Source organism: Numida meleagris, chromosome 16 (genome assembly GCF_002078875.1).
Source record: "Numida meleagris isolate 19003 breed g44 Domestic line chromosome 16, NumMel1.0, whole genome shotgun sequence".
NCBI lineage: Eukaryota > Metazoa > Chordata > Aves > Galliformes > Numididae > Numida > Numida meleagris.
This window is the reverse complement of record NC_034424.1, coordinates 8,006,014-8,075,855: the sequence shown is the minus strand read 5'-3', so window position 1 is coordinate 8,075,855 and position 69,842 is coordinate 8,006,014. Positions and strand designations below refer to the sequence as shown.

Here is a 69,842-nt window from a genome sequence, read left to right as displayed (position 1 = left end):
GGATGCTCCATGAGGCGGTGCTGGGGTGGTTGGGGGCAGTTGATGGGGTGGTTTTGGGTGTTGCTGGGATGCTTTGGGGGCGCTCCATGTGGCAGTGCCTGGTGCCTCTGTCCGTGGTGCTGAGTCGCCGTTCAGGCGACCCTGAGGTCCCTACGAGCTCTGGCACCGCCGCATCCCGCTGCGATGCTCCTTGTGGGGCATCTGCACGAGCAGAGCAGCCACGGGCTGCCAGCGTCCCCAGGAAGATGGTGGGGTGCATGGCCCCATCTTTCAGTCCCACCTACTCACTGGGGGACTCGTGGGGTTATGTCCTGTTTGGGGCTCCCTTGGCCACGATGAATTCCCTGTTCTGTTTGACACCTTGACAAATCGATGCCAAGAGCGTTGAGGGAACAGCAGCTTTTGTGCTCACCTGAAGCGACAAGGCTGGGCGGTGTGGGGATGGGCTGTTTTGGCACGGCCAGGTGGGCAGGGACAGAGCGCTGAGTGGTGATGGCAGCTGGGAGTGAGGCAGCAGCGAGTTCCCCTCTGCTCAGTTTGCAGTGTGTGCGTTCGGGAGGGGGCCTTGTTCTGCTGCTTTGTGTCCGTGAGCCAAACGTGCTGAGTCTGTTCCTTGGCATTCAGTCCGCACGCTGCTCTTTACACAGAGCGATAAGATGAAATAGCTTCCTCCCCCTCATGTCACCACTGAAAAACAGGGATGGGGAAAAAATAATCCCTCATTCCCTGCCCTGCTTGTGGTGATAAGCATAATGCAATCGTTTGTTTTTTAAAGGAGGCAGCCAAGACAATTACATTATTTACTGAACAAAGCCGTTTCCGAGATTTCTGCACAGTGAAGGTTTTCTTAGTCATTTTGCACCAAATCCATTGCAGCAGCAAGGCCAGGGAGTTTGCCTTGACTCCCCTCACTACCAAAATAAATGTGCAGGGCAGGATTGTTCCACTGAGCAGCCGTGAGTGGGGAGAGAAGAGAAGGAAGGAGATGGTACGTGCCGACAGCTCTAAACTGAATGCAGCCAGGATTGCTATGTACGGGAGAGTTCAGGGGGGAAAGAGGAGGAAGTCACAGAGGCAGCCCAGGCTCGCAGGATGGCAAGAGCCAAGCTGAAGAATTCCCCTTCAGAGAGCAACTCGCACGTGAAAACTGTCCCACCAGCAACGACAGAAGATGTCCGTGGGGTGAGCCCCTTGCTGCCAGCGCGGAGGATGGGCTCCTTGGGGAGCGATGTCGGACAGAGGTACTGCGGGGCTGCAGTGGTGTGTGGGCTTGGGAAGCAGGGGGGCATGCTTTGTCTTTTAAATAAGAGGGAAAGAATTTGTGCCACCAGGGGCTGGAGGGGTGGTGGGTGAAATCCTTCTGATAGCTGTGTGTGGAAGAGCCACCCCAGCTCTGAAGTTGCATTATGAAACAGATAGCTGGAGCAGAAGAAAACCACTTCCTTTGAATTTTTTATAAGTATTCCTTGGTTGTTTTTTTTTTGGTTTTTTTGTTTGTTTGTTTGTTTGTTTGTTGTTTGCCATAAGCATGTCTGAATGGCAGCCTTGAGACTGTAGGGCTGCTACATGATGCTGCTAACTTGTGCTGCACCTTCTCTGTGCAGTACGAGACCAAAGCTTATTTACACTGCTAGCACCACAGTATGCACTGTACATAAGCACCATGTTTGCAATGATGCCCAATCCCCCTTCTGAGGAATGATTTATTTACAACTGCAAAAAAAAAAAAAAAAAAAAAAGAAGGCTGCCCTAGGAAATGCTGCATCCTCCTTCTGCAAGCACACGGCTGATATGCACAGAAGAAAAATGTGCTGTTTTTCAGGAGGATGGAAATGGGTTCACACTGCACTGTGCTTCAGAAGAAGCTAGACCTTCTCATTAAGAAGAGGAGGCAGGTGTCAGGAGTTCAGTTCTGGTTCTGTTTATTTTCTTCCTTTCATCTCTTCAGCATTTCAGCCCATCCATGCTCTCTTCCCTCTCAGCAAAACCTATCTCACCTGTGACTGTGTGCTGTGTATCTCCTAGGATGCAATTTGGTGCTGCTTCTAGCTCTGTTTTCCAGCACAAATTAGCACAGTAGGAAAGCTTCTGCTCATGGTGAATTTTACTTGGCTGGCTCCAGGCTGGCAGAAATTTACCACCTGGGTTTTGGGACCTTCACACAGCTCCTGGGTGGGCCAGGGGAGCACAGGCAGCAGGCACAGCTGAGCGGTGCGGTGCCTGTGGAGGAGCCGAGGAGGAGGTGTGCAGAGGGCACGTGCTTTGGTGTCTGGGTCCAGGAGGCAGAGTCCTGATGTGCCCACAGAGCTCAGGTCTCCGTGTGCTGGGTGATGGTACCGTGGTTGGTCTTCTGGTGGGCAGGCGCTCAGATCTCGTGAATTGTTGCCTTCTGATTTCATGAGCTTGGGCTTACAGGTGTGGAAGGCTGTGGATGTATGGGAAGCTGCAAATAGGCATGGGGCAGGTAACTTGGGCTGAGGAGAGGCTCATACCTGTGGCCAGGGTGCTCCTCCAAACCCATCCCAACCTGCTGGGGTGGAGCATGCAGGAAGAGCTTGGTGGGCTCAGCCCAGGAGCAGGAGCTCTGTCCCCAGGGCTGGCCCCTATGTCTCTTGGCAGGGATTGTGGCACGAGGAGCAGTGCTGGAAGGCAGGGATGGATCCGGGATGGTGGGGGGCAATGTCCAAAAGCCACAGAGCTGCGGTTGTTAGTGGACCCAGGCCAGAAGGCTGAGAGCGCGAAGCACAGCGGGTGCCTCCGGGCTGCAGATAATTCACGATTGAACCCAGTTCCCTGGATTTCGTTGGAATTTCATGGGTTTTGCTGCAGTCTTTCTGTAAGGAGCTGGTGGTGGCTTGGACGCTGCTGGCAGGAGGTGGAGAAGTTCCTGGCAGCGCTCTGCACTGCTCCCAGAGCCCTGTGAGCTGCCTGCAGAGCCTGAATTCCGCGAGTGCTTTGCTCCCCTCGGTGATGGAGTTGGTGATAACAACGGTCAGTGTGCTTGTACTTCATTGCCTATGCAAGAGACAAAGGAGGGAAGATTGCTATGAAATTCTGGATAGCGTGTCGGAGATGCTCTGTCTCCTTCAGAGCCAGACAAGCAGCATTGCCACGTTAGCAGCAATGGTTGTTACTGGGACTTTGGGGTGAGGTGCGAGGCAATGGTGGAAGCAGATGCTGTGTTACAGGATGTTCCCAGGGATGAAAATCAGTTCTCCAGGCGGCTGAAGCCAGTGAAGTTTATTCTCACCTACTTTATTTGCCTTTTACTCTGTCTCTTAGTCACTGCAGCATCTAGGGCTTTTAGTAGCTCTCGGTTTCAGCAGGAGAACAGCTTTGCTGTGGTCTGGAAGTGACCGAGGAACCCTGCAGCTCTGCACAGTAGGAGGCTGTGCGATGCTCATGGCTGCCCTGCACCCTGCTCCAAAGGGAGCAAGCTGTGGGAAGCTCACTCCCATAGAAGGGAGAGATGGTGCTGGGGGAAGACTTTGGGAAGGGAAGGTGTTGAGGTGGAACAAATCGCAGAAAAGTTGATTTCTGAGCTGAGCTCTCCGTGAGCACTGCAGTGGTACAGGCTGAGGGCTGTGTTTGGGAGGAAGCTGCTGGCAGCGTGGACATGTAAATATCTGTGCTCGGATCTCACTTCAGGGGCTGTTGATCTCTCTGCAGCACCGGACGTGTGGATGTTTTGTTGTGTTCTTATTTAAAAACAAAGCAAAACATTTTTACAAGATAATTGTGTCCTGTTTATGCAGTTTTGGTAGGAAGTAGTGGAACTTCTGGCCACTCTGCATCCAGAGGCAAACTGATATTCTTAAGGGACAGCCAACATCCCTGTAACGGATCTGGATTTGAAGATCTGCCCAAAAACCCTGGGGGGGCAAGGCTGGCAGTACTGCTTCTTCTCCCCAGAGCCTGGGATCGCTCGCTCCAAACCAGAGGGGCACGGCGAGCCCTGAGCAGTGAGAAGCAACCATGTGCCATGGAGCTGTGGTCTGACCCAGGGCAAGCTGCTCTCCCAATGCTTTGGGAATTGCAGGAGCAGGAATTGGGGCTGCAGGACTGGGAGTGCTGCCACATGAAACCTGGCGATGCTGAGATGGTTTGATGGAGAACACTGGAAATGCAGACTGGTTGAGGTTGGAAGGGATGGCAGGAGGAGCCCCTTTCTCAGAGCCGATGAACTTTGAAGTTGGGTGAGATTGGGTCAGGTTGACTGGGACTGGTCCTGCTAAATTTTGGGAATCTCCCAGGATGGAGCTTTCCCAGCCTCTCCACATGCCTATTGCAGTGCCTCGTCAATCTGAGGGTGAATATTTCTTCTTCATATCCAGTCAGGCTTCCCCTTGCTGCATCTTGTGACTGCTCCCTCTGTCCTTTTGCTCTGGGGAGGAGCGGGCTCCCTCTCGCCCCACACTCAGTGGCTGAAATCAGCTCCTTCCCTCTCATCCCCGTCCTCAGGCTCCACAGTCCCACCCCCAGCCCCTCCTCGTCTGGCAGCTGGAGGTGGTTCTGGCACCAGTATGTGGGACTTTGCTCCTTCCATGGCACATGAGGGCTGGAGGCTGCACAGCAATGGGTGAGAAACAGCAGCACGCTGGTGGGCCCAGTGCTTGTTGAACAGAGAGCGCTTCAGAGAGCGCCAAAACCACCCAAATGTGTTTGAAAATTTAATTTCTGACTAATCAATGGCTGTTCCTCCAAGGGGCCACCAGGCATCAGCAAGCTCATCCTGCTGGATGTGTGCTTACAGCCTGATGCTCAGACCCACGATCTGCTCTGAGTCCTGGCACGACTGGAGCCATTGTTGGGGTTTCTGTGGGTTGCTCAGTGTTGGTCTCCATAACGAGTCTCAGGTGCACATTCTACCTGCAGTTGATCACTGAACTCACTGGGCTGGGGGTCAGTGAGCCAAGAGCAATGTTTTTGCACATTTCCTTCATGCAGCTCAGAGCTGCGGTGCTGCAGGCTGTGCCGCTGCCAGCTGTAATGAGGATGACCTGAAAAGATGCTCAGCTCCTTCCCCAGGGCTTTGCTTAGGAGTTAGGGAGGGATTTGCCCTATTGAGGCGCAGTGGGGACTTTTGGCTGTGCTGGGAGTGGGGCACCCCATGTCACCATGTCCTCCAGCTCCGTCCTGCAGGGTTTGGTTGGATTCTGGTCCCGTGTGTGCACTCCCCATCCTGCAGACCTCCCCACGCTCAGCAGGGAGCTACCCCCTCCCACTCCATGCCCTACATTGGCACTGAGCTGCAGGTGCCAAGCATCAGGAGCCCACGCTCCAAACGTGCACATATGTTTTATCCCTGCTTATTTTCGGTCCTTCTTCTCTATCAGAGCCCAGTGGTGTGCGAGGCTTCAGCATCACTCCCGCAGAGGGGGCTGATATGTGAGCCAAGTGTTTCTGCAAGGTAAGGGCAGGCAGTGCACGTGGCTCAATGGGCTGCATTTGTGGCACCACAAAGTTCCCTAACGCCAACCCCTCCCTCGTGTCCCCATCCCTGGGCTCTGAGCACACTGTGAGCCATGGGGCTGCCCCATCCCATCCTGCACGCGTCGTTGGCCAGACGCTGCCCAACTGCTCACGTCTCCCTTCCTCTTTGTTGCTCTTTCTCCCCCTCTTTACTTTCCTTTTTCGTCTCCTCCCATCTGTCCTTCTCACATCAGGCTATTTTTGTGGATGAGTTTCTCACTGTCAGTATGGTAAGAACCGTGGTGCAGCTCTTGTCTTCGCGATGTGCGCCGCTTTGGGGAGCCTTCCCCAGCATCCACTCCTCCTGGTTGGCTCTGCCCCTCTGCTGTGCCCCGTGCCCTCCCCATGAGCACAGACCCACTGGGATCAGGGGCTCCTCCAGACCCAGTTGCCCCAGTCTGGCGGGGGTGGTGGCTGAGCACCCCAAAGTGTGGTGCTGGTGGGAGAGTGCTTGTACCCTGGTGGCTCCAGGGCCCCCAACTCGAGGCAGGGATCCTTTGCTTCAAATGAATGGGAAGTGCACAGCCAGAAGTGAATGTTAATCCCCTTCAGTGACTAAAATACCTCCCAGAAAATCACAGAACAGCAGAGAGTGGCAGCGGGGTGCCCTGACTGGGGCACGGTTGGGGCATGCAGCCCGAGCTGGGTGCTGCAGAGGGGGCTGTGCAGTGCAGCGTGGGCAGGCAGGTATGTACTCTTGTACATAAGCAAGCCTCATTAGTTGCCTTTTGTTCTAATAATAAACCTGCCATTGTGTCTTCCCCTTAGAAGAAAGCCTTACCCTTTGTCAGGGGCTGCAGCTTGCAGATGTCAGAGCTGTCTGCAGCTGCGAAGTTTCTTTTCTTTGCTGCGCCTCTCCTTGCTCAGTGCCTTTGCTGCTCTGCACTGCAGGAAGTCACCAGCCTGGCTGCTCCCTTTGTCACATCCTGGGGTGGCCACAGCTCCTTGCAGCCCTCACCCACAGGGCACATCCCTTCCTCCTGCCCAGGTCTGTGCTTGTGGAAGTGGTGCTGTATCTGTGGGTTTATCTGCCCATCCTTCCCCATCAGGGCATGTGTCCTTTGTAGTGAATGGAACCCACCAACTCTTAAAAAAATTATTGGTGTCTTGAAAACACTCCTTTCCCAGCTGGGAATTGTAGTGGATTTTAGTTTTCTTCAAAAATTGCAGTGCTTCATCCATGGCACCAAGCAGGCAGAGCTGGGAGCTCCGGGGCTGCCCATCACCCGGGGCCCTCATTGCAGGGCGTTTTTGGGGCTGCAGCCCTGCATCCCACAGTGAGACCACAGCTGCAGGGCGAGCGCAGTGCAAGGGACCATGCGGTGCAATGCCCCATGGCAGCTGCTGTGCAGGGCTGTGTCTGCAGGAGCTCTGCTCACTCTGTCCTCTCACCACCAGCCACCAGCTGCTGTGCATTAGGAGAAAACAAAATCATTTGCTGTTTCTTGCCCATAATGTGTCTACGAGGCACGGATGGATCCTGTGAAAAGCCAAATGAGACTGAGGGCCTTGGGCAGTGCCTGCTGCTGGGGTTAATCCTGTTTTCTGCAGGGATTGGGCCTGGCTGGAACAGAGCCTGTTGGCTGGGACCGCCTGTCCCAAAATGTCCTGTGCAGGTTTTGCAGATGGTTAAGAATCAGAAAGTTTGCAAGTTGTCATTCAGTCCGTGACCCAGCACCTCTCTCACCTTTGCTCATCTGTGTTTTGGGGGATTTTGGAGTGGTGTGGTTGCACTGGGCATCACCACGTGCCAAACAGTTGGACAGGGCCCTGGGCAACATGATCTGGTGCCTGATGTGGTGGTTGGCGATCCTACCTGCGGCAGCGGGTTGGAACTGGATGATCATTGAGGTCCCCTCCAACCCAACCATCTATGATGCTATGAAACCTCCCTGCTGCTGGCACATCCCACCTGCACCAAGCCCCCCGCAGCTCCAGGGCCCATCGCTGCCCACTGGCATTGCTCTGTGTGCTGTGGGGATGCTGGGTGTCCCTACAGGTGTTTCAGCACGGGGTGTGTGTCACACAGATAATGACAGAGGAGCAGCAAATGAAACGGTGACACAGGGAGGCTGCTCTGATCTCTGGGTAGATGGGGGAGCTGGCTTTCTGTTGGACCCGTGTTTCAGTTGAAATGGGACTTTATTGCTGTTATGTGGTTTGAAATACCGGAGTGCTTTACTGCATCTTTCAGATTCCTCTGTGCCCATGCTGGTGCTGGGATCAAGGAGACCAGCAGATGCCAGCATGAAGCCAGGCCGCGCTGGGTTGGCTGGGACTGCCCCAGAGCCCTCCCTCTGCATCCCACTGCCCTCATTTGTGTACTTCCCCCCCATAACATTGATGCCTCACACACCCTCATCCTTCCTTCTGTTTTGTTCATTTGCATTTTTATGGCTATCAGTTGTGAGTGCAGAACGAGCTCTCCAAAGGCGCACGTGGTTCCTAGGAGCACCCCGAGCAGCACCTCGCAGAATGCAATTTCCTTGCAGAAAGTGTGAAATTGAATTGGAGACCGAGCAGTTTGTGAGGCTCATCGAAGAAAACCCCCAAAAAGCATAGAGAAAATCCCCAACAGCATAAGGAAACTCCCTCCCCCCCCCAGACAGCATGAAGAGTCGTGTTTGTGTGGCACTGAGCCCTTAGGAGGGGCACTGCAAAGCGTCTCTGGGTGCCCAAGGAGGGGATGTCACCGTGGCAGCGCGTGTTCCTGGGGCTCGGTGCCAGCCCTGCTGGTCCTCCCCGCGCTGCCCCGAACCACCCTCACCTCCTGTGATGCTCTCGCCCGTAGGCCCCACGCTGAGGATTTCAGCATGGATTCCTCCTTCTCGCAGTAAGTGCTGTGCATGCGTGCATGCGGTACCGGGAGCGCGAGCAGCCCTAGGTGCCAAGAGCAGTGCCAGGACAGCACCGAGTGCTGTGCTGCTCTTGGCGCCGGGGCTGGCGGGCGGTGCCTGCAAACCAGAGTGGTTCCCAGCATGGGGAGCAAACCCGCGCTCGGCTCCGTGGGGAGGGAGCCAGGTCCTTGCAGCAAATTGGTGATTGCCCATCAGCGCTGAACTCTGTGCACAGGCTCTAATTAAACAATCCAGATTCATCAGCAGAAGCAATTATTGAAGCCAATTCCTGGGCATCAATCTCCAATGCTGCAAAACAAAGAAGGCAAACTGAATGCAGCATGTTGTTCAATTGCTTCTCCTCATTCCGGTTTTTCACCTTTCTTCACTACTGAGAGCAGCGGTGCCGCCGCTGGGGAGGAACTGCAGCATCCCTCAGGGGACGATGAGCTGATGAACTCCTGCAATACAGAATTTAAGGTTATATTGCGGCATCCTCCCCAGTAGAACCCCACAGATTTCCTCCCCCTTTGGCAGATTTCTGCAGCCTCTCCTGCAGCGGGGCAGGGGCTGAGCCTTCCTGCCCTGTGTCCCCAGCACGGTGCCGCCTGCCCTGCCCTTGTCCTGCACACAGCCGTGTTCATGCAGCTGATTTTGGGGCAGGGTTGAGCTGTGGGAGGACCTGCAGCCTTGCTCGGTGCAGCCTTGCTCTTGGGCTGCACCAAAATCTTGACTGATCTGTAGCGTTCCCACTAGGGTGGCATTGTCTGACTCCAGCTGTGTTCAATTTGCTGCAGAGTGGTTGGCAATATCTCCTCTTTCCCTTGGGCAAAAATCACACTCCTGTGATAAAGGAGGTACTGTTTTGTTTTGTTTTTTCTTTTTCTTCTTTCTTCAATTTATTCCTATAGTGAATGGAGGAAATGTTGAGGAAACCCCTTCAGGAGCTGGTTCTGGAGCCCTGTGTGCCCCATGTCACTGTGGGCTCTATTGCCCTGTGACTTTGCCATCCCTGTGCACTGCAGGAGTGATGAGCTGTGCCGTCCCTTAGCTGTGCTCCCAGGCTGGACACAGAAGCTGCAGGGGTTATGAGTGCTGGGGGTGCCTACAGCCCCTGGAGGTGCCGAGATGTCCATGGGAGGTGTGCGGGCTGTGGCACTGGGTGAGCACAGCGGAGCCAGCGGAGCTCTGCTCCCAGGGCTGAGCCATGCAGGTGTTGTTGCGACTTGGAGCCCTCCTCTTCCACCTCCTTCTCCCCTTCCTCCTCCTCCCAGCCCTTCTCCAATTACTGCTGATGGGGCACAGGGGCTGCCCACACCGTTCTTCTTGCTCTGGCAGGCACCCAGTTCTATGGATGTGCTGTAACGTGCACAGACCTGCACCCGCTCCCTGTTCCCATCCCAGTGTCGTGCAGTGGTGTCCATCTGTCCCCACTCCCAGCTGGCAGCTCTGTAGCTGTCCCCAGAACCCGTCCCCGGGCAGTGCTGGCAGTGGGCTGTGGAGATGTCTCCATTCTTTCCGAAGCTCTCTGACTGTCTCGCTTGCATCCCGCTTCCCGCTGGGGGAAAATGTAATGAGACATTTCCCAGGATGAGAACGCTGTTTCCTGGCCAACTGCAGCGGGAGCGCGGGGATTGGAGGTGCAGGGAGCTGCCAATGGTTCTTCCTCTCTTTCCAAAGCTACGTTTATTTGAAGATACATTTCTCATGGTGAAATATTTCAGACCGTATGAAATAGAGCAAAAGCATCCCGGGCACGTGAGCCCCTCTGGGAGCAGTGGGCAGCAGCAGCCAGCCTTGGGGCAGGTGGTGCTGGGGCCGTGCCCGGGCGCTGCTTCGGGGCCATCTCAGCTTCCCGACAGCTGCCAGCCCAGGGCCAGAGCTGCGCCCGCCTGCGCCATGGGGACGAGGAGCTCGGGGTACGTCCCGACCCAGCGAGGGTTGGTGGGGGCATGGGCTGCTGGGCTGGGAGAAGGGGTGGGGGCAGCTGCCGTGCTCCTCCGTGTCTGTGTTGGGGCTGCAGAGTGGGGCTGAGCTCGGGTAGGTCTCGTACCCTGCAGTCTTTGGAACAAATTGTGTCTTTTTTTGGGGGGAGAGCTCATCGCCTGAGAACAAATTGCTTCTAATCTTAGGTTGATAAAGCACAATAAATAGCCGAGTAAAGCAAATGGAATTGCTCAGGCATTATGGAGTGCATAATAGCAGGAATTGCATTTCCAAGCAAGGGCTTGGAACTCAACCCGTACCTCGATGTGTATTCGGGTGGCTGGGCTGCCACTGCCCCCAGGGCACGGCCCCAGCACTGAGGGCACAAACTGCCCAAGGGGGGTGGAGTGTGAGGACATGAACTGCCAGGGCTTGCTGTGGGCGTGCTGAGTTGTAGTTTCATTTAAATGCTTGATAAGGGTTTGTTGGAAATGGGACGATTGCCTCTCTCAGCTGGGAAGGGGGAAGGGTCTGTTATGTGTTCTGATGGCTGCTGGTGGTAAATGAGCATTCCTATGCCATGGGTCGCGGCTGACGCTGTGCACAGAGGTGCTGCTCCTGCTCCTGCCCTGTCCCTCTGCAGGGACAAGCAGCTGCTGTCTCCCAAGCCCTATTCCAGTTGATTTCCACGTGTTTCTTCTCCCTGTTGCCATTCTAACTGCTGAATGTATGGTCTGTCTGTCTCCAGAGGAGAGCTCTGTCACCAGCATTCCCTTTTATCCATCAGTGTTTGTTTCAATAGCCCTGAGGCGGTGCCATGCTGCCATGCTGATGGACGCTGCCACTGTCCCCAGCACCAGGGAGGTGTGGGGGGGCTCCTGGGTTCCCAGCCCAGGGTTGACTCTGCCTGCAGTCACCCTGGGGCCAGTGGGATGTGCTTGCTGACTAAAACCTTTATATCCCATATAAAATGTTATCCCGGCTCTCATGCCCGAGGCGGCGGTTTCCTCTCCGTGCATTTGTCTTTGGTAAGGGAGAGGCTTTGCAAAGTGAAAACCCGGCTTTGCAACCTGACAAGCAGCTCCCGAAGGGATCCGCACCAGCTGCCAAACACCGGCACTGCGGGGTGGGGGTGCGGGCTGAGGGGGGTCCCCTGAGCCCCCCCTGAGCTTTGTTTATGGCTCCTCTGTGCGAGCACAGCAGCTGCTGCCCCATCAATCACAGCTTGGAGCGTGTCTGGATGCAGGCAGTGCCACGTGGGCTGCAGGGGGGAAAAGCCCGTGGGGGGGGATGTGGTGTGCGATTCGGTCACTGTGCGCCTGGACCTGGCTGAGGAGGAGGTCTTGGTGACTGTGACAGCAGTTAGAGAAATGGTAATGAGAGCAGCACTGGAAGGACTTAGCAGCTACAGCAGAATAGGGGAAAGGGCTGAATCCTTGCACTTGACTCCGCTATTAGCTGTAGCAGTCAGAGCAGGCTCTGTCTTGATGAGAACATAAATCAATATGCGATCCCCTCTGGGCTGCAGGCAGCAGCGTGGTTCTTAGCCCCGCTCCTATGAGCAATGGGCTCGTTCCAGCTTTGGACGTGTGTGAGATGCAGCGGTGGGGACACATCCTGCTCGGGGCCGGGGTGAGTGGGATGGCGGTGTTTGGCTGCAGCTAGGATTATCCCTCCCCCCCTCCACGCTGGGTGGGGTGCCGGGTGGTGGCTGTCCCTTGCCCCATCCCACTGCCACCCACCGCGGTGGCTCCGGGTGTGGGGTGAGGCTCAGGGCTGGCAGCTCCTGGCTGCTTCTGGAATGGCCAACGCGGTATCTTAGCAACGTGGGGAATTTTCCTCCTTTTAGATCAGATCTGGTTTTTGGCAGCTTGGCTGCTCAGCATCGCTGCGGCGTGGGCCGGGCTGGGCCGTGGGGCACTGCTGGCTCCTGCCCACGTCCCGCGCTCACCGTCCCCACGGGCGCTTTCCCCGCAGGGTGCAGGTGGAGTTCTACGTCAATGAGAACACCTTCAAGGAGCGCCTGAAGCTCTTCTTCATCAAAAACCAGAGATCGAGTGAGTGCTCGCTGCCCGCGCGGTGCTGGGGGCAAGGAGCCATTGCCATCTGCTGGCAGTTGTCCCTGGCTGTCCCCAGGACGTGCCACCCCCTGTGCCCTGTCCCCATGCAGAGCCCTCAGCCCCCGCTTTGCCTGCAGCCCTGCAGATCAGCTGCCCATTGCCCAGCGTTGCTCAAAGCTGTTTTCTCATTAGCTGTCTGGGGGGAGCCCACTGGTTAATTCAGAAGTGCGTGCTCTCCTTTCCTCCCTGCATCCTGTTGCCTTGTTAACAGACCGGAGCGCGGCACAGCGGGGTGCCCACCAGGAAGTTTTTAATGGAAACGTGATGAATTCCTCGCTTGTAATTTGACTAATAATGCGATGCTGGGGAGGAGGCAGCCCCCCCTCGCTCAGCCCCATCTGCTGGCTGCCCAGCTAGGGCTTTATTGGTGCTGCTCAGGAGGGGGGGGCGTGGAGCCCCGGGTGAAGTGTGGGTGCTCTGGGGACGGCTGTGCAGGGGGTGTGCCATGCAGGACCCCACAGAGATGTCCTCTCTCCTCTGTACCCGTGGGGCCATGGCCGTGCCACGCCGCCTTCGCCGCAGGTCTGAGGATCCGGCTGTTCAACTTCTCCCTGAAGCTGCTCACCTGCCTGCTCTACATCGTGCGCGTGCTGCTCGACAACCCGGAGGAGGGCATAGGCTGGTGAGTGCCACCCCGCCACCGTGCCACCGGGGCCCTCACGCTGCGGGTGCACAAACAGCTTCACAGCACAGTGAGCGGCATCCCATGAGCTGGGGAGCCAAACCCACACCTCTTGTCTGTCCTTCTGTCCCCCTGCTGTCCCGCTGACCGCTCTCCTCTGGTCTGTATGTCTCTTGCCCAGCTGGGAATGTGAGAAGCAGAACTACACGCTCTTCAACCAGTCCACCAAGATCAACTGGTGAGTGGTGCTCTTAGCGTGGGGCCCAGCTCTATCCTGGTGGTGGGGATGGGGTGGTGGGCACAGAGCATCCAGAGGGGAACTGGGGCTGCTGGGTGGGATGGGAGCTGGGTTGGTGTCCTGCAGGTGCCTATGGGGACGTGTGCCTGCTCACCCCACTCGTGCGTGGTTTGAGAACTTCAATCTTCCTGTCATTGCCCCTTAAGGTGTAGGATGAGCCAAAAGACCTTCCCAGTCCCAGTCTTTGTTCTGTGGGGCTCCCATCCACCTCTGTGAGCACTGGGGATGGTTGGAGCCAGCTTCAGGCTTTGTGTGGGACAATGCCAGTAGCAGCTCTGCCATGGAGGGGACATCAGAGGTGGCCTCAGGCTGGTGGTCAGCAGAAAAGAAAGGAGCTTTCCCCATCCTCATGGGACATTCTTTGCAGGTCGCACATCTTCTGGGTGGACAGGAAGCTGCCGCTGTGGGCTGTCCAGGTGAGCACCGGGCTGCGTGGGGCTGAGCAGCAGCTCCTGGGACAGCCACACGTCTGCATCAGACAAGAGCAGGGAATCCAATTCAGGCTTCAGTGCACAGCAGCCACAAGTGCTGGTTCAGGGCCCTGAGCAGCTCTCCCTGTCTGTGCCCACAGGTCAGCATCGCCCTGATCAGCTTTCTGGAGACCATGCTGCTCATCTATCTCAGCTACAAGGTGCGCTCCCCTGCCCCGAGTCCCTGGGGCAGAACAGAGGTCTGTGCCCACTGATGCCCTCAGTCCTTGCACTGGGCATTGCTGCTCCCAATTTCATCACCTCCCACTGACCGAGGTGCCTGGGGAGGAACGATTTGGGAAGTTTTGCCGCCAGCACCGCATCTCATCCCATCAACAAAGCGCAGCATCGCTCTGGCAGCGCCACATCCTTCCCCGCGTAGCAGGGCTGGGGCACTGGGAGCATGTAATTGGCCTTTGGCACACTTTCGAGCATTTTAATTAATTATTCTTACTTTTAATTTTTCAGGGGAACATCTGGGAACAGATTTTCCGCATTTCGTTCATCCTTGAGATGATCAACACGGTGCCCTTCATTATCACGGTACGTGCTCCCCAATGGCATTTTAAAGCAGCTTCAAGTTTAATATTGTGCTGCAGTTTTGGTGGTGAAATAAAGAAAACCACCAGCTATCTGGCCAAGTGGTACTTAAAGCTGACCTTGTTTTTGGTAAAGAAACCTGATTTGTCTGGGTCCTTTGTAAGTCAACCCGCAGGTAACTCTTCCTTTTGTAGATATTTTGGCCTCCTCTGCGGAATTTGTTCATCCCTGTCTTTCTGAACTGCTGGCTCGCCAAGTACGCCCTGGAGAACATGATAGTAAGTGACTAGATGTGTCCATATGGGCATCCCATCTTCGCCGCCCCAGCAACAAAGTGTGCTGAGCCCTGGCACGGAGCAACGTCCCAGCCCCCGGGAGCAGATTGCCAGCAGCGCGTCAGGCGCTGGGATGAAGCCTGTGGGGCTGAAGCTCGGCCGGGCTGTGGGTTGGGCACAGCCTCCCCCAACGAGCCCCTGTCCTCCCCCAGAACGACCTGCACCGGGCCATCCAGCGGACCCAGTCTGCCATGTTCAACCAGGTGCTCATCCTCATCTGCACACTCCTGTGTCTCGTCTTCACGGGGTGAGTGTCACACCTCGTGCCACCCAACCACCTCTCTGCCACCATGCATCCCAACAGCTCGTTTAAGAGGTCTGCAGGGCCCCTGCTAATTAACTGGGCACTTCACCCCATGCTTTGAAAACAGCATCTTCCAGTCTGCTGCCCTGCTCCTGGCTTCGCACTGAGCTCTGAATCAGTTGTCCTGATTGGTTTAAATTTGGAGCAAATAATACCAATTAAATCACCAAGAGGACAGGAAATTAAGCTTTTGAGCTCATGAGCCTCTGACAATAAAAGCAATCTTCTCAGATGAGTGGTGAATGCAATTTCTGGGCTCAGCGGGGCTCCTCACCCCGGCACCTCCTGCCTGCTGCAGCTATAGATGCATTTCTTTGGCACTCATGCTTGGCCTAATGGCTTTGGAGCCATGAGAGCTCATGGTCCCCTGCTTCTCCCTGCAGCACCTGTGGCATCCAGCATTTGGAAAGAGCAGGCGAGAAGCTCTCCCTCTTCAAGTCCTTCTACTTCTGCATCGTCACCTTTTCCACTGTGGGCTATGGAGATGTGACACCAAAGATCTGGCCTTCCCAGCTCCTCGTTGTCATCATGATCTGCGTGGCGCTGGTCGTGCTGCCTCTGCAGGTGAGAGTGTGGCCATGGAAGGGTGCAGAGCCTGTGCCAGGCATAGTGTTGTCCACATGTCCCTGGCACTGTCAGCCATCCAGTGATGGTACTGGGGGGGTTCCCTGGTGCTGGAACACCAGCTCTGCCCTCTGCTTGCAGTTCGAGGAACTCGTCTACCTGTGGATGGAGCGGCAGAAGTCGGGGGGCAACTACAGCCGGCACCGCGCCCAGACAGAAAAGCACGTCGTGCTGTGCGTCAGCTCACTCAAGATCGACCTCCTCATGGACTTCCTCAATGAGTTCTACGCCCATCCACGCCTGCAGGTGAGGGCCGGGTGCATGCCCATGCATGCTCCTTCAACACTTGACCCTCAACGCTTGTCCTTCAACGCTTGTCCTTGCTGGGCATGGCTGGGTCACACCACCTGCTTGATCCACCCCATTTTTATGTCCAGGATGTGGCAAGAACCTCGATGGATTTCTCTACCCGTAAGGATGCCCATGGGGCTGCCTGCCTGCCGAGTGACACGAGCCTCTTTCTTCCAGGACTACTACGTGGTGATCCTCTGCCCCACGGAGATGGACATCCAGGTGCGGCGGGTGCTGCAGATCCCTCTGTGGTCGCAGCGGGTGATCTACCTGCAGGGCTCCGCGCTGAAGGACCAGGACCTCATGAGAGCCAAGTGAGCATTGGGGCGGGGTGGCAGGTGGCCATGGGGGGGTCTCCCTGAGACCACCCCATTGTGCTGCATATGTTCCCATTGCTGTCACTGGATGGGTGACGATGGCCACCCTGTCCCCTCTGTGAACTTGGTGCCGCATGGGCGCTGCTCTCTGCTTGCAGGATGGACAACGGGGAAGCCTGCTTCATCCTCAGCAGCCGGAACGAGGTGGACCGCACGGCGGCGGTGAGCAGCTTGTCGTGGGCATGGAAGCATTGAGGGAGAAGGGCTCTCAAAAGATAGTGCATGCTTTTTTCTTTTGTTAGGACCACCAGACCATCCTGAGAGCCTGGGCCGTGAAAGATTTTGCCCCGAATTGCCCCCTCTATGTGCAGATCCTAAAGCCGGAGAACAAGTTTCACGTCAAGTTCGCTGGTGAGTCCCCAGGGCTGTCCCCCTCCACCTGGCCCTGGTTCTCCCTGCGGGGCTCCTGCATCCTCAGACCCCACAAGGGCTGCTTCTGGGGCTGTGAAGTAGGGGTGGGTCCCCATCCCATCTGTAGGGCCACCACTGATTTGAAGGCATTGTGTGCTGCTCGGGTTGGCTGCCCCAGAATTCCCGGGCACCCCAATAGTAGCTCCGCTTCCTTGCAGATCATGTCGTCTGTGAAGAGGAGTGCAAGTACGCCATGCTGGCGCTCAACTGTGTCTGCCCCGCCACCTCCACGCTCATCACGCTGCTGGTGCACACCTCCCGTGGGCAGTGAGTGCTGGGGGGGCACAGCCATTCCCCCGGGGGTCCTGTCCCCATGGAACACCCATCCCCAATTACAGCCCTGTGTCCTCTCCTGCCAAGCAGGGGCCGATGGTGCTGGAGCACTGCAGTGTCCCCGGGCGGGTTTGTGCAGTTGGCCTTGCTGGAGGCAGCATGACAGCATCTCATTTGTACCGCACAGATCCCGCTGGCAGGAAGCAGAATGCACAGGATGTGCAGAGCCAGAGCCTGCGGGGTGTTCTGTGGGTTTACATAGAGCACAGCTGGAAGCAGCTCAGCGCGGTGCTGGCGTTAGCCCTTTGCACCTTGGTGGAGCCAGAAATCACTGAATTTTGGGTGGCACGAAATCAGAGGGTTACAAAACTCTATCCCCGAGCGCGTCTCACCGCATGCTCAGAGCTGTTTGCCAACAATGGCTCTCAAGCCTGCCTCCGCAGCTCCACCGGGAGCCCTCATTAAATACAAACGCAATTAGAATCAGAAATCTGAAGGAGCTCAGCTCCCACCTGCTGCACCAACAGCTTGTCTCCCAGCACCCTGAGGGTTCCATAGGGCCCTGCTGGCTGCAGCCCCATCCCCGCACGCTGCTGTCATTGCAGGGAAGGCCAGGAGTCCCCGGAGCAGTGGCAGAGGATGTATGGGCGCTGCTCGGGCAATGAGGTCTACCACATCCGCATGGGCGACAGCAAGTTCTTCATGGAGTACGAGGGGAAGAGCTTCACCTACGCCGCCTTCCACGCGCACAAGAAGTGAGGGCAGGGGTACGGGGCTGGGGCCAGAACTTGGAGTGCCCCGTGCGGGGAGGAGGCCGGCGGGAGGTTCACTCCAACGCCCACACCACGCTCCCATCACAGGTACGGTGTCTGCCTGATCGGCATCCGCAGGGAGGAGAACAAGAGCATCCTGCTGAACCCCGGCCCGCGGCACATCATGGCTGCATCCGACACCTGCTTCTACATCAACATCACCAAGGAGGAGAACTCTGCCTTCATCTTCAAGCAGGAGGAGAAGCAGAAGAAGAAGGGCTTTGCAGGCAGGGGCACCTACGATGGCCCCTCCCGCTTGCCTGTGCACAGCATCATCGCCAGCATGGGTGAGTCCGGGGGGCTCCTGCACCGATCGCACCCACATCCCTGCTCCTCGCATCCTGGCTGCTCTCAGCAAGCCCAGACACCATCATTAGAGCTTGTGGTGTCCGTTATCATTAATGATGTTTGTCTGCAGAACTCCCTCAAGCCCTGTCTGGAAGGATAAATGCTGTTGGCCGCATCTTAAATCATGTTTATGGTTTCCAACCTGACGACAGGCGTGATTTGCTCTGCAGCGAGTGGTGCATTTTCTCAAATGAAAAATGCCATGAATCATTACTTCCAGCTTGCATCTGGGGAGACCAAGTTCTGGGGTTGTCTGGAGAGGCTGCGCCGTGATGGCAGATTGTATTTTAGGCAAATAATTTATGCATATGTACTCGTGAGCAGCAATTTGCATGATTATCCCACAGCAAGCCACAGAGCACTTCACTGAGTAGAGCTCGTCAGTGCTCTCGTTACATGGCTTGCTCACTGAGGGACCTTTTTGCAAAAAGCGGGACAAGAAGAGAAATGGTGTGAGCAGGTTCATCAAGTGCAGTTCCACAGCTGCAGGAATGCACCCAGCTCCCGTGCTTTGCTCACTGTGGGACTCACAGCTTTCGTAGCCGTGCAAAAATAATGGGTGAAGATTCAGATGAGAGCTGTAGGTTGGGTTTCCAACTGAGAGCAAACTAAGACTCGATCGCCTCGGTCGGCACTCTGTAATTATGTTTGGATTTTAGAAGGTGCTGGTGGAGATGGGGCCCCAGCGGGGCTCAGCGGTGCCATGCTCTGCCAGCCCTGCTCCCTTCCCCTCCTTATAGAGCGCTGTGCTTCCCCCCGCCGCGTCCAGGTACAGTGGCCATGGACCTGCAGAACACCGAGTGCCGCCCCACCAACAGCAGCAAGCTGACACTGCCGGCGGAGAACGGCTCAGGCAACCGCCGGCCCAGCATCGCGCCCGTGCTCGAGCTGGCCGACACCTCATCCCTGCTGCCCTGCGACCTGCTCAGTGACCAGTCGGAGGATGAGATGACGCAGTCAGACGAGGAGGGCTCGGCGGTGGTGGAGTGAGTTGCACGCGCTGGCTCACTGCAGAGACACGGCCCCTCGCAGGTGATGGGGCCATTGCAGATGGCTGTCCCCGTGTCCTTACAGCTCTGGGATTTCTCTCTGCTGCAGGTACGTGAAGGGCTACCCACCCAACTCCCCGTACATCGGCAGCTCGCCAACCCTGTGCCACCTCTTGCCTGAGAAAGCCCCGTTCTGCTGCCTGCGGCTGGACAAGGTGAGCAGAGCGCTGCCCGGGGCCGTGCCAGGGGAAATGGGCACTGCTGCGGGTCCCAGCTGCCTCCCTCCCACAGGGCTGCAAGCACAACAGCTTTGAAGATGCCAAGGCCTATGGCTTTAAGAACAAGTTGATCATCGTGTCGGCAGAGACCGCTGGCAATGGGCTGTATAACTTCATCGTCCCGCTGCGTGCCTACTATCGGTCTCGCAAAGAGTTGAACCCAATTGTGTTGCTTCTGGACAACAAGCAAGTACTTCTCCACAATGCTTTCTCTTGCACCAAGCCCTTCCCTGTGTCACCATGGGCATCGCACGCTGTGTGGGGCAGGGGCACAACTCTGTCGTGGGCTGTGCATCACCTTGCTCGGTGAGTTTCTGAACCCTGTTGCTTTCTGTTGCTCTTCTTGCAGACCGGAGCACCACTTTCTGGAAGCCATCTGTTGTTTCCCCATGGTTTACTACATGGAAGGCACCATTGACAAGTAAGTGTTCCCGTCTGTGGCTGTCGTTAATTATAGCATTGTCTAGACGTGTTGCATTCACTCCAGTCCACAGCCCCACACCTTCCCATGCCATGGGGAATCAAGGGCTGGCCATGGCAGACATCGCTGTTGGCTCCTCGCCTTGTGGAGCCCATCTGGGAGATGGTTGTTGGTGCTAGGCTGATGGCTAGGAGCAGCTGGGCTGGCTGCAGCGCTGCGCGTCGCAGTGTGCTGCTTCCCCATGTCGTTTCCAAGGGCTGACCCCTGCGCTCTTCTCTTTGGGAACTGCCCAGCCTGGACAGCCTGCTGCAGTGCGGCATCATCTATGCCGACAACCTGGTGGTTGTGGACAAGGAGAGCACCATGAGCGCTGAGGAGGACTACATGGCGGATGCAAAGACGATCGTCAACGTCCAGACCATGTTCAGGTGAGGAGGGCCAGCTGTTCCACCCCATCCTGTTCTCACCCGTCCTGTTCCATTTTATCCTGTTCCCTCCCACTCTGTTCCATCCCATCCCTGCTCTGGGCTCTGCCTCAGCTGGAAGTGAGCCCCAGAGGCCATAGGTGCTGTGGGCTGGCTGCTCTCTCTAGGATGACACCTGGGTTCTGCTGCTTCTGATCTCGGATGGGCACAGGGGAGCCTTTTATGCTCCTCAAGCTTTAAATGTAGGGATCCCTCCCTTCCGAGGTGGCTGCCAAAGAAAGTGTCTCTTCCCATTGCAGGCTCTTTCCCAGCCTTAGCATCATCACAGAGCTGACCCATCCCTCCAACATGAGGTTCATGCAGTTCAGAGCAAAGGACAGCTACTCCTTAGCCCTTTCCAAGCTAGAGAAGGTAAGAGAAAGCATTGCTTTCTGGGAATTTGGTGCTGGGAGTCACTAATCCTGAGTTCCTTGTGGTCCTGTGCTCCTCCACACGCTGCACTACGCATCCATCCAACATAACCTGCAGCAAACAAATACGTGGGTGGGTGATTTTGGGGCTGTCTGCCTCCTCCTACGTGTTTATGTGTTTCTCAGCGGCTGGAGGTTGTGCTGCTTTGCCTGCTGCTGTGTTGGGAGCGGGGCAGTGAGTGAACGGGTGCAGGGATGCTCCAAGCGGGGAACCACTGGGCTCAGTGCTGTGCCTGCAGCAGTGTCACTGTGCTGAGGTCTTCTGACAAGGGCAAACATCCCCAAGGCAGACAGTAAAGCATGTGGGAGCCCCGCATCCTGCCTGTAGCAAAATAAAGCCATGACGTCTCACATGTTTCCATGGAGAAAAAAAAGCCCTCTTTCACCATGAAACCCTCTTTCCCTGCCTCCCTCCTGGCACGCCCACCGGTGATGCTCAGCTGCTGTCCTCCCGCTCAGGCGAGCCTTCAAGGCCGCGTGGTTTCTCTTTCCTCTTCCAGAAAGAGCGCGAGAACGGCTCCAACCTGGCCTTCATGTTCCGCCTGCCCTTCGCTGCGGGGAGGGTCTTCAGCATCAGCATGCTGGACACGCTGCTCTACCAGGTGGGGGAGGCACTGGGGGCACAGCTGACGCCTGGCACATACCTGGGTTGACCTTTCCTCCCCTCCCGCAGTCATTTGTGAAGGACTACATGATCACCATCACCCGGCTGCTGCTGGGCCTCGACACCACGCCGGGCTCTGGCTACCTCTGCGCGGTAGGCGCTGCTGCTGGGTGCAGGGCACGCACATGGGGGCTGCGGGATGTGGGGCTCCTCTGGGGGAGGCAAAGTGGAGCAGCATGGGGCAGAACATTGCTCCCCGCATCCAACACGGGCAATCTCAGCGCTGCCCAGAGCCCTAATGTAAAATCTGGGAGTCTGTTAGGTTGGAAAAGACCCTTAAGGCCATCAAGTCCAACCCTTGGCCAATGCTGCCATGTCCACCATTCAACTGTATCCCTCAGCGCTACACCTGCACGTCCTGCTCCTGGTCTGTTTGTGGTGCTGGCCTTGCTCTGGGGTTGGCATAGATGCGTTTGGTCTCTGTTCTGTCACTGAAGGCAGTTGCTGTCTGTCCCCAGATGAAGATCACGGAGGATGACCTGTGGATCCGGACCTACGGGCGCCTCTTCCAGAAGCTCTGCTCCTCCAGCGCCGAGATCCCCATCGGCATTTACCGGACGGAGTCGCACATGTTCGCCACCTCTGAGGCAAGGGGCAGCTGCGGGAAGGGGCTGCAGCATTCCCAGCCTGGCCCACACCTGGGGGGTCCTGTCTTCATGTGAGCGCAGTGCAAATGCTCAGCCCTCAAAGAGTAGCGCCGGCAGGCAATGCGGCACTGCCCGGCTGTTGAGTGAGCAGGTGACGCGGCACAGCGGGGATGCTCATTCCTGGCTGATACTTTCTCCTCTTTTTCTTCCCCCACATGCAGCCCCATGACATCAGAGCACAGGTGAGTACTGCTTGCACCCAGATCCGGGATTATCAGTTCTGCCTGCCCCTGCAATGCTCATGTAGGCGGTGTTGGGGATGGTTTTCCTTGGGTGAGATGTCCCCCACAGCACCAGCGAACAGCCAGAAGGTGTAATTGCAAGGAGAGGGAGCAGGATCCGGGCTCCGCTGTGAATACCTTCAGTTTTCAGCTTTGTGGAGGCAGCTGCAGGGCGCTGAAAGCTGACATTTAGTTAAATGAAATCCCCATTCATCCTTAGAGGTGCTTTAATCCCCTTTATTAATAAATCAGTGCTTACCGGCGGAGCTCCCTATAGCAGAGGTGTGGCAGCAGGTCTGCTGCGAGGTGTCAGAGAGGAAGGCAAGGGCAGGAGGGAATGGAATGGCGCTGATGGAGACGCGGTGCCCGCTGCACCCCATGGCTGGTGGCATTCCGGAGCCCCCGTCCCAGAGCTGCTGCCCAGGTGCTTTAGCAGCACGGGGACGCTGTGCTGGCAGTGCACGGCTCAGAGGTGGGACCCCGTCCCAGGGCGACTCCCGTTAGGTGGCCCCGCGGTCCCCGTCACCGGCCGGGCTTCCAGTCACAGATCTCCATCAACGTGGAGGACTGCGAGGACACGAAGGACGTGAAGGAGCACTGGGGAATCAAGACGGGCCACCACAGGAACTCATGCTCCAGCGACCAGTCCGAGCACCCGCTGCTGCGGCGCAAGAGCATGCAGTGGGCGCGCCGGCTGAGCAGGAAGGGCAACAAGCACTCCGGCAAGACAGCCGAGTGGATCAGCCAGCAGCGGCTCAGCCTGTACCGCCGCTCCGAGCGGCAGGAGCTGTCCGAGCTCGTCAAGAACCGCATGAAGCACCTGGGCTTGCCCACCACTGGGTACGGTAAGTGATGTGCGGTCGCGCTTCCCTGCGGCGAGGCGGCCCCGTGGGCTCTGCAGGTAAATCCCCATCCATGGCGCCCGAGCCCTGCAGGTGCTGCTGGACCCGTCTCTGGATGCTGCACAGCCATGCGGTGCGCATCGCTCCCAGGGTGGCTGCAGTGGGGTCTGGAGCTGTGCCCGCGGTGCGTGGGCAGCCTGGAGCACACAGAACCACCAAATTGGAGAGTGATGGAATGGCTGGGTTGGACGGGACCTCAAAGATCATCTAGTTCCAACCTCCTGCCTCAGGCAGGGTTGCCAACCGCTAAAGCAGGCTGCCCAGGGCCACAGGTTGGCTCCGTTTGGGGCCAACTCATCCAAACGCTGGTGCTGTGCCCCGCAGTGCTGCAGGGCTGGTGCTGCAGCTCCGCGCTGTCACCGTGCTGTGTGGCAGGAGCACCCCGTGGGGCTGAGCCAGCTTGGTGGTGTGCGACAGCCGCGTGTGTGTCACTGTGCTTCGTGCTGACCTCGTGCCTTTCTGGCCAGGACCGCAGCCCCGCGCTGGTGCCGGAGTTTGTGTGCCCGCACCCACCCCGTGGTTACGGTGAACTCCTTTGCCCATGGCTTTCTCGGTTCGTTTCGTCCTTTCTGCCCTGTGAGCCATCCCGTGCTGCCTCCTGTCTGCTCTGCGCCGGACCCCTTCCATCGCCACAGCCGGGCCCTGAGCACCGAGCACTGAGCCCAGCCGGGGTTTGCTGCCCGCAGCCGGGAGAGAAGGGGAAAAGGAAACGTGGATAAATGCAGGGAGACAGCGGGCACGCAGCCGTGCTGGGGGCATGCAGCAGCCGCTCCATGGTGGGGAAGATGGGGACAGCACTGCTGGTTCCAGCTGCACGCCTGCACTGCTGCCTGCGGGCGATGCAGCACTGAGATGAGGCTCTTTGTCCCTGCTCCCCTCCTCCCAAAAGTTTCCGTGGCTCATTCTGGGGGACGCAGCTCTCTTTGCTCTGTAGCACTCTGCTGATGGTGCCGTGGTGCTGGTACAGCCGCGCTGCCCAGCGCAGCTCTGGGGCTCCGGCTGGGATGTGCGTGGGCACTGGGGCACGGCCAGCATCGGTGTGCTGTGGTGGTTGGAAGGACACTGGCTCTGCCTGCTCTCCTTGCCTTGTTCTTTTGCTCCTTTATTGCCGAAGTGCAGCAGCTCGTCTCTAATATTTGCCGAATCATGGCTTGCTGACCTCTCTCTCTCTCTCTGTTTATGTCTGTGCCTTTCCCTGTATGTTCTGTAGAGGATGTAGCAAATTTAACAGCCAGTGATGTGATGAATCGGGTAAACCTGGGATATTTGCAAGGTAATGCTCACTCCCTGGGAGTCACGCGTGCCTCACGGCGTGCAGCGTACAACAAGATCATGCCAGCTGAGCCCAATCCACACCCTTGCCAGTTTTCACCTTAGATACTCGATCCTTTCACACTCCTTTGTTGGGTGGAGCTGGAAAACAAAAGGCACTGCACTGCAGCTGCAGGGCTCCCTGACGTCAGGAGAGAACAACGCAGGGACCCTTTGGAACTGGTGCGAGGAAATCACATCCCTCAGCTGTTACTGATAGCGACCTCCTTGCATTGCTCCGCAGGTTGACTTTGGCCTGCAAAGCCAGGAGCAGTTCAAGGAGGGGGTTTCTGTCTGCTGCTGCTGAGCAAAGCAGTGCGGGAGGGCATTGTTTGCAGCTTCGTCCCGGGTTGGTTTGGGGTGCAGAGCCGCGTGTCCCTGCAGTCACCCCCAGACCCCGGGGAGAGGCTCAGGGTGCAGGGACGCAGCACCCGGTGCTCAGCGCACAGCTTCATGCAGAGGGGCTCAGGAGAGCCCGGGGGCAGCCGTGGCCCTGCTGGGCTGTGGTTCAGGCTTTGCCAGCCCGTGCTTAAGGTGAAAAGTTGGCATTTTCCTACAAACCGTGTCCACCCTCAGAGCCCCAGCCCAGCTGTGGCTCATGGAAGCCCCACGCAAGATATTACCAGCAGCTGCCGGGGCTGCACAGAGCTCAGGGATGGTGTTCCCCACCTGCCACCTTGGATGTGTTCTGGCACAGCTGTGAGCCACCCCACCAGTGCCCTTCTGCAGTGTGAGCACCACTGTGTGGGTGCAGGAGCTCTGGATCCCCTCCCCCCTCCCTCCCCCCAAATTATCTGGGGGTGCCAATGGGGACAAGATGATGGCAATACACGTGGCGGGTTCAGCAGTGCTGCATGGGGGTCAGGAAAAGGTGCTTCCATGGTGCAGGAGATCCTGTGTGCCCCAGGAAACCCCCCCTCCATTACGGCACATCCCATGCATCCCAGGCTCTGTGTGCGCCCCAGCACTGCCACCCCTGTCCCTGCTGCACTGCAGGGCTGAGCACTGGGACGCCTGAGAGCTGCCAGCCCCATGGTCTGGGGGGCACCCAGGGGGTGAGCAGCAAAAGGCAGAGGGGCAGGAAAGGGGAGGGGTCCGGGTGCAGACCCTCCCTGTGTTCCCCATCGTCATGTTACAGAGGGGGCCATGCAGTGCTGGTGTCCCGGTGCACAGCCCTGCAGCGAACCCATGTCCGTCTGTCCCCTGCCGTTCCCTGTCCTGTCCATCACACGCCCTCGCTGTGCTCCCGCTGCTGCTTGTTCCCAGCACCTGCTTCCCCCCATGATCTTGTTTGGCAGTGAAGGGCCCCGCGTGTCCCGGTGCTCGGTTTGGCGTCACCGCAGCTCCGCGGTTCAGAGCCGATCCCGAGCGGTGCCGGGGCTCTGGGATGCCGCAGTGATGTCCTGAGGGCAGAAGAGTGTGGTGCCTTGGCCACGTGCTGCTCAGTGCTCATAGATGCAACAAGGGAGGAAGGTGGCAAAGCGTGGTCACGGCCCTGGGGGGGGGTTTGGCTGCCTTGACTCAGTGCTCGAGGTCGTTGTGCTGTACTTAATGCAGCAAGACTAACGTGTTTCACTTTTTGTGCTCAAACAAGGTAAGACATCTCTTTTCTTACTTCTTTTTTTGGGGGGGTTGATTTTTGAAGTGAGAAGTCTGCAAACCTCCGGCCTGTGCCGTGGCGGGGAGCGGCTGCGGGGCTGTGGGAGGAGGGGGTGGTGCTCTCAGTGGCATGGCCCTGCAGCGGGACCTGGTGCTGTCCTCAGGGAGCAGCTGCGACCCTAGCGAGCCCGATGCATGGGGAAACTGCAGTGGGGCTGCCAGGGCATCCATTGGGGTGCCTGTCGGGGTGTCCATGGGGCGTCCATCAGAGTGTCCATTGGGCATCACCAAGGTGACCATGAGGGCACTCCGCCAGCCCTGCCCACCATCCCCTTCTCTCCTCCGGCAGATGAGATGAATGACCACCAGAACACTTTGTCCTACGTCCTGATCAACCCCCCCCCAGAGACACGGCTGGAGCTGAACGACATCGTGTACGTGTCACCCCCACGCACGCTCCCAATCCCGCCCCACACCCGCGATTCCCACACGTGGTGTGGGGACGTGGCGAGCTCCACGCCCCGCTTTGTGCCCCCGCAGGTACCTGATCCGCTCCGACCCGCTGGCACACGTGGCCAACGATGGGCACAGCCGCAAGAGCAGCTGCAGCAACAAGCTGGGCCCCTGCAACCCTGAGACACGGGACGAGACCCAGCTCTGAGCGCGGCCCGGTGCCGTGGGGACGAAAGCGATGGGACAGCCGGGCAGGCGCCCGCCCAGAGGCACCACGGGGGAGTTTTTAACTTTTTATACCAATACCGCAACTAGTGAGAAAGTCTTCGCTGGTGCTGGTGGTGAGACCGAAGCTACAACTCGGCCTCTTTGGGCAGGAGGCCGTGTTCAGAATTGTCCCCAAACGATGCGGGCCGTTCGCATTGGATGGGGGCACTGCTGAGCCAAGGGCAGCCACCCTGTGCTCGTCCTGCTCCTCTTGGCTGGGTGTCCGGGATGGATAGCCCAAATTTGGCTCTTTCACCCCAATGCTCTCCTTGCTTCTTGGCTTGTCCTGGGGGCCGCACGGAGACAATGGGGAAGAAGGGGATGGTGCAGCCCTTGCAGCACCCAAGCAACATCGGCAGATCCCCAAACACACCAAAAAGACAACGAAGTGACCCAAAGCCGTGTGGCACTGCTCTTGTTGCACGCGTCCCGGCTCTGGGGATACAAGGCTGGCACCCACCGGGGCTCAGTGGCACAGGCACCAGGACAGGGCCGTGTCCCAGCAGCTCCGTGCGGCGCTGCCCAGCCCAGCCCGGCTGCTTTCAGCACAGCGGCCGTGGAGACCTTTCTATAGCAGAAACACGAGATGTATTTTCCATCTATTTTTGCACACTTTGCAATGTCGACATGTAAAGGGGTTGTGTTTTTGTTTTTGTTTTTTTCCTTTGACCGCCAAGTGAATAACCCAGTTGTTAACTTTATATACTTCTACACTCATATACTAAAATTTAAATGTGAATTTTTTTTTTTTTTTTTTTAACAAGAAGCCTACAAAGCACAATGCAGCCGTGCCCTCCCAGCCCCGCTGCCTGGAGGGGGTTCTGCCATTCCCAGCTGCCGCCCCTTCTCCATGGCTCCCAATAAATGTTTACAAAACCCTGCTTAAAACTGCGGCACTCCACGAAGGCGCTGAGCTCTGTGCTGCCTGGAAGGGGAGGAAAACCCACCCCACTCCCAGCCCAACGCTGCGGGCTGACAATTGGACCAGGTCTGGGCTGGGCTTGCTTGTAATTCCTATGGATTCTGCTGCTTTGCAGCCCAGCGTCACCATCTGGCACGCAGCGGGGGGTGCAGGTGGAAATACCGGACCCCCCCCCGAGCCCTGCCCTGCACTGAGACGTGGGCAGGACTGAACCCTCCCTGATTCTCTTTTCGATGTTGTTTGTTTCGCTTTTAACGATACGTTTCTTTTCAATCTCATGGGCTGCAGCGGTTCGGTGATTTACCTATTTCCATTTTTAAGTTGGGGGTGCCAAAAAGAATTAAAAAGTAGTTCCCAGAGGATAAACAGTGAGAGCAGTTGAGCCACATCTGAGCCCCACAGCGCTCCGTGCCTGCAGGGTCAGCGCACACAGCCAAGCCTGGAGCTGGAGGTTTCCCATCCCATAAACCTTTAAGGGAGGGGGGAACAAAGCAGCACTAAACTCCAGCCCAGGACAGGGGACTCAGTGATCCCTAAGGACCCTTCCACCTCAGTTATCCCCACGCTGACCATTCAGAAGGGAACATTTGATCTCTTTCCCTACAGCCAGCTGCTCTGTGTGCCTGGGGGCAGCCCAGGGCCCCCCAGCCCCATCGGACCCCCGGCCCCAGGCCCAGCGAGAGCATCCCCTGCCCTCACTGTATTTCAGCACTGCTTCTGTTTGCGTCATGTACGAAGATGCGTATTTAAGCAGAAAAAAAGCTACACCTGTATAAATCGTATACATTATTTTTTTTTTTTTTGCAGCCATGATTTCTATGGTGTAAATTTATGGCCGACGTTCTACCGGCATGTTTAAAGAAAAAAAAAAAAAAAAGTACTGTAGATATTTACCTGTGGTCAATGCAAGTCTAAGAACAAACGAACGTTGAGTTTTTCTAACAACTCCTTCGCCTCGGTTACAACGCGAATGTAAAAACGAGAGTATTTTATTTTTGTAACGGTCCTGGCACCACTGACGCGGCACCAAGAACCGCTCCTGCCCTGCCAGGGCTGCCCCAGAGCGGCGGGCGCTGTGCTGGGAGCAGAGGAGGAGCAGGGATGTGCTGCACCGACTGCTTCCCCAGTGCAGAGCTCTCATATGGTTTTACTTTTCCCCCAGTTTTCCCAATGCAAGCTGATGGATTCACCCTCTCTGACCTGAGGCTGGCACGGGCCTGTGCCCAGCACTCCCCAGTCCCATAGGGGTCGCAGGCAGAGGGCACGGGGCCACCTCTGCTTCCCCCTCAGCTCGCCCCAATGGGGAGAACTCAGCGCTGCGGCTCCCAGAGTAAGGCAACGCCCTTGGGAACATGGGATTGCTGGAAGGAAACGCTTGTAGAGCTGAAAGGCCCCAGGGAATGCAGACATGCACAAGAGAGGGCTGCGGCAGCTCCAGGTTTCATGGCATCGCGTGTTCCATGCCCGTCACAGCTCCATCCTCCAAACACGGACACCCTCACCCCGCACTGCACCGCACACCAAGCACTCGCACACGGCTCAGCACACCTTCCTCCCCCGCTGCCCGTTTTTACCCATCCATCCCACCACGGCCTTTGCACTTCCCGTTGGGGGATCTGCTCTCCAGGTCAGCTCTGCACAGGTCCCGTCAGCCACAGCCGACAGAAATCGCATCCTTCCCTCTCCGAGGCCTCATTCCGGGACACGTCCTCTTGGGGCGCGCTGTAGGCAGCCAACTGGAGCCGGTTTTGTACAATTAGCGTGAAGACGCTTCACGTTTCTGTAAAGAGAAATCGAAATAAAAGAGCTGCATGCAGCAACGACAGAGACTGCTGTCTGCCTGGTGGCTGCCGCGTCCTGGGGTTGGCTCTCAGTGGGAGCACGGAGCTGCTGTCAGCTCCAGGTAGAGCTGGAGGGATTGCTTCCATTTCCACGGCAGCTTCACGCTGTGTTATGCACTCTGTGCTAATGCTGGGCTCAGGGCACACTGCTCCTGACCGCCCTGCGTTGCTCCCAGGGCTGCGCTGCAAAGTCAGTTTAAATAGCTCTTCCCTGGAAGACACATTCGAAAGAAACAAGTTCTTTCTTCTTGATGAATTTCAATAGCACGGCGGTGAATTCTGGGGGTTTCCCCTTCCGAGGGAACTCACCTGAACTCACACAAATGCTGCTCATGGCATTTCTCACCACCTCTGCTGCAGGTGGTGCTTCCAGCAGCTTGCCCTGCCTGTTATTTCTGAATTGGTTCAGAGGGGAGCGGGGGGAAGTCGTGACAGCACTATCACCGGGAAGCGCTTTCATCTCTAGAACAAGGAAGGAAATAAATCCCTGCCACAATTTGGCAGCAGGGACCCGTGCCCATTTTGCACGCTGGCGTTGCCCAGGGCGGGCGGCCCACAGGAGGGAGGCACGAACCCTCTGGGTTCGATCTGGGTCTGTTATTGGCACCGTTCATTTTTGCCATTTATTCTGTTCGAACTTGCCGTCATTTCTGTCTGCGCCCTGAAGAACCGACGGTAACACGTGGAATTACGCATGAACTGAAAGAAGAACAGCATTTAAGGAAGCAATCGTTTCAGTTCATCTGACCTTCAGCCAGAAGGGACGTGGCATTTCGCTCACATGGAGACCATACATGCATTGGTTACTCCTTCACAACATCAGCTCAGCTGCAGCCTCTCCTCTTTAAAGTCCATTGCACCCCTATGGAACAGAAGGGTGAAAACCCTCCTGGGTTTTCACTGGGATTGTCAAAGTCCCAAGATCCCAGCGAGCCCAAACACAGCTGCGAACAGAACCAGAACAGAGAGGTTTCGCTCACCCAGTTACTTGGTACCAGCAAGGCAGCCAAAATATTACCACTGTTGTTTAATTTTTTACATACTCTGAGTCCCAGTCCAGTGTCTGAATGCCGACCTGGACAGCACGCACTGAGCTGTGCACACACAAGGCATTCACGTTTTGTTCAGCCCTTCCTGCAGTTTAATGCAGTTTTCATACCCACTCTGCCTTTACTAAGCAATAGAACACCTGGCCAGCCCAAGGGAGAGCAAGAATTGCACGCTTTGGGCTTGGATGCACCAAAAGGCGTGCTTTTATACAGCTAAAAAATATCCTGCAGTCAACCACACGCCTCAAATCATTTCATGCTGCCCCGAAGAACGCTCTATAGGAGTTCTCACTCCAGCACCTTGCAGCTGGAAAATGCAAAGCTGGGCTGGTGCTGCTGGCAGGGAGCACGATGGGTGCCGGGTCCCAGCGGCACCAAGTTCAGAGTGGAGACAGAACTGAGTGCTCCGACACTGCTGCATCAGATGTGAAGACTGGTGGGGAAAACTGACCAAAATGAAAGGAAAATTCAGGCTCTCGAGAACACACTCATGTCTCTCTATCGTTCCCCTGCTCCCAAGCTGTTTGTCTCAGTAAAGGACAGCTCCCAGAACACTCCTGTTTGCACGCTGCTACCTCGCCCTTCCAGCAGTCCAGCACACGGCGCTGAGCTGCATTCAGCTTTTCAGAACGCATCAGCACCTTCAAAACGTGGCTGCTTCTCGCCTGAACCACACAGCGTGATGATAAACGAGACAAAGACGCATTAACTACGAAAGCAAAAGGGTATGGGCAAAACACACAACACACGGATGTATGACAGCTTCAGGAACTGCACTTCAAAGCACTTTAAAGATGTACATTCTTGTTTTCATTAAGAAACGAGTAAGAAATCGAGAGAGGCCAAAAGAGAGACCCGCACTGACACTGCCCTGTGTGCTGACTGCTTGGTGCAGGACTGCAGCCCATTGCCAGCAGGCACCACCAGAGCCCATGTCTCCTCTGCGTGGCAGAAGTGGATTGCCCACAGCCAATGCTGGGGAAGGCTGAGCTCAGCAGCCAAGCACAGCCAGCCCGGGCAGCGCAGGAACGGCACCGAACCTTTTAGTCCACTCCTTTCTAGAGTGATCTCTAGTGAGATTTCAGGCTGTAGGAAATACTACGGAAAGCTAAAAATAACGTTTAAAAAAGACGTATTAAAAAATAACCAACCAACCAACCTCTATGAACAAGGGCGATTTTGCATGACAAATCTATCTTACATGAAAATAGTTCTACGCTGGAAAAGCCTGCAGCTTTGAGATTCAAATCTGTTTTGGTGTAGCCAACAAAGGTGCATTATGAGGCTTCAATAGCCAGCTTGTTTTTAAACTCGAGAGGTGGTTTTGTCCTTACACATCACAAGCAAGCCAGCACCCAGCAGTTCAGCAGAACACATTCTCTGCTGATGCTTCTGCCACTGCCTGAGCATGCGGATCCCAGAGAACCCACCAGGCAGATTAAAGGGTCTGAGGACTGATAAAATCAACCCTAAGACGGCTGCTAAATAACTTCCCAATTTTCTGAAAGCCAAATTCTAGCACGTTCCAACCAAGGTCAGGAGAGCTAAGCTCTAGTCATGGAGTTATTCCAGCTGCTTGCAGATGAAGCTTTCTAGGAGCACAACTGAACAGAATGGCACATCTTTAAAGCGGATTAGTTCTCTGGCGGGATGAAGCGTCACAACAACAAAAGGTACACATGAAATAAAAAGGAAATCAGTTAATGATTTTTATTAAATTTCAGTGCTTTCTTAAAATAAATATGGTATATAATATCAAACAGTGAGAAATAAAGCACAAGCATGAAAAGCATGGTAACAAAAGTTACACTCATGACAGTGTTTAATACTTAGCGCTTTAGAAACCATAAAGCCTTTAATTATTTACAAGCAGCAAACTATCTAACATCATTTACAAAGTCGCAGCAGCCTATCAAGAAGTACTGGAAGGGGGGGAAAAAAAAAAAATGGAGACTGCAATGGAAGACCTTCACTCCGCCCTATCTAGTTAGCGCTTTATTGCGTACCCTACTTTCCCCTTATGTACATCACTTCTCGTAACTTCCATTATTCTCAAAGTTCAATAATGACACTGCATTCTATTGCAGAGCTCAGTTCATCTCCAGGATGGGTGTGGTGCCTCCAGCACTTAGGAGTGATGTTTTCAAGTAACGCTCCAAATAAAAGTAAACGTGTGCAAACCAGAGTTACAAACCTAGGCGCCCCTCAGGCAGCAGCGTCAAAGCGGATGGAGCGGGCGCTCGTTAGCAGATGAAGTCACGGAATAGCTACAGAAACCTACTGGGAGGTCCGGCCTGGGCAGGAATGGGACCACGTTAAAAACTGGAACGGAACTGCAAATATACCCTGTTGCCACGGACAAAAATGTAATCTGCTGAAACACAAAGATTTTTTTTTTGAAGGTCATGACTCAAGATTTAATATTTCAACATGAAAAGAAATCCAAGCCATTCGACTTATTTGGGCTTTTGAAACAAATGCAAACATCTCTGTTTAAAAATTGCTTTTAAATGAGAAAAACAAATCAATATATATTAATATATCACCCAAAATAAAAAACATACACACTCTTCATTTTAGAGCATGCTGCTCATTCAGAAGAAAGACAGGACAGAGAAAGTAGAATTACATTTCATGATATAATAAAAACATTAAAATTTGTGATCGTTAAGTGCACCATCGTACAGGAGTAGCGTGCTCAGAGTGGACATGTTCTATACCTACCAGAATCCATCTTTATTAGAGCAAACAAATCTTTAGGACACTACCTGAAACTGAAATTGGTAACAACTGCGCTCCATTCAGCTTGCTTGCCTCAAGTTTCAATCAGGCATATTCCAGCCAGTAGCACCTGTAATGCCTCTTCATGATTGTATTCCAGAAATCTTTCAATTTGTGAGCAATTTTCAGTCTCTTTTTTGTTTTTTGTTTTTTGTTTTTTTTTTTTTAAAAAGACTGGCTTTTGCAATGCTTATTCTAAACAGATACTGCAAGTAAAACTCTGTTCTGAGCAGCACAAGTTGGGACTTTTTTCAGAAATCTGAGAGCTGGACTTACGTTGGCAGTAGATACAGTACAACTATTGGATGTATTAAACAGTTCCTCAAAAAAGTCTGAAAGGAAGTTTTCCCTAAAGACTGTTTAAAAAAACCAAACCAAACCCAAAACACTTCACCCAAGATCTGTTCAATCTTCTACTGAAGTTCAGAGCTTGCCAGCTTTGAGAACGATAGGAAGGAGGAGGCAATGAGGCGGAGAGGAAACAAAACTAAATTATTCCCAATTTGTACCGATGGAAAGCTTCAAGTAAAAGGAAACCCACTTGTTAAAGATCTTGCTACATGCACAGTCCCTCATCAGTTGAAAGCCACAGTAGTTAGCATTGGGTGTAACAGCAGATTTATCATTCATAAAAAACACTGATAATGTTCCTTCATTCTTAATAACTTGCATCCATGGTTTCTGCTTAGAAACTTCTTAAAAAATGTTTATGGTTCTGCACATTTCATACCAAACCAGAGGAAAATGGTAAACATGTCTTCATTTGATGCGATCCCATTCAGCAATCTCCTCCCCAAGAGCTCAGTGTCATTTACGAGTCTGAGTCTTCTTTGGCACTGCAGGTCGCTTGGCTTGCCACAAGTGGTTGTGGATCGTAAGAGCATCCACACTAACAGACATGGTTTTGGCTGGAATCACATTGAACTGTTTTCTGTCTGAACTGTACTTGTAAAGTTTGTCAATCATTTTCTTGGTGATGCTCTTTGGCCCTGTCCCAGTCAGCTTGTAGATTTCTTCAGTATCTGGATAGTAGCAGTAAAGTGCTCTGAACTGGCAGCCAGCATCGCGGAACAAAATGATGTAGTGGTTGGCATCACATTTTTCAAGTTCCTGCATTAAAAATAAGTAGGTAAACATACACAGAGAGCGTTCACAGTGAGAACTCCCACATTGTGCACCCAGCTTTTAGCTTTCACATACAGCTAAAAAAGTGGGGTTTTCTTGGATAGCGTTTCTCATTTCACAGGTACATTTTAGGAAATGGCATTCACCACCGTGGATCAGTAGGATTACGAACTGAGCACTACAGATGAACTTTACTGCGAGTGGATTCATAATTTTGTATTTTATATTTTTATTGCTTACCTCTAATATTGAATTCTTATGTGGTTCATTCACTTTTCCAGCAAGACAGCAGTGAGATATAGCATTGTGAATAATAGGTTTGTTTGATTTGCTGCTGGGTTCCTTAAATAATTTTGGACCTAAGGAAGAGAAGCAAAAAAACTTCATTTCCTCAAATCTTAAGATCATTAAGATTTTAATTAACCAGAAGTGTTAGAAAAACTTAAACATTTTCTCCAATAATTTACTTGTAGATATTAAACAGAACAAAATAGGCTTGGTAATTTCTCAGTAGTAACAAGTCACACCAAACATCAGAGCTTTACATGATGTGACAATCATAACAAATGCTCAAACTAAAATGAAAATAGTCACCCGTGTATTCTGCCACTGAAGCAATGGAAGATGCAGTTGAAGCATTCTCCCAGTCTCTTTCTGTGTTTCTGCTAGGATTTCTGCTCAGTATTGGTAAGGACTCCATGGATTCAACCCTGTTGGGGATGGACAGAGAAAACAAATCATCTTCCCCTTCAAATCTTAAATTCACCAGTCACAATCTGAACAAACAGATTACTGTCCCTCTTCCTGCCCACAACTGTCAGACTCTTCCTACCAGATTACTGAGGCAAAGTTTATATTAATTGGGGGGAAAAAAAAAAATTCAAGTTTGTACAGACTGAATTTGGCACTCCCATAAAATAGAAGGTTAATTCACTAACTATTGTTGTGCCTCTATTCCTGCAAACCAAAGCAAACAACACTGAATCCTAACACTCTCATAACGTAAGATTAACATTATTTTTTTTTAATATCCCTACCTCTGAGATGGTGTGCCACCAGAGTGTACACTTTCAGGTTCCGTTGTTGCTGCTGAGGCCAAAGAAAGACTGGAACCAGACTGAGCACTGCTCAAATTATCAGCTGCAAAACAGATGAGAAAACGTGAATACATTTGTTAAAGCAGATTTACCAGACTCATTGTGAATGAACAACTCAAAATCCTTACGAGTGGAAGAGCACTTCGTCCCTGAATCACTGTAAGACTCCTCACGGTGGACCGACTTTGGCCTGGGTTTCTTGGGCTTTGATTTGGGCTTTCCAAGCCCTTGCTCCTCCAAGATTTGTTGCTGTTTTTTCCTTAGGTATTCTTGCTTGATAAGTTCTCGACGAGCCTTCTCCTCTTCTTTGCGTATTCTGTCCTCCTCAGCTTTGCGACTGAAAAGCAAAACACGACATTCAATAAAGAATGATTTTCTTCATTTTAAAGATAAAAGGAGCTATCCTTTTCCACACGCTATTACCGAGCTTCATCTCTTTTTTGCTCAACTTCAGCCTCCAGCTGCTGTTTCCGAAGCCGAGCCTCCTCAGCTTTGCGCTGCTGTTTTAAAAGGAATGCTGCACGTTTTTTCGCCAACTCATCTTCCGCTTTCTGCTCGTCCTAAAAGGTTCACAGGGATAGAAAGTTTTAAAGACTGCAGGAAAACACATCAAACTGGATATCACAGGACTGCTGAGGATTCCAGGAAGATTTTTAAGCAAAACACATGACAATACTTTTGGAAACCTTTAGATCATCAGAACTGAGGAGTGTAAGTCAGAGAACAATACTGAATTTTTTGGTGTTCAGGAGAACTTCTACACCAAATTCTCCTTTAAGTCCTTAAAATAAAACAAACTAGGGTCTCATCTTACTCTGATTTAAGTAAACTTAAACAACACAAAGCCTTGTAAAACTGTAAAGTACCAACTACAATGTTGCCTAGAGTGGAGAACATAGATAACCCCAGCATAACGATAAACTTTGTATGAACCACGGTATACAAAATCAGAAGATAAATTCACTGAATTCAAGGCCTGGAGTTTTTTTGAAACAGAAATTAAAAAAGAAAGCATTGTCATGTCAGAACATAAGGTTGACAAGAGACTGCTCTCTATCAGAAGAGACTGATTTCATACAATGTCAACAACTTTTCTCCTCAAATACATTCTTCTCATATCCTAACACTGCAACCAAAACGTATTCAGTTCCATCAGATGACTCAAGAATGAAGTGGCAAAAACAAGTTCTTAATGCTGGACAAAAGCGCAACAATAACCAAATACATGAAGGTAACATATTTACCTTGAAGAAAAACCCCACACCAGACTTCTGATCACCTTCGCTAATTATATCCGTAGAGCTATCCTGGTTCTCAAGTTCTCCTTCATCTGGAGCTTTTAAGTCAGACAGATCTACTTCAATGAGATTAGCCTTGCTTCTCAGTGGCTCATCCACTGGGACATTTTCTTTTCCCGAGCCATCGGAAGAGTTCAACCCCGTTTCTTTGAAGCTGCTATTCACCTCTCTGCTCATCTCAGAAATGATATTTGCATCTTTAGAGGTGGAGAGAACAAGTGCCCGTTGATTACTCTCATCGTGAAGCCTATAGGTATCAAAGAAACACTTTTCTTGAGAACCACTTCCCAGATCAGGACTATTTTCCGGGCCTATTTCTGTTGGCGTCTTTGACAAGCTATTGGATGGAAATGGTCTTAAATGTGGTAAGGTTTCTAGACTTGGTGTTGGGGTTTTAACACGTGCTGAGTTTTGCTGTCTGTCTTTAGGGACTTTCAAATCAGCTGGTCTTCCTGATCGAGGACTCCTGCCCTGACCAAATCGAGGTGGTTTACGAAGGCTGTTCATTCCAGTTGGTGACAGGGGCTCCACAAAGTGGATCGATGGTTTTACCTTTTGGTCCTGAGAGTTACTTCTGGTTCCTGGTGATGGCACTGACGGAGATTTCATAAGCAGTTCCTGTTGCTGAGAAATCTTTAATATAGCCTGCTGAAGTGTGCTGATTGTTTCATTTAGTTTTTCAATAGAAAGATCACATTCGTTAATATCTACTTCTGTAACATTGTCTTCTAGAAGGGCAGCAGAAATAATTTTACTTTTTTCCAATTCATGTATAGCAGCAGAATCTTTTGGTTTGTGTTGCTCAACAAAAGCTATGCTTTCCTGCATTTTCACTTTTGTTACCTCTTGAGAATCATTAAGTATGTCTTCTCTTTCCTCCTCCTTCACAAAGTATTCTTCAGACTTAGAACCCAAAGAAACTTCATCTAAGTCTTCACCATTGTGCCGAGGGTATTCCTTTGGAAAATGTTCCGGTTTAAGCGGTTGTGGAACATCGGGAGATTTCCCTTTCTTAACAACATGCAAGAAAGCTGCCTTGCCCAACTTTAGTCGCTGCCTTGCTGATAAGGCTTCCATCTTCTTCTTCTGAGCTTCTATTGCTCTTCGTTTCTCTTCCAACTGCATATGAAGCTGCACCAATTCAGAAGCTAAAAGATTAACGTTATCTTTGTTTGGTCTGTTGGGGCTTTGCTCTCGCTTCTGTTTCCACGTGGTCAGTGGTGCTGGGCAGCTTTCTGATCCATCCGGTGTGGTCTTTTGTGAACTACTTGTGCTGGACTTGGTTTCATAGCTATTAAGCCTCTGAAGCTTGCGTTCTGCAAAATTGGTCATTCGGACGCTCCCGCTAGCCATCGACACGCTGCTAACTTGGGAAATAGTACTCAAACATGGGCTGGAACGCCCACTCGCATCATCCTTATCTTCATGTTCTTTTACCTTCATATCCTCTTGCAGCTTTGCAGATTCTTCCTCACCTATGTATTTAGCAACTATAGGATGGTCATCTAAGACTACCAAGTCCTGTTCAGTGTCTTCTATGTCTAAGAGATCAGAATCAGAGTCCTGTCTCACCATAGTCCATGTAGTATCTGGAACATGTAAATTGAGACTTTTCACATAACTTACGTTGACTTTACTTGCTATGTCATCATCAGATTTAGCAGCATGAAGAAAAAATCCTCCAGTGGGTTGATCCTGAGCAGAAGGATCTAAACTGCTACTAGCCAAAGGTCTGGAGGCTTCTAACCCCGCCTCCACCAGTGATACTGAGTCTGCAGCACTGGACTCAGAAACTGGAGTGAAATCAGAACTAGAAATGGGAGTAAAAGTCCTACTGAGATCATGCTCACCATGACTGCTATTTGTTTTCTTGCGAATCAAAGGCAAGTGTCCCTCATTTAATCTCTTTGTTATAAAACTCCTTTGTTTCCCCTCCCCACATTCATCCTCTTTATTTATTATTTGTTTTTCCTTTGCTGGTTTTAGAACTGCAGGCATCAAGGGCTCCAAGTAGAAACTGTCTGGTTTGCTTTCCGAAGACTCGCTATTTACTTTTGGAGACCATGCAGTTGCAGCTATGCTGGGTACTCTGGCTGCCGCGTTCTGCAATTCCAGGTCACCACGGTTTGGCCTTTCTTCAGATCTGATTATTGCAATAAGCTCTTCATCTTCGTCCTCAATTTCAACATTGTTCAGCAAGCTCTTCCCATTAGTTTTCATTGATGGAGGATGGGGTTGGTTTTTTGGAGTTACATTAACAATGTTTGAAGCAAGACTGTCTTTGCTGATTGATCTAGCCAGACTAATGCTATCACCAGATCCAGGGTCCACATCGGTACTGGCAGAATGATGAAGAGCAAATGGTGTTGGCTGAGACAGAGGCCTAGAAAAGATAAGAACAGTCTTCTGATGAGAAAGTACAAAAAGTTACAATTTGCTGAATTAAGGACCATAACGCACAAAGCTAACACTTCTATTCGAAAAAGGTAGCCTGTAGCAAGAGCGATCACCAACAGTAAGATAGCAACCTCAGATACTTAAATTCTCAACAGGGCATATTGCAAATCATGTTTAAAGTACGTTCAGTTGCAACACTAAAACCAGTAATCTCTGAAAATGTCAATTTTTTAAAAAGAGAACAAAGTTAAGCAACTCTCAGACCAGCTCTAAGGAAGTGATACCATATTACTATAAGGACGTTTGTCACAGTACAGAGAATCCTTTCATTAAACATTACTGTAAAACCTAAACCACACATTACCTGGGTTTCTTCTCTGGCCACGCAAGAACTGAACCTCGTGGCTGGCCATCAACACGAGTCAGAGAATTAGAACGATGGCGATGACCTGTAATATTTTTTAAATGGGTAACATTTGAGAAACAATCTTTAAGCTAGGAGTTTCATCACCTTGAATAGCAAACATAATACATTATTTCACCAAGAGATGGCAGCAGAAAACAAATGTGTTGAAATATTAAGAGAAGTAAACAAAAGCCTGGTAAAATACACTGAAAAAATGGCACTGTATACATACATATATATATGCATATGTATATATATACACATATATAGAGAGAGACACATGTGCATACACATCTGTATATATTTATACACAGATTTGAATTTTGCATTTCCAAGCATGGAAGTGCTCAAATTGCTTTCCTCATCCCTCCCACCCACTCAACAGCCCCATCTTTTTTTTTTTTTGGTTTTGATTTAAACAGCCTTCATCACTGCATGTTGTAAGAGACCCAGCAGTTGAAATGAAGCTGGGTTAGTACCACTGTTGATAAAAGAAAATAAATTCTAAGTACCTCTGTAAAAGCATAAAGCCTAGATTTTCAAGAAGTACCTTTAAGGTAAAATCTATTGTCTTTTCTCAGCATGTGTATTTTTCATTAATTATTATATTGACAGTGATTGTCACTGCCTTCTGAAATGCAAATTCAAGGTAGACTTACCAGGGCTGTCTTCACCCTGTAAAGATTTCTGTTGTTTCTGTCTCAAAGGGAGTAGGGGGTGGGAAGGGCTAAAGGCAGGGCTTCCTCCTTTGCCACTAATTCAGAAAATCAGAAAAGTAAGAATTCATTAATAGAAGAAAATTTTTTTCTATAACAACAGAAGAAAGTTATACTGTAGAGAAGTTACAGTGGTAATAGTTGCCCCCATCCTCCCCTAAAACAAAAGATCATATTATTAATATTAAAGAAATTAAAAGAAAAATAAGGGTTTTCACATGAAAAGTAAACTACTATCTGAAATCAAAGTGTTCTTATGTTTTTAAACACAGTGAATTTAAAATGTAGCTTATATAACAGTACACTAGAGAAAGTAAAGGCTGAATAGACTCCTTATAGTCCTCAAATTTAGTTCAGCTGAAAAACCTTGTCATTAACTTCCTTGTACACTGAATCATAGTTAAGTTTTTCATAACAACATTTAAAGAATATGGCCAGCAAAGATCAGATGCTTGGACAGTTTTCACATTTCACACTATCTTCAAAATAGAAATCAGAAGAATTTCTTCTAAAACACAATGGTGACATTTGGTGTTGAGGCTTACTGGAATTTGCCAAAGACCAAATGTAACAGTGCCAAGTATTTCTTTGAACTTCAGAATATTTTACAGATTGAGTGAATTCAAGCTGTGTACAGAAAATCTGCAGCAAAACCAGAACAGTTAGCAGCAGAATTTCCTATTTGACCCAAATGGAAGCATACAGTTGTTCATTAATCTGAACAACATGAGAATAGACTTACAGGTAGTCAGGTTCTTCAGGGTGCAGGTAGTACCTACTGCAAGCTTCAGAGCCTGCCTGAGCTGAGGGCTGCACGTCTGCTGGATTTGCACTAGCAGGACTAGCCATGAAACTTCTCTTAGTTGCATTGGAGATAGGAACGGGTGGGCGACTGCTCTTCTGCTGCAGCACTGTCTTAACTGTGCATATATTAAAAATTGTGATAATGTTATAAATAACCATTAGAATAACAAAGTAGAAAAGGAAGTTTCAGACTGCAGAACACTATAGTGACAATTCTGCAACACAAAACTGAGATTCAACATGAGGTAGTAACCTGTATTTAAAAATATATATATTCTCGTGACTTTACTGGAAAGGAAGTAAATAATGAGTGGGTTTGGAGTAAAAAAAAAAAATAAATCTGTTTATCTCATTCCAAAACTTAGAACCCAATCCACAAGTGGATTTAGGACTAACCCTCCCTTCCATTCCCACTGCTTTCAAATAATGCTGCAGCAAGCAGAAAGCCTGGGTAGAAACCAAGCTCCAAAGCAAACAGCAACGTGCAACGGGTTTTCATTCTGATGTAAATATTTTCAAATAACTCGCCAATATTTATGGAACATTAAAACCTTACCGTCTTTTATTTCCTGAATATCTCTTGGTTGTACAAAGTCTGGTTTGACATTCTCAAACCACCAGAAGAGTTCCGCAATGAACACCATGACGTTAGGCTGGAAAAGAGAAAACGCTCCTCTCAGTAACAAAATAACTGCTAATGATTTACCTACTTATTATTATTATCTTATTTAAAAATATATCCTTCAGTATGTTTCTTACCTTTAAAACTAAAGGAGCATACAACATGTCCTCCAGCGTGAGATAAAAGCATTTGTTTAGATATTCATTTGAGAATTCTCTCAAGAGCTGAATATTATAGAGGCTGTCTGCGATTGATGTTACCTCCTTCAAACAAATATCTGGACAGGTAAGAAAGACAAGTTATGGCACCACCCCAAGGAATGAAACCTCCATCCACAGCTAACAGAAATACTACACATAGGAACTTCACAGAGTGCTTATACAGCATCACTTAATATTTACTGGCTACCAGTGCATCTCTCTACCTGTTAAATACCAGAGATAGGAAAAGGAGGGACAGGGAAAGTGCATGTAAGAGGATCAATTTGGCATTTGTTTTACAATCCATACATGATTTTCATAGTCACAGAAAAGGTAAACAGACTACAAACAATATCCAGTGATAAAGTAAAAAAGCAATGAAAAACAGATTTGCAAATAATACGGGGTTTGCAGTTCAAGTTGTACACATCTGCTGAACATTACAAGAATTGTGAGCTAACAGTAACACGTGTTCATTTCTTCTTAAGGTCTGATCAGACCAAGCCTGTTAATTTTAAGAGACAACGTCTTATTAAAAAACAGACCACCACCTATTAGATCTGCTGCTTTTTCATTTGATAATTCATTTCTAGTTCAACTTTCAAATACTTCAGAATACTTGTTTGAGAAACTTTTCTACATACCTTCTAGCTTCATTTGCTCTGGACAATAGTAGTGTATCACAGCTAACAGAGCAGCACCATCGCTACCATCCTTCATCAAATCTTCCAGCAAAGGAAAGTAAGGTAATTGCCTGCTTGAAAGATGGTCTCTTCGGTAACGCACCTGAAAAAAGAAAACTAGTGTTCATGTGATGCCAAGGACCATTGGAACTGTTGTTAAGTACTGACAGCTCTTTATGGTGGAGCCTTCATAGCATTCTACTTCATCTATGTCAAAAAACAATGTATGAGGTTATATTCTTCTCTCCATAGAAGCCAATTCAGAAGGACACAGTGCTTCCTTTTTAAACTTTCTCCTCGTATCTGGAAGCAATCCATGCTGAATTCCTAGCTTCATAGACACATTTTAACTTAATGCAAACTAATTTAAGTCAAAATCCTTCCACGCAGATGCACAAATGCAGCAGAGCCAAAGAAAGAGAGACAGACAACTTACACATATACATTTAAAGCTTCAGGGGGAAAAAATTAAGATGAACTAGTGATTTCTCACGTGTTACCCACACGCACACTTGCCACCACATCCTATCCCCAGAGAGCAAAGGTTTCTTGGAGAGATTCAGAGCATTGTGTGCCTGGCAAGCCAGTATACAGTAGCAATGTGCAAAGGAAAAAAGATGGCTTTTTCCAAAAAATGCTCTGTGAGAGGAGCAAGAAGGTCTTCTGAAATCAGCAGCAAAACTCTCCTCCATTTCACTACAGATCAACATCAAACTTCTACTGATTATCCCCGAACCCTCACAGAATTTTGAGCTTAGCTGATGCGTATCTAAAGCCAAACAGCCAAGGAACAAGTCTTGGCAGTGCTTCCAGCAATTCTTGCAAGAAAAGTTTTAGCACTGATATTTACTAACAATCCATGTGCTGGGCTGGAGGGCTACATCCAAGTCCCCGCAGCAAAATGATCCAGCCAGCAAAAAATAATACACTGCAGAGCCTAACAGAAGCACCTTTCAGTGATGGAAAAGCTTCCTTTTACACTAGTACGTTAACATCACTTAACATCTGATGAACTCTCTTGACTCGTGTGCTGGCCTAACATATTGCTATTCAGAGAGCATACTTAATGAGCAGAAGAAAGTTTTATTTTACCAGTGGTACCACATCAACTTTCCAAGATAACCTGGGCAAGCTCTCTGTACACACACACACACACACGCTCACTCGTGTCAATTTAGGATGGCACAGGCTGAGAAAAATTATATTCAGAAGAACGAAGGTCACTTGTATGCAATTTAATAATAAGAATTTAATAATAAGAAATAGTCTCGTTTACTTTGAACAAATATAAATACAGCACATTAAGTTTCCCTGGCAAAGGCAAGTGCTTCTAAAAGCCACGTCCGTGTGCTATTGCTATTTTTCCAGGTGCAAACGATCTTTTTCCCCAGCCTGGAGCACTGCACAGATATGTAATGGAATGTGAATCATACTGTACCACACGAGCATATTCCACTGGTTCCAGCATGCAGTGCGATATGGCATGCATCAGATCAGGCTTACACAAAAAGAAATAGCGAGATATAGGATGGTGGTTATTCAAACACGAAACAAATCAAATGCATCAGCAACATCCACTATGCACTGGCAATGCGGTCATTAAGTCTGATAAAACAAGTGTGCACACTAAGGTGATCTGGTTAGCTTAAAAGGTTCATCGTTTATCCACTTAGCTGAAGTAAACAAATTAAAAGAAACTTCAGGAATTTCATCTCGTATTTTAGTTGCTCCTGTCTTTAAAATAGAAACATATTCCTTTTCTAATGGGAAAGGAATTTAAATGGAATTTAAACCAACCACAGTCAATACTGTATCTGCTTCTTCTACTCTCACTCAGAAGTCTCTAAACATAACACGAACCTATGCAGCTTCTTAGCAATGCAATCCAGGGTAGGCCTCTGACACAGACGGGACATCTGGGCACACAGAACACAAGTGACAAACACTAGGTCAATATTTCATTACGTCGTCACGAGTCGTTAAACAAGGCTGCAAGCCGGGGCTCTGGCACAGATTTGATCAGCCTGCAGGTCCCCGCTCCCATTCTCTTTCTTGCAGATATTTGAAGTTTTTAGTGTGGTCCATAGACTTGGTTCAGACAAACCCAAGATGATGAACGGGAAGGGCGAGACGGAGCTCGGTGTGGAAAGGCAGAATGTGGAGCACACCTGCCTTCTCCAGCTGCACTGCTTTTGGGGATTTGCAACTGAGACAACAGCTCCCATCCTCCCAGACAGACAATGGGAAGCACCACGTCCAGCAAAGTGGAGTTCAAAGGGTACCAAGGGCAAGAAAAGCTCAGGAACAAATAAGAACCTCCGCGAGTTCAAATAAAACCAGGAAGCTCAACTAAAAGCAAGCAACATCAATTCCACGACATAAAAACCCCAAACCTATATATTTTTATTTCTATTTTCACACTTTCTCTAAAATAAAAATATTGTCTTTCCTCCCGTTACACCAGCTTCAGTTTGATCTACCATACAGTTCCACTCTTTGTAGCAATAGGTCCAAACTGGTTTGTCAAATCTTCTGACCTCATCTCAATGAATAGCGGCGTTCTGGTTTGGATTTACCAACCACGGGAATGCAAGGGCACTACATAATGAACTAGTACAGACATCTAAGTATCTTAATGATGGACTCAAAGATTAAGCAACCATTTAAACTGACCAGCCTTTGCTTCACCTTAGTGCTGAGATCAATTGCCTACTTACAACAGAAATAAAGTGTAACCATTTCAACCACTGTTAACCTCCTAGCTTTTTGCTGCTACTCCATACTCCTCACTCCTGCACTGCGGGGACAATTTGGAAGCGCTGTAAAGTGATTATGCTATATGCTGTACAGTATGCAGAAATCACATGATGAGAATTAAGCCTGATGACTGGAAAGCTTACGCAGAGGTTTTGTTTGTTTGTTTTATAAGAATGCCTAAGAAGCGTTGTAAATGGAAGCAAACAATCCGAAGAAATTTAAAAAGCCATGATTTTGAGGATGACAACCGGCGTAAAAGTAAATCACTTACAGGTACTAATTTCCAATACCATTTGGAAGGAGACTGCTCAGGAAGCGAGGGAAGGAATGTAGGAATAGGAAAGGAACATCAGCAATGCAAGTTATAAGCAGTAATACTTCAATGCACTTCAGCAAGAAACACTTTCACATTTAGAGGGTCTGTAGTCTAGAATTTTAGTTTAAAAAAAAAAAAGAGGCCCCGAAGTCAGTAGGTCTAATTGGTAAAATGGGATCCTTTGGACCAGACATCAACTTGTGAATTAAACAGCTCTCAGGTCCCTCATCATCCAAAGATAGGACTTAACATAAAGCACATAAAACCTTTGCCACCAACGTGGAAATAAATAATTGTGCCTTGTTAGCACGTTATAATTTTATCCCCTTTGCACAGCGATGCCAACCAGAGGAAAGAGCACAGAGCTTTCCTACAATCTTTATTAAGCCATTAATTGGGAGCGCTGATAGCTGGTGTGAGTTATGTTTGCAAAGAAAAAAGTCTATTTTACATTCTCCAGCAATGAAAGTGTGCTATGTTTTTGCAACGTTACTGCATTGTGATATATCTTCAGGGGAAAAAGGAAGAAAAAAATCACAAACATGTCACGTACAAATGCTAAAGGTATGCTTACTAGATAGAACTGGAGTAAGCTTCTACATTGGAATTAGACAATAAATTCACGCAAAATGAATGCGCCCCCAAAAGCTTTCAAAATATATGCTATATATTTTGTTCTGTGAAAGCTGGGTGAAGTTTACTGAAATCATTAAATTAAGACGAGTTATTTTAGTCCAACTAAAAGGAAAGTCCAAAGATCCCACTGGGATTGAAAGGAAAGGAAGGGCACCAAGAAACACAAACAAATTGCATGCACAAAATCTCAGGAGTTTTGAGGACTGGATGCCTCACATTTATCTGACAAAGAAAACATTGAGAAGTTTACACCTAAAACCATTAATCACCAATGCACGGAATTATAACTGAAGACAAACTTGTTTTACCTTTTGATGCCCCGGACTTTCCATTAATTGCTGTTTTAACTTAACCTCTTTCTCTGTTATCTCTCTCATTTTAAGGTTCACCTAAAAGGGCAAAGCACAGAAAGGATATTAAAACACATCCAAATACGTGTTTACCTCAAGTCACAGAAAACAATCTGGTGGAATAAGTAACACCACAATCAAAAGTGGTTCCTTCAAGTAGAAAAGATGTCAGAAAGGCGCAGCTAAGAAAGATGGGCAGAACACGCTCATCAGAACCTTTGTAAAAATCTGACAATTAATAAGGAACAGACACTTTTCTTGAAGCAAATTTTACCTTGTTAATCCAGAAAACCATCGCATCCTCCAGATCATAGGGCAGTTCTTTTGAGGCACTGAACGTAGAGAAACGCTTGACGCTAGCGACCACCTTTTCAATGCTGATCATTTCTACAGTGTAGGCCATCATAAGAGCGTCAATCATCGCCATATGAGAACTCTAAAAGAAGAACGCGACGACTGTTGAAAACCGAAATCCTTTAGGAAGAAACCTCTGTATATTCTAACTGTATTTACAATGCAAAATTCCCGAGGTTAGCAGCCTAGAAATGCAAATCCCTTCCTTCCACGAACTATTTTAAATAGCGTTAAATAAAAAGATCATTAGGGGGATTTAATTAAGCTAACCATTTTGATTGGTGCGCAGCCCAGATCAGATTCAGACACAGGTGTATCATCGCTCTCCATGACGTAAATCCCCTTTCGAGACAGCGCCTGGATCACCGACTGGTGGCCCTGCAGCGCAGCCACCTGGTCGCCCTTCAGGATCAGGCTGCAGACGCGGCAGTACAGCTCGCTGGACAGCAGCAGCTTGATGACGGGCGGCTTGATGTGCTCCTGCTCGTACTGGTCGATGTAGAACGGGTCCTTCAGCTCCTCGGGGACGTTGTCTGAAACAAAGGTGTTTCAACAAGTGCATCAGGGAGAGCGTCGTTTGCAAGCGGCAGAACAGAAGGGTTCGTCCTCGCACCGCGCTTCTCCCCCACCGGCTCCCACCCTCACCAAGACCTGCACAGTTGCTGCTGATCAGCAGAGCTGCACAGCTGGCAGCAATTTGAACATTTCAAACCATGCATCGCTAGCTGCAGCACTGTCTGCGCTAACAGGTGTAATGCTGCAGCTCCGGGCCAACACCAGCTGATTCCAACAGCCCAAAGCGGAAGGAGAAGTTCTTGTGAGCAATATTTCCTTGGTATTATACTAGGGATGCAAAACAAGTTAAAATTAGACATATCCCAAAATAAATACTTGTACCCGTATTCAGCAATCAGACTGGAAGCTGCCGAGCCTCTGAGAGCCCAGCAGCAAGAACAGGAGCCTCCACACCAGCAGTACTTGCTACCTCACCTGTGCTTTCTTAAGAGAAGCCAGACATCGTATCATGCTCAAACACTGAACTTGATCTCCTGTCACCCAACCACTGTGAAGATCTCCCCCTGAAGTCACTTCAGCCGTTCATTTTAACAAGCACATCTACAGCTGAAAGAATTACTGAGCTGGCAGCGTGTTCACTTCCATTCAGCTCATTTCCAGAATAAACGAATTTCCCCATTCAAAAAACTCCGACCCACAGCATCTCTCTGAACTGCAAAATAAGCCACACAATTTTTTTATGCTGTCGAGCACTTAATGTTCAGATAAAGAGAAACTGAGACAGCATCTTACCAATGATATGAGCTAGAAGCGCATCTCACTTCAATAAAAATACAGGGTAAACCAGTGCTGTAATAATATCCCTAACAGCTACTCATACTTTGTCACACAATACTGCCTCTATTTTTCAAAATGGAAAGGTTTTTGACGTTTTTGAGAGTTAAGAAGATTATTTTCCTTTACATGGCATTGACTGCTGTGTTACAGAGATATATACAGCCAGCATATATGTAATACTGAAGACAGTGGGAACAGGAACCATACAACCTCACTGACACCATGTCAGCAGTACTGGTTAACATCGTTGCCTGTTTGATAGTGAACAGATAGTAAATTCAAATATTTCTAATCTCCTTCATAGTAGTCAACCTGACCTAGAAACCCAAGGCTGCCGAAAGGTAATTCCATTTAATGGTCATTTAACATTGAACTAGAGCCTCCATTGCTAATGACTGGGGAAAGATCCAAAACTCAGCCTTGCCCTATTGCAGCACTCTGTTGTGCTGCTGTTCAGAAGGACCTGAGCGTGCTGCCGTGGACATAATGCAAAACCCAGACCATGTCAACCTACAAAACATGTCAGTGGCACACATACGTACCTTGATTTACACACACACACGCGCGTTACCTTCTCTTTTAGAGCCGACCAGATTTTAGTTCAGTGCAGTGTTCAATCAAATTAGCTTAAGGACTCTGAAGTCCAGAATATGGAAAATAAAAGGCAGAGTAAAAAAAAAAAAAAAAAAAAAAGCAGAAAAGCAAGAATTCGCATTTGCACAAATCCAAAAGGACTTCTTAAAGGTCAGATGAGAGCAGTATGCACTGGTCTACATCGAACTGCCATCACAAGAACTGCTGCTGAGACCGCTCCCCCAACACCTGCAACTGAACTTTAAAAAAAAAAACAACCCACTGATCCAAAAAACCACAACAAACTCCCCCCACACTTAGAAGCTGGGCCCCGGGTCTGCTCATTTGCCCCTTACAAATATCAAGATCCCCACGTTGCCGGGATCTCAGAAACACGCTGTCAGTTCTGGGACAGTCAGACACGCCGGGTACAAAAGCAGCCGCAGACACTAATGACACACAGCTCCCTAATGACAGCGCTGCTCCCCGATCTGCAGGGCTGGGCAATGACCAGATGTGCCCCAGCTTTTGCTGAACAAAACGTCTTCCCCAGTCCCAGTTTCTATGAGCACCTTCGGCAACACTTCAAGTTCACGACCTGTAACATGACTTAGGTGTGAAAAAACTGACATTCATTAGAACTTGTATTTTTACACATGTGCCATGGAATCCAGAAAATCAACAGGAAAACACAGCTTCTGAGCAACCAGCAGCGAAGCTACAGCTACAAAAGATTCACCTGGAGCTGAGTTTAACAAAACCTACCAAAGCAAAACAAAAACAAGGAAACCACGTCCTTTTTTTTTTTTTTTTTTTTTCCCTACTTTAAGGTCTTCAATACCACCTTGAATACAAAAGGAAGCCACTTCCACACTATTACAAATTACTAAAGAGCCCACAAACACCTTCTGTTTTTCCTAACCTGCCTTCTCAGCAGTTACCCCCAGGAAAACATTAGCATCAACTTCCAGGCACGCTTTGCCACCGTCAGTTTCTGATGAACGTTTTGTCTTTTAACAGCTTCCAGCTACCCGTGGTTTGACAGCACCTTCAGAACCACGCTACGCAAGCGATGAGCAGAGCTGTCGGAGGCAGAGGGCATTCACAAATGCAGCTGGTCCTCAACCTCCTATCACAAATTGCTAGAGATTTACCAGAGCTGGCTGGATGCTGACTGCATGCACATTCTATACCGTGTTGCTTAGCTGCGTGCAGTTGACTCACAGAGCAAAGATGCCCAGTTTTGCTTTCTCCAGCACTCACAGAAGCAGAGCAGTAACATGTTTCCCACCCCTCAGCAGCACATAATCCAAAGTGCTCTTGTCCCAGGGAGCCTAGCAGGGACAGATCTGTACTGGCTGTTTTCATAAGAAACGAAGCACTCAGAAATAAACCCGCATAATTTCTCCTGAAGCAATGGTTTTTGGTATCACGTCAATGAATTCTCATATCTCAAAGAAAACCTGTCGGTTCCACGTATAAATCATTTTGCTTACAAGGTAGTTCACAGGACTACAAAAATAACTTCACGTGTAACGACAGCAAGAACAGCAACAATTCTTCCCAGAGCATCCCCTCCTCACTTCAGGGCGGGGACCATTTCTTCACTATCTCACTGATGAACACTGGTTCAGAGATGTCACCCGACTGCTGTATTTTTCTTTATCAGATTGTAATCTGAACAAATTTGACTTACGCCTTGAACTGGAGAAGTGGATACCAGCCAGATCTTATTTAACCTCTGGAATAGGGAAGAACAGGTTTCACATGCAAAGAGAGCCAAAGCATCGTGGTATGCAGAGGGGCTCATTCAAATTCTGAGGAGGATTTCATTACTATCAGTATCCGCTCACAGAATTATTTAGTACTGCTTGGATGTCTGCTCAGCTGCAGAACACAAAGCAGAAGCTACACTCTCCCAGCTTCCTCGTAATAAAAACACCTCGTGTTGGTTCTAATTACCAATCCGTATTATAAACTCCAGAAGTCATCTCTAATATCACTCATGGAAATCTGTGTTTAGGTGGGCACAACAAAAACGAGCTAAAGATGTGGTAAACCACTGGGGAAAGTGACCGCCCTTCTGTTATCCTACGTTTGGATCAAGCTGAAAGCCACAAACCTGGAGAAAGCAGAAGAAATTAAATAACTACAGAATCTTTCAACTCTGTCAAGTTCACCTAAGTAATACTCGGTGTTTATAAACAGGCCTTGTTAAAGAAACCAAATCCTCAACTACTCAAATGTTTGCCAAACACTTTCTTAAAAATATTTGTAATACAGACCTCACTGAAAAGAAAGCTGGGAGGAGAGGAACAGGGAACACAGGGGTTTGCTTAGTTCAGCCCTGGAAGCATTTTCACACTGCTGGTGCCAACCGGTAACTGCAGGCAGCTATTACAGTACTGCAAAACCTGACTTAGCAGGTGAGCATTAAGGACTTCAAAGACAAGAAAAGCCACAACTTGCCCTTCCTCTGCAGTGGATTAGAGCAGTGCTTGGCCCTCCTGCCTGTGTCTGGCCAAACATCCCAGGCTCACGTTAGCATTAAGTGTGGAATCGACACAAAGCTCCTCGCCCTAATAAGTTCGTTCAACGTCATTTGAACAACCTGAATTTTACAAACGGTATTTAAAAAAGCAGCAAAGTTTGTTATGGGCCAGGTTGCAAACGACACACGTGCTCACAGCAAGCTGCAACACAGAAGAACTCTCATTCAGTCCTTTCCTACCTGAACTTTAACATGAAACAATTTCTACACACAAATGCATGCAGTCCTAACTCAGCCTGAGAAACGGAAGTTCTGCCGTTGCCCACCTTCGCAAGCCGCAGCCCATGGAAGCAGCACAGCACTGGTGCAGGAGCACGGCCCCATGCAGCTCCCTGCATGGCCACCTCTCTGTGCACAGCTCGCCAAGCTGCTCTAAGCCTCCTGTGCTGCCTTCTGCAAGGCCAGGATGAAGCTCTCAAAGGGATTTAAGCACCCCGTGAACTCAAGTTGCACAGAAACCTGGCAGCACCCTTGCTCCTAGACCTCCTGGACATTAAGAGCTGTGTTTTCACACAGAGTTCCTTAAAGTGCATGTTTGGTTCTAATCAAAGTTTGCTGATGAAAAAGATAATTCTGTTCTAATGCACTTCGGTTCCCTCCAACTACTGTCTCAGCCAAACGGACTTGCAGTCCTTCAGATGTGCAGAAGGTTTCCAGATGTTTGTGCACAGATTTTTACGTGGATCTGCGACAGCACTCCCAGATTTATTCAGGGAGAGGGATGACAGTGAATGGGAAACACCTCCCTCACAGCTCCATCCCCTTCTCTCTTGTGGAATGTGGACAACGGCTGTACAACTTGCCTCTGGCATCTGTCTGATGCACCAGAGATAGGCAGGAGGAGCCCCGAGCTGCCAGGAACAAACCAGTCAGCCCCATCCCTGTGTGAACAGCAAAAAGGGATGAGTTCTGCAGCAGCAGTTATTTGTGCTGAAGAGAGAGGAGAGCTGCGCTCAGCTGGTTGGTTCCCAACCTCTCTTCTCAGGGGCAGCAGAGAACAAAGGGACGCATCATCAAATGAAACAAATCCCAAACCAGAGCTTCAACTCCAAGTTATGCCAGGTATGCCCTCGCTGATTTGTCCTTGAGAATAACAACAAAGGATGGAGAATTTCTCCATTTAGATGCCAGCTTTGATATGGAAAATTCACATACCCTGCAACAGTAAATTGGAAATTCCAGATTTAGGTAAAATCTACAGAGAGGAATGATTAATAGTATGCCCACACCAGAATCGAATTCCTGCACTTGACCATTCCCACACTTAAGCATGAGCTTAGCTCTACTCAGATGAAAATTAAATTCAGGATACACACCAGCATTTGCAAGATTATGTCACAAAATTACATCAATCCATAAATTCAATTTCAAATCGAACATTTCCGAAGGATGCTCTTTACTCAGCCACCTGAAGGCCGTTCTGAAAACCCTGTCTGATAGGAACTGCTTTGGAACAGAGACAGCGCTTTAATATTACCAACAAAGAACTGGGTTTTTTTTGTCAACTTGAACCAAGCCCAGAGGAACAATGATGCTCTCCCGCAAAACACCTTCATAGTGAGATTTTATATTGAAAAAAGAACCTCTTGACAGCTGCCCGAGACTCACCCAACATCCAGTGTCTTAAAGCAAACCAAAGACATCCCACCAACACCACAGAGATGGCAAGTAACAAGTTCAAACATTACTCAAAATGATAATCATGTAGAAAGCCTCTTTAAGCTCATCTCTCTATGAATTAAAGAGGCTTACACATTTCTCAGTATTTTGCAATGCTATTCTAGAAGCAATGGTTACCACATGACAACTGCTGAAGCCTTTTCAAAATCAGACTACATTTCCACGGAACACAGTCCTGAAAAGATATACGCACACGAAAGCTTTAAGCACTGAAGCTAACCAAGGATACAAGCCCAGAAGTCCCAGCAACAACGTTTCTTCTCAAGGTTCGTGGCATTTAGCTCCTGTTAACATATAACCTGAACGAGCAGAAACACAAGTGGGAAACTGGCAAGTGATGCTACAGCCCTCTCCACACTGGAGGCCACACCGCTGTGCCTGCAAAAGCTGGGGTTCCTCTCTGACCTTTTTAGCCAAAGGAAAGCCAAGCACTGATGCACCTGACCCCAGGACTACGGACACAGCCCCGTGGCCCCAGATGACACGACCAAGACACAAGAGGCCCTAAAGCTTTCTATGCAGTGCACAACCCACGCCAGTCAGACCTAAGATAGAACTGGCTTCCTTTTGAAACGAAGTCATAATGGAAATAGCGCGTCTTCGTGGCTGGAGTATTTATTTTACCTCTGATTACAAAAAAATCTTCAGGAAACATTACAACCAGTTCCAGCAACTGAAAAATATTTACACTAAGAAACATCCGCTCACCTCTTTTGTGTTATCAGCATTTTATTATCACTCTCCTAAAATTCCCACGTTTTTCAACTTGATCTATGTATTTTTTGTCTCCTGTTGCTTGTAATAAAATACCTTTACTAACTAAGCATTATAAAAAAATCACAATTTTCCTTCTGTTTTCCCCACAACCATCACCGTGATGAGACCACTAACAGAGCTGACAATATTAGAAGAAAAACAATTTACAAAATATTTCCACAAGGATAACTTTTTGCTGCAGGAACGGACTGCTTTTCTCCAGCCCTGTCACCAAGTAAGCTAGTGCTAATCCATTAAGCACATTATGAGTTTGGCGAATTAGACTTAGATTAACAGGGCTACCTCATTTTCCAAAACAAGATTTTATATGTGTTTTAGTATATATTTTGTTTTGCATAAACAAAAACAAGTACTCTGGCATATTCATAACGAAGCAACTCACTCAAGAAGCATCCTGCAGCAACAGCTCTGAATAGACAAGTAAGTCTACCTCAAAACAAAAAAGTGAATTTCAACAGATGTCAGGAAAATACCATTCAAATACCTCTGTGCTATACAACAACCTTTATTCGCCCACGTTTGGCTGTACTGGCCCACGACAACATCTGGGGAAGGAGATCTCCATCACCCACATCGCGCTGTCTGATGTCACACCACACTGCCAAGCTCTATCTGTTCATGCAACACTGCTTTGACAGAAAGGAATTTTACTGATCACAAACGGATTGCTTTTCAGTTCACTCTGAAACCAGTGAAGTGATCCGACAAAACAAAACATACCCAGCACAGCAGAACACCCTGAGCTGGGGATGCCAGCGGAGCATACAAAGAGCATCAAGGCCCCAGCATCTCTTGGCCAAGACGACGGGATGAGGGAGCGCAGCGGGGCCTCAGGCCTGCAGGTGCTGGCAGCGTACTTGGCTGAAGTGTGAGATTACACCTTTGGAAACGTGCATCCTTTATAACAATGACCTGTGCGCATTCACTGCTCTGTTTGCGGATTCCCAGCAGCTCACATAGGTAGCTTCATTGTTCCGCTGAAGGTACCAGGATGCGCATCATAAATATTCCAAGAGAGCAGACCATCATATCATTGATGTCTAAGACAAAGGCGATTTACACCGAATTTAACCGCTCCTGGAAGGGGAGTGGAGCTGACAAACGTAGAACAAAACCCGGCGTGCCTCCCCGCGGCCGCCACCTCACCTATTCCATAGGCTTTAGCGCAGATCCATTGTAGATTAGCTGCTATTTTCGCTCTGGCTGAATCATAGAGCTCCAAAGGGACGATCTCCACCGCGCTATCACCCAGGGCATCCATCTTCCTTCTGCCGCTCTCTCCACCCGCACCAACGTCAACATCCACCATCTAGGAGCAAAACAAAAGGCAGCGGCCCCGTCACACCGCCCGCTCCCCCAGGCCGGGTCCCCTCGGTCCCCGCCGCCCCCGGGCCGGGCCGCGCCCCCCGAGCATCCCTCCCTCGCTGCGGCCTCACCCCCCGCGGGGCAGCACCTGCGGCCCCCGGCCCCGCCGCGCCCGCCCGCAGCAGCACAGCGCCCGCACGCCCATGCTCTGCTCGGCCCTGGGCGCGGAGCGAGGAGGAGGAGGAGGAGGAAGAGGAGAGGGAGGAGGAGGAGGAGGAAGGCAGCGGCGGCGGCGGCGCCCCCTCCCCTCAGTGGGAGAAGGAGGAGGAGGGAGCGGGGCGCAGCCCACCGCCCCCCCCGCCGCGGCCTGCAGGCCCCGCGCCGCCTCACCTTGCCGCTACCGCCGCCTCATCCCCGCGCCGCGGCCGGGGGAGCCCCGCGTCCTCCGGAGCGGAGGGAGACGGGAGGCCGCGTTGCGCCGGCCGGAGCCGGGCCGTGCGGGCCGGGAGAGCACCGGGAGAAGGAGAAGAGGAGGAGGGAGAGGAGGAGAAGGAGGAGGAGGAGGAGGAGGGAGGCAGCCGCCGCCGCCGGGCCGGGGCTGGCAACGTTCGGGACCGCGCGCGCGCGCATGCGCCCGCCTCAGTGCGCGCGCCCGCCGTCTGCCTCCCGCCCGGGCGCGGCGGCGCGCTCCGAGGGAAGAAAGGCGGGGTTTGCTGCCGGCCGGCACTGCGCAGGCGCCGCGCTGAGGGCTCGGCCGCCCGCGGGCCACGCTAGGCAACCGTTGCCATGGCGACCGCGAGCGCGGCCCGGCGGGGTCTGCGGCCCGGGCGCGGCGAGGCCCGGGGGAGCAGGAAGGCCCCGGGGCTGCTCTAGGGCTCGGAGACGTCGGCCCTCACGAGGGACAGAGCTCCACCGCCGGCCCGCTGCTGCCCTAGGCCTGGCCGCGGCCCTGAGCGGCAGGTGCTGCATGGCTGTGAGCGGTACTGGGCCTCTATGAAGGCGTCAAGGAAAGTGATGGAGGCCTGGGCCGCTTCCACCTGTCTGCACGGTGGATGTGTGGAGAAGGCGCCTGGTGGAACCCAGGCCGAGGGATCCACGTTGGCAGGGATAGGAGCAGGGCTTCATGGTGACACGATCCGCACGAACCTGGTGCTCACCCTGTGCCTGCACAGTGCCTGCAGTGCCACCACCACCCAGCTGGTTTCCTTCGGGCCTCCTTTATCACACAGAGAAACATGTAAATGCCAAAGAATTTTGATCTCTCCATTGTGAATCATTAACCGGGAAATCCTCCAGAACTGCGCTGCAGTAGTGCAATCAGACGCTTGCTTCGTCCTGTGAAGGATGCACCTCTCCCTAACCAGCCAACCCGACCTGACAGTGCATGGGAACCATTAGTGTTTGATCACTGGCAGTGCTTCCTTCAGGTTATTAGAAACAACTTCCCCCAGGGCTTGATCTGCCGCTATCTGCTCCTGATCAAAGGATGCCAGAGGTGGTTTCCAGGCAGAAGACTGGCTTACGCATCCTGTGCATTCCTTAGCAAATACTTTGTTCACCCAGTTTGTGTCATGATAAGCAGCAAGGAATGTCTGACAGGTATAAAACAATTATTTTTTTTTCTCTTTTTGGGTGTAGGTAAACCATCACAACTGCTATCGAGCAGACTAACTGACGTGACGAGGTTCATTACTGGCAGCAGGGCTCAGCTGAATAGTGAAGTTACATGATTAAGAGGTTTGAGTCTCCAATGCACGCGCTGGATCACTGAATTATCTTAATAGCCATCTTGTGAAAATGTGATGATAAGCATAGCCACACACAGTGATAGCAGACTGAACTTTTCCTACCTATTTTTTTGTTATGAATCTCATTACTTTTTGCTATATATGTGGAAGACATATGTTTCAAATTCTTTAGAGATTAACTTGGATCAGCCTTAAGATTCAGCATTTATTTCCCTGTATCTTTTCAAAGTGCAAGGCAACCTGTTTCAAGCTGTCAGGAAGCATGATCTAGTGTTCAAAGGTTATCCCAGCCTACTTAATTGCAAGATCATATGCAACTAAAGTAGATGTCCCTTGCAAACAACTTGCTAGTTGTTTTATAATCTCTGAAGAGTTTGGTTTTCAATACAGTTTTTTTCTTTAGCAGGCTGTCAATTTGTGATGTTACCATTATAACAAGCTGCTCTTGTTTTCAGATTAAGTATTAAGGCCCAATCCAAATCCCCTTAAACTCAAGAAGAATGTTTTCATTTATGTAGTGGATCGGGCTGCAGGAACAGAATGGCCCTTTGACTCAGCAGGTGACCTGTATGTGAGGGTGAAGGTGCACACTGGGAGAAAGCTGCCCTACTTTTTCCTCTGATATATTTCTGGTATAGATAAAGAATGGATCTAGATGCTAAACTTGTCAGAAATGCTTAAGAACAAATTACATTTTAAGAGGGTGGCAGGTTACTCCTGCAAACAAGTATTACTAAGACACCTGAAACTCTATGAATAAAAAAAGTGGAAACATTTGGGCCAAGAAAATGAACATTGTGGAAAAAAAGCACGAAGGGAAGTCTAGTGGTAAGGAAAAGGCCATCCTTTTACAGGCTACAGCTGAACTTAAAACCTTGACTTTATTAGTACTTTCCTACCCCTTTCTTTTATATAGAGCTATCCTTTGGATTTGCATTTGTGTCATCCAGGGATGTGAAACGTGCTGTGACTTCTTCCTTTATGGTAATACCCTGTGTAGCTGTGCTACTTTAGGGCATCTGTGTGTCCTCAAGCAAAAGCTGGATTTGATGTTTGGGGAAACTTTGTAGTTTAAGTAGTTTGGCCAGAACTCTAACACCAGCATCCTCAAAATTGTCCTGGAAATAAAAAGCCTACACTTAAAATGGGAGGATCCTCAGTGGAGTGCTAAATAGGTTTGCTTTTTCCAAGCGAAAATAAATGACTCCCCAGTTCAACAGCAGCAAATTCATCTTTAATTTGCACACCACTTGTTTCTTTCCTGTACTCCACACAAAAGATGCTTTAAGGCTTCTGGAAAACGTTAACACGTTGCTTTTCTATATGAAATAATTTTCCTATTAGAGCATTCTCCTGGATCCCTTAACCATTCAGAGTGGGTGTACATGTGAACTGACAGATACTGCGCAGTCCGTCTTCCAGCAGAACTCTGAGATTAATTAGTGGGAGGTAATACCTTTGACAAATTACCATATTCAAGCACAACACCTATTACATGTAACAAAGCTAAACTCGTGTGCTTGTTTTCTGCCTTACTGGAAGAATGCCTAGGATTTCAGTTTCTTCCATCATGTTTCATTTATCAGTATGTGAGATAAAGACATAGAACATCAGTCCCTCGTCATCCCAAGGACATCAGATTATATTGTAAAAATATATATATGTATCGTTTTTTGAAATATAAACATGCTATGCACTGGGATCATATAGGTTAGGGATAATTCCTGGGTATGGAATCAAGAATCAAGAGCTGAGCCATCGGTGGCACTAATTAGCATTAGCACCTTCTAGTTAGAAAGGCCAGCAGTGAATTGGAATCTCCCTCAGCACTGCAAAAAGCACCTTCAGATGAAGGAAAAAGCACATCTGCAGGAGACTGCATAGAACTGTTATGCTTCACTGTCTCCCTGTAGCTATTTATGGAGGGGAGGACACGATGCAATGTCTCTATCAGACAGATAACGCTCTGAGTGTTAAACCGGGCCAAAAAGAACCACGACTTGGGAATTTCAATACACTGGGTGGCTTGTTAGTATTACACACAGCCTGACTCCCGCTCCATTTACTTTCTTCTCTTAGGACTCAGCACACTTTCCAAAGGTTAGTAATTTCCCACATTTCATTTCCTTCCTTCTTTTCCCCAGGAAAACACACTTAGTAGCAGAAGAGAGAGACTTTCCCTCCACCAGCTCCTTAAAAATTGCCCGCAATCAAGCAAGGTTTACCATACCCCGAGTATAAACACTATAAAGCTTGGCTTGCTGCAGGCAGCACAGCCACTGAGCAAACAGGGAGAAACCACGTCGGTCTGGTTTATGCAGTGCACTCTCTTCCCTCCAGCTGGTTTATAACCCACATCCCGCAGGGACCCAGCTGCCAGCATGCTCGTTAGCATTGCTGTGGAGCACTCACCATCCACCCAGCCACAGCACAGGAGTGGGTGGCTCTGCTGGAAGAGCTTCACCTCTCTCTTGCCTTTTGCTTGGCTCCCTCATGTACTCCCAGGAGCAGCGAGAGAAGAGGGCTGAAGAAATCAACCCTCATGTCCCAGCACACACCACAAAGGTGTTCTGTTCTGTGGTTTAAAAGAAGTCGTCTTACTCTGAATTCGCTAAATAAACAAAGATGTGGTCAAAAAGACATCTCAGCTGTCCCATGAATGAATGAAACCGGGATAATGTAACCTGAGGATGGAATGAAGGAATGAGCAGAACCCTATTCAGCTGCTGCTCTAACAGTTTCAAAATGCCTTTTTATCCCTGGTACAAAATTGATCCCTATGACAGTTCATCACGTATTCAACCTTTAGAAAGAGGGAGCAGAGCATTATTCTTAGCAAAAGAGCAGTTGCTTCAGTGTAATTACCAATGACACAGGAACAGTTTCTATGGCACAGTGCAGTTATCGGTAATTACTTATATTCAGTTCTGTAATCACAAAGAACGTGCAACACAACAGTCGTGTGCATTGGGGAACCACATGCAATGTGCAATATTTTTCATGTAAATAAGGAACACCAATTAATTCCAGGCCACAGTACTGTATTCCATTCACTCAGCTCTATTATTTTAAAGGTAACACATAAGGAGTTGAGCTGTTACGATGACAAGGTGCAATGCCTATTCAGATATTTTTCCTGGATGCAGCTCCCAGCTTACTGGGCTTGCAGGGCTCCTTCTCGCGGCCCTGCACTGTGCTCCTCTCCTGGCAGCCCTGTCCTCCCCTCTGCTCCCTCCTCCAGATGTGCCAAAACAAACCTGAACTGCCTCCCGCCCTTGGGTCCCTGCCAGCTTGCACATGTTGCGCTTTAATGCTCTTAAACCTGTAGCTAGAGAAATATGTTAATGTGAAAATTAGTCAGAGCAACTGAAACATCTCAATCCTGCTTATCCAGGTCCTATTTACAGCAAGAACTTCATGACCATAAAACTCCAACCTGAGCAGGAAGCAAAGCCACAGCGGCACCCACGAGCACCAGCAGCATGGCCATGGGCAGGCAGGGATGCAACAGCTGAGCAGTGGGAGGTGGGGGCAGCACTCCCCGGCAGGGATGTGATGCCCAGGCATGTACAGTGCATCCCCTCACTGCAGGGCTCGCAGGGTTGTCAGCACGCCCTGGGGTGCCCCGAGCAAGGCAGCACCTTTAGTCACGTACAAAGGATTTGGCACACGCCAGGGGTTATAGAAACAAACTTCCTAACAGCACGGCTCTGAACAGACAGGGATGGGTTGAAGCATGACGCTGCTGTTCCCACTGAATTGTACCTGACCAACGCCACTGACACGGTCCCCACGCAGACCCCAACCCCGTGCCTCTCTGCTCTGGCTCCCCTTGCTCCTGGAGCCAGCTGAGAGCATTGCTAAGAACTGGGGTCACGAGCCCCTAGGGCTGCCAGGAGCACATTGAGAGGGCCACATTGCAGAGGACAACCTCAGGTGACGTCCCTGAGGCGTCCTTCCTGTCCTGCTGGGAGACATAGCCACTGTAGGTCCCTGTCAATGCCCTACAGCAAAACCCCCGGCAGTGCTGACTTACCGCTGGCATCCGCTGGCATCCTGGCAGCCTCAGGGGTAGCAGAGGGCCCCGGGCAGCAGCTCGCAGTGTGGCAGCCCATGGCAGGGTGGGGGGCTCAGTGCCTTGAGGGAGCTCGGCCGCCTCTGCTCCCCAAGCAGGGCAGCAGCATCCCCACACTCCCCAGCATCACTGCATCACCATGGCAACGCGGGATGACTCACCAGGTACCAGTGACATCAGAGGAGGGGGCCGGGGGTTGGATGATCCCAGTTTGGTTTTGCTCATTAAAGCTGGAACGCTTTGTCCAAGGAAAGTGTTCAGATTCAGGCCAGCCACGGGAGCAAGGCACTGGCTGTGCTGCCAGTCCCAGTGCGCACCTGCCTAAAAGAGTGGTAGCTGGAGCCTCTCATTTTATAGCCTTTGCCTATTCTTTTTTGCAGTAACTTAAACAAGCACCAGATGAAATGACTGTAAAACCTGGGGTGCTGGGGGATACCCTGCTGCTGGCACCTGCATCACCAGTACCACTGCACCCTGCAGTGGCCCTGCTCAGGACCAGGCTGTGGTGGGGACAGGACAGGACCAGTCACTGCTTTGATGCTTCACAGAACAGAGCTATTTCTGAAAAGCAGTAAATTAAAGCACTTCCCTGCTTTGTGCTTGAGTGCGGTGCTCAGTGCCAAGACATCCCCACTGAGCACTGACCCATCGCTGTGAGCAGGCATCTGCGGCTCCACAGCACCCAACACACTTAGAGGAGCCCTGAAGTGGCCTTGCTTGGAAGCTGCTGAGAATCAGTGAGAAGAGTTCCCTCTGCACAGATGTGGGCTTGTTTAGGCATCACCACCAGCAAACTCTCCACATCCGGATATTTTTTCGGAGCATTTTGGCAGTACCTGTGCTCTGCAGGGATTTGTTACGCAACGCAGCACTGACGCTTTGTTATCTCCCACAGCCTTTGTTAGATCTAGCCTGATAGGACACAAAGAAATATTTCTAGCAAGGTGAGAGCCCTACATGAGCCCTGCTCTGTGACCGACCCTGGCAATGGCACAGCTCCGCGAGCTCTTGGCAAGGAACCAACACTCTGAGGGCAGCAGTGAGCCCTCACCCCAAAGCTGCTCGGGACGCTCAGTCCGTCCTACCAGCACCAGCCCAGGGCAGGGAACAGGACACCCCATGGACAGTTCCAGCACAGCGAGCTATAAATACACCTGCGGGAGATCTGATGGGCTCAGGAAGCAATGACACCAGGAATCCCACGGGCACAGGGCAGGGACACGGGAGGATGGCACAGGGCACGGATCTCATGGAGCTTTGTGCTTTTTTCCCCTTTCCTTGGCGCGTGTTCGTGAGTGGGAGCATGGGAGGAAGGCGAGCGCTGCCACGCATCGAGGTAAGTGCAGAAAGAAGGCCGTGATTCACTGCATGCAGCCTGGCAACGAGCTTGTCTGGAGGGGAAAACGCAGACGGAAGGGGCCTGCTGCAGTGAAGAGCCAGCTGCTCGGAAATAGCGCCTGCCGGCCTTGTAAGGAGAATTCAGAAGGGCCCAAATGATTTTCCTTTTGCATGTTGCACAGAGGAGTGGCAGCCTGCATCTGCAGGGACCCCGTGAGAACAGAGCAGTGATCAAGTCCTCAGTGCCAAGAGGTGCAGGGAGATGGCCCAAACCCTCATGGCTTCACACGAGGAGATGGAGCGCAGAGGCTGCACACCAGGGCATGCAGCCGGCAGCTGTGGCATGGCACCATGGGCTGTGCTATTCCCATGCACACAGCAACGAAGAGCTGAGTAATTCAGCCACAACCCGGGCACGTGGGAGCTGTGAGACTGCCGGGCCCAGATTCCCTGCGGAGCAGCCCTTCCTCGGAGGGCACAGAATCACCCGAACCTAAATGCGGGTTATGCTCAAGCTACAGCTCACAAAAGCCAAGTAACCACATCATGCATAAGCACTACACCTCATCCATGAATATTTTCAGGAGGTACAGCACGCTCAGAACAACCCACACCTCTGAGCTGCGCTTGCAGAGCACGAGGCCGGCACAGCCGCAGGGCCCTCGCACCCAACCAGCCCAACCAGCACGTTGTGCAATGCCCGATGGCATCACACTGGCTGGGTTCCACAAAAACCCACCTGAGGATTACAAATTCCCCATGGCAGTCATAGGAAACCCAGAACAATGCCCAGGCTGCAGGACCCCAGGGCTGAGCCAAGCACTTGGAGCCGCTGCAGTCAGTCCTGCCACCTGAGCACCGGCCGCCCAGCCGCACATTAAGCTTACAGCCCAGGTCTGAGCGCTGGCCACCTTTCCAGGGTTATTTTGGTGCAGCTGGTGTGGTCCAGCACAGCTCAAGTTACTGGACGTCCCTCCCCCCTTACAAGTGATAGGATTCCTGGTGACACCGGATAGGGCTACGGTCAGCCCTGCTCAGGTCACCCTCCCTGGCAGCCTACTACCACTGCTCACACACACACGCCAGGGACTTGCCCTTTCCGAGCCATTTTCCAGGAGCAAATCCCAGAAGCTGCAGTTCAGCACAACAAGTGCATATCTTGCACCCTCTGCAGCTTCTACTGCTTCTTTTGGCCAATTCCTCTCTTACTGAAAGATCACAAAACAGCAAGATCAAGGCAGAACAAGTGATCAGGTCACATCCTGTGCAGAGCGGACTGCATACCTTGTGTTGGGCTTCCAGGCTGTCAGCGATCACAGGGACAGCATCTGCCATTCCTTCTGCTCCTGCTGGAGCCCAGTGCAGGAGGTATGTTAGAGGAGGCAGCCAAGTCGGTTTACACTGTTCTGCTCTTTCTTAAGGATTAGTGCTACTATCGACCTTGAGGTCAGGGGAGAAGAGCGAGCGCGCAAATGGAAAAAGCCAGAACATGGGAGCAGCTCTGCTGAACCACTCACTGAGGAAACTGGAACACCTCTCACCACACTGATTCTGTTGGTGAGGCGAGACATTAGCAACAAGATGAATTCCCACAGCCGAGCGCAATCTGTCCTTACCTGTCCCACCCCCCGCAGCGCAGATTTTGGCTCTAATGGCAGCAGGAGGTGACTCGGGGGGCAGGGCAGTGGCGAGCCCTTCCCTGCATCACTGCTGAGGAACGCCGGCAGCACCTGTGTGTGCTCAGCATGGCTCGCCTCCAGCTCTGACAAACACCGCGCCATCACCACCCGTCCTGTCGCTGACATGGCAGGCACTTCTTCATTTTTTAAGGTGTGGGTTTCTGCCTAGACCTGCTGTACCTGTTCAGGTGCTGAAGTGCCATTATCTAATGATACACCATGGGCTGTTTGCAGTGTTCTATTTGTTTTTGTTCTAATTTGAAGCTCTGGAGAGCTGCCCTTTGAACCTGTCCTCAGCCTCCTGCTAATTTGTGCATTGAAGGGAGTTTCAGTTCTGGGTCACCTGGCACCAATACCTGCAATTAATAACACTGCATTCAGAAACCTGCATGGAATAACAAGCACTTGGACGTCTCGTGCTCCAATCCTCCACCTTTCACAAGATGCAGTGAAAATTTCCCCGAGTGCCCCACTAGCGGCTGCAACCTGCGCTGAACCAACCGGCTGCTGGCAGGTGCTCTTCCTTGCTCCAAACATTGTGTAAAAACGCTAATAACCCCACCTATCCTTCAGAGAAAAACCTCACGCATTTACACTCTTACTCAATTGCCTCCAAGGCAACCGCACACACGTGGGCACGGCTCGCAGGCGCTTCCCATTGCGCTGCCAGATAGCCAGCAGCAGCGCTGGCACAAGCGGGAGCAGAGTTTTGGTTTAGTCGTGTGCTGCACCCCACTACACTGACAGCTGCTATTTGCTCAAGCTGTTTTCCTTAATGAGGGTTCCCCTGTTGAAGATTGATGAATTGGAAGCCTTTTCTTCGCTGACATTCAAGACAAATCCCTTCTAAGCAGCATCGGTCCATCACAGGGGAGCACCAAATCCTGTTCCACACAGCTCTTACAGCGAAACCTACCAATGCAACTTCATCCTGGGAAATGGAGAAACAGTTTCCAGATGCAAAAGCAGTAACTGAAACACCTTTGGCACTCAGTGTTGTCACAGGGTTATTGATCAGCATTAAAGGGACTTGTTTCCTGAGAAACAATTCCAGCAGTCTGGACGTACAGACAAGACTGAATCAGAAAGCTTTGCTACTCCTAAAAATGATGTTTCGGAACACCTTGTAATAAATCAAAAAAACTTTATTTTTAAGTTATATTATAAATTTACAGCACACATAACATCAGTGTCTTTAGTGTGTATGTGTGAGCAGGCTTAAAGACTCAGCGTTCATTCTAGTCTCGCTCATGGGTATGACTTCTCCACTCGCTAAAGGTAAGTAACTGTTCCAATCTGAACAGGTCTGGCTTAGCTAATGACCTCAACGACCCCTAGGAAGATATTCCAACAGACAACAGCGAATGTTTAGAAGAAAAACAAGTCAGTAGCACTTCTTACTTGCTGCCTGAAGGGCTCTGTATTGAAGCACAGCCTGCTGCTGGGCTCCCCAGCCAGGGAGAAGTCAGTGACCCCCGCCAGCGTGTCCAGAATGAACCCTGAATTCCACAGGCTCAGTGATGTCTGCCCTAGTTAAGCTTCATAAAAGTAACGTTACATCTTAGAAACAGCTGTGCATGCCACACACCAGTGTCAGCTTCATATAAAAATTATCATATGCCATACCTAATTGTTTTATACACGGGTGAAATGAAAAATGTTGAAGACAGTACCTCGCAGGATAATTTTACTGGTGCTACTTTGTGGTAAGTGCTGAATAGCAAATCACATTCTTGTACAGGTTATTAAATTATGACAAAAATATGCAAATTAAAGAACTCTACAGGCCTCTGTTACCCACTGCAAAGACACTTTGTTTTGCGGGTCTTCATTGAAAACATGATTCAATTTCTCCCCTCTCCCCAGAACATGATATAAAACTATATCCAAATTCAGAAAGAATTTAATGCATCTATATTTATCGAAGTTCACATGCTGCAAACAGGATCTGCATTGAAGATCTTTAAATCTAGGAAAAGAGGTCCTTCAAACCCCCTTTTGTTATACCTAGATATCAGGATGCAGGTCGGAACGACCGCCACGATAACACATTCACGTAGACACAATGTACACTGCTTGCTCTTTCCCCTGCAGGAACACTGGGGCTGCCATCCTGGCCAAGCTCACTGACTGTCCTAACTCCGACAACAAAAATAATTGTCTCAGAGGAGAGGACAGAGTCAGCGGTCTGCTTATGCCTTAAAGCGTAACGACTTACAACTGGATGGAAAGACCCAGCTGCAAGCGCTGCTATTCCGCCAGATCATTAAAATGCTACTTACTGGAAGTAGAAAAATGGGGGCATAACTTTGGATGAAACACTCACTATGCTTCAAGAAAATTGCTGCTGAAGATGAAGCCACTGGGAACCTCCGCATCTCCCCTACAGGCAACGTTTGCTGACAGTGTTACAATACATTCGTTTGGTGCAACGCTTACTTAAACAAAGTATATTAGAGGTCCTCAGCATGTGAATCACAATGTCAAAAAAAAAATTGTAACAGTCCCAACTAAAAAGGATTTCCATAACCACTCAAGCGTCTTGGATGTGAGCATCAATCTCCGACAGACAAGTTGGTTCCAGGAGAGCGAGGAGAGAAATGGGGGTCAGGGTTCTGGGCTGTGACAGGCTGGGAGCAGTCCAAACCAAGCAATTAGCTGCAGGTTTCAGAGCTCTTGCAGGAGCGAACCTTGCACTTTCCCAGAAGAGCAAGAGTGCAGTGATGGCTGCTTTAGAAACAGTGCAAGACAATTTTCCAGCTGCATGGAGAACAGAGGTGTCCTTGAAAAGATGGTAAAGATCAGCAAACTGCGAAAGGGATGGATAACCTTGTGTGACCATTTCCATATAATGACGCAGCAATCTTAGAGGAAGACTCATGCCACTGCTCACACAGAGAGGAAAGAATGGCATTTTCTTTGGACTGTACCTAACACCAGAGGTTTAACAGGAGCATTATGCTATCTCAGTCCCACAGGTCACGACTAACCAAGGTCCAAGCTGCAAAGTGGCCACTGGCATTTTTTCCAAATCCATCCCTTTAAGTGCACCCCCCCATTGAGTATAAGCACGAAGCCCTGAGAACAAACTTCCATATAGTACATTTCTATTAAAAATATCAGTGTTTTGATGACAAAATTATAAATTATATATATTTAAATAAATAGCTAGCTAGCTTTCAAGAGTCGTGTAATATCAAAAAGGTAGAAGATTGTCTTGATCAATGGATAGGGCAAAGAGCTAGGAGAGCTGTAAGGAACAGACACTGCACTGGAAGAACCACCAACGTTCATTCCCTTACTTTTCCTTGATTTCACAGGCTTCCAAATATTCCTTTGGCCACGTTATGAGACACTTAACATGACATATCTTTACTAGTTACAGCTCGAACGCCAGAGATGCAAGCACAGGACCCGAGCCAGTAAATCCTTACACTCATGAGTAGTTCTTCACAGAATTCACTTATTTTATTAAAACAAAAACTTACATTCCAATATGTTTAGGGACCTCTCGCTGGCTTACAGAGCAGATCCACCAGTCCTTGAACCGTTAGCCACAGAACAGGATGGTTTGTGCCCAGGAAGTACTCGTAACACAGACTCCTCTGGCCTGGAGACCTGCCTACACACGTTCTTACTAAATAGCAGTGATCACTCAGGATTATGGCAGGTTCACTAAAAACTGGGATAAATCAATGCTTTTGCAAACATAATGAACTTAGCATCCATCCTCCCACCAATAACTAATCAAGCAGCAATACACTCAGGTGTCACGGGGACACACAGCTCCCTAAGTCTGCTACTAATTCATACCCACAGAACAATACTGATGTCTTGATCAGCTCCTCAAAGGGTTTGTTCAACCTTAACGGCAGTTTTGGCTCCATTCAGTTCAACTCCTAAGCCTTGCTGCAAACATCACACCTCCTAAGTTCTGGCCTCTTTCGGGGACTGGCCACTGGAACCATAAGTTCCCAAAAGACAAGCAGCTGTAACAAGCAACAAGCAGGTTTGGCAGATCAGGAAGAACACACTCTCTCCAACACTTCGGCTACGTAAGCTTTGAGCTCTGAAATAAGCAAAGCCGGAAACAACCACATATTCTCAAGCCTTCACACATTTTCAAGATGCAGCGTTCCTTTATCCGTGCAGTTTCTAATTGCTGCTACAGCACTGGCAACCTTACCTTCATCTATTACATATGCATGCCTTGTTTTACTCATATTTTTTTTCCTCGTGAGCCAGCAGTGGCTCTGACTCTCTTCTGGCATACCAAGGGAGGCAACCCTGATAACTTCCACCACTCCTACCCAACAGACACGGAGAGAACAAGTTCAGTAGCAGATCCTGGCAGTACCACACTCTGCAGAAATGCACAAGCAGCAGAACCTTCATGCTTAGAAGGAGCCACTCTGCTCCTGCAAAGGAGGTCAGGCAGCATTCAGCTTCAACCACCTGAAAACTGGAGAGCCTGTTAAATTCATCACCCACGCTGCCCTGGCAGTGGCACCAGACAGTCCCAGGAGCAGCTGGGCATTCGAACAACCAATCCGAACAAACACCTCTGTAAATCCTGGACTTTCCAAGCACAAACGTAAATATTTCAGCAGTTGTGAACTGTAAAGCTTACCATGAAACTACAGATAACAAATTAAAAAAAAAAAAAATCCTGGGATAGTAAGTCAAGATAAAATCTCATGCTGTTTTGTTTCCCCACCCTTCATATTAATTATGAGAAACTGGCAACTTCAGTGCCTCAGCTGCACAATAGCACAGACGAGGTGCCAAGTTCAGGCCAAAACTTGTCACAGGGTTTCGGGTTGCATCTTGTAGCATTTTCCTTTTTAAAACAAAAACACAACTGCATAAAACACACATTTGGAAAGAATCCTGGCAGAGCTATTCAGGATCTATTTGACAGACACCTTTAAAAAAAAACAGGCTACGGAACACATGCTCCAGCAGGGATTGTGACAGATGTCAGCTGTGTTTCACTACCTTGAAAACAAAAGCCTGCATGGCCCAATCACAAGAAACTAGCTGAATATTCACCAGTGAGTTCTCTTCTTACAAGCCCACGGCACCTGTCTGAAATCTCCCATCAGTCTTCCAACAAAACTAGGGAAGACAGAGCCTGACTTTCTTGATATTTCCAAAGTGTCAAGGATAACCACTTCTATCTCAAAGGAAATAATTTCAAGCGTGCTTTTAAATATCTTAAAAAAAAATATAAAACCCAAAGTGTTTCTGCTTCTTTGCAGATCACCGTTCTAGGAAAACCCATGCACATGAGTTGCTTTTTCGTAAACAGTTTGAAGCAGTCCACAACACAAGTTCCCCTTTGCAAAACCGTGCACATAAAAATGGAAAAAACCCACCACGTGAAGATATCCTCCTTGCACTAAGATATGGCATAGGATAAAGTTATGAACTGCAGCCTCCTTGAGAATCCAAGTGTCGGTGTTCTGCCATGAAAGAGATACTGCATCTTTAACATAGCTGACAATCTCCTAGAAGTGGAACTACCGTTGGACTGGAAGAACACTAATGCAGAAAATAAATAGGAAAAAGTAATGCTATTTATTAAACGAATGCCATCTATGAATTATTCTGTTTCAATTATGATGCAAGACGGACAAATTTGGATAGAAATGTGCTTGCTCTCCCGATATTTGGACTTTTAAAAAATATTTCCTAAGAAT

The 69,842-nt window shown here is 50.0% G+C and overlaps 4 protein-coding genes across 6 annotated transcripts in view; 2 read left to right on the top strand and 2 right to left on the bottom strand.

Moving 5' to 3' along the window:
* On the top strand, nt 959–29,444 carry LOC110406947 (potassium channel subfamily T member 1). Its single transcript, XM_021414068.1, has 30 exons — nt 959–1,241; nt 12,213–12,292; nt 12,878–12,977; nt 13,159–13,215; nt 13,643–13,691; nt 13,847–13,906; nt 14,214–14,288; nt 14,480–14,563; nt 14,773–14,867; nt 15,308–15,488; nt 15,630–15,794; nt 16,017–16,153; nt 16,315–16,378; nt 16,459–16,567; nt 16,786–16,894; nt 17,506–17,655; nt 17,761–17,999; nt 18,830–19,046; nt 19,159–19,264; nt 19,341–19,513; nt 19,677–19,748; nt 20,042–20,176; nt 20,473–20,584; nt 21,144–21,245; nt 21,317–21,400; nt 21,766–21,894; nt 22,116–22,136; nt 22,717–23,020; nt 26,337–26,421; nt 26,528–29,444. Exons 1-30 carry the CDS (start codon nt 1,093–1,095, stop codon nt 26,646–26,648), a joined length of 3,564 nt encoding a protein of 1,187 aa, XP_021269743.1. The 5' UTR covers nt 959–1,092; the 3' UTR covers nt 26,649–29,444.
* On the top strand, nt 9,350–12,019 carry LOC110406946. The gene is given in 2 exon segments (XM_021414067.1): nt 9,350–9,870; nt 9,873–12,019. Coding segments are annotated over 2 exon segments (825 nt in total). The 5' UTR covers nt 9,350–9,516; the 3' UTR covers nt 10,344–12,019.
* CAMSAP1 (calmodulin regulated spectrin associated protein 1) lies at nt 33,386–61,262 on the bottom strand. Of its 2 annotated transcripts, none has more exons than XM_021413674.1 (18): nt 61,085–61,262; nt 55,142–55,304; nt 47,332–47,594; nt 46,982–47,143; nt 46,666–46,746; nt 42,610–42,751; nt 41,903–42,042; nt 41,700–41,796; nt 41,082–41,259; nt 40,283–40,377; nt 39,582–39,666; nt 36,767–39,203; nt 35,946–36,082; nt 35,651–35,859; nt 35,463–35,565; nt 35,020–35,135; nt 34,666–34,784; nt 33,386–34,410 (listed from the first exon to the last, which is right to left on the bottom strand). In XM_021413674.1, exons 1-18 carry the CDS (start codon nt 61,091–61,093, stop codon nt 34,108–34,110), a joined length of 4,839 nt encoding a protein of 1,612 aa, XP_021269349.1. In that variant the 5' UTR covers nt 61,094–61,262; the 3' UTR covers nt 33,386–34,107. The 2 variants fall into 2 exon arrangements, with proteins under 2 accessions (XP_021269349.1, XP_021269350.1); XM_021413675.1 differs by lacking the exon at nt 61,085–61,262 and adding an exon at nt 55,691–55,939.
* UBAC1 (UBA domain containing 1) overlaps nt 67,590–69,842 on the bottom strand; it is a 19,218-nt gene continuing 16,965 nt past the window's right edge. For both annotated transcript variants that reach the window (XM_021413676.1, XM_021413677.1), the window contains exon 10: nt 67,590–69,842. This exon is cut by the window's right edge and continues 582 nt beyond it. The gene's annotated coding sequence lies outside the window, so the exon portion shown is untranslated.

Bases quoted from the DNA above. Each gene is read 5' to 3' on its own strand.
- CAMSAP1 (XM_021413674.1), bottom strand. The intron at 42,043-42,609 runs GTATGTAGAAAA...TTACCTGTCCAG, and splicing joins AGAGCAAATGAAGCTAGAAG to ATATTTGTTTGAAGGAGGTA. The intron at 40,378-41,081 runs GTAAGTCTATTC...TTTCTGAATTAG, and splicing joins CCTGAAGAACCTGACTACCT to TGGCAAAGGAGGAAGCCCTG.
- LOC110406947 (XM_021414068.1), top strand. From the start codon at position 1,093: ATGGCAAGAGCCAAGCTGAAGAATTCCCCTTCAGAGAGCAACTCGCAC. The intron at 16,379-16,458 runs GTGAGCAGCTTG...TTCTTTTGTTAG, and splicing joins AGGTGGACCGCACGGCGGCG to GACCACCAGACCATCCTGAG. The intron at 21,895-22,115 runs GCAAGGGGCAGC...CCCCACATGCAG, and splicing joins ACATGTTCGCCACCTCTGAG to CCCCATGACATCAGAGCACA.